Below are 71,619 nucleotides of genomic sequence, written 5' to 3' on the forward strand. Positions count from 1 at the left end.
ATTGTATGATTTTTAAGTAATTAATTAGCATTTTATTGCATGACATAAGTATTTGATACATCAGAAAAGCAGAACTTAATATTTGGTACAGAAACCTTTGTTTGCAATTACAGAGATCATACATTTCCTGTAGTTCTTGACCAGGTTTGCACACACTGCAGCAGGGATTTTGGCCCACTCCTTCATACAGACCTTCTCCAGAGCCTTCAGGTTTCGGGGCTGTCGCTGGGCAATACGGACTTTCAGCTCCCTCCAAAGATTTTCTATTGGGTTCAGGTCTGGAGACTGGCTAGGCCACTCCAGGACCTTGAGATGCTTCTTACGAAGCCACTCCTTAGTTGCCCTGGCTGTGTGTTTCGGGTCGTTGTCATGCTGGAAGACCCAGCCACGACCCATCTTCAATGCTCTTACTGAGGGAAGGAGGTTGTTGGCCAAGATCTCGCGATACATGGCCCCATCCATCCTCCCCTCAATACGGTGCAGTCGTCCTGTCCCCTTTGCAGAAAAGCATCCCCAAATAATGATGTTTTCACCTCCATGCTTCACAGTTGGGATGGTGTTCTTGGGGTTGTACTCATCCTTCTTCTTCCTCTTGAACTTCTTCCATTTTCTAATAATTGCGCCAACAGTTGATGCCTTCTCACCAAGCTGCTTGCCTATTGTCCTGTAGCCCATCCCAGCCTTGTGCAGGTCTACAATTTTATCCCTGATGTCCTTACACAGCTCTCTGGTCTTGGCCATTGTGGAGAAGTTGGAGTCTGTTTGATTGAGTGTGTAGACAGGTGTCTTTTATACAGGTAACGAGTTCAAACAGGTGCAGTTAATACAGGTAATGAGTAGAGAACAGGAGGGCTTCTTAAAGAAAAACTCACAGGTCTGTGAGAGCCGGAATTCTTACTGGTTGGTAGGTGATCAAATACTTATGTCAGGCAATAAAATGCATATTAATTACTTAAAAATCAAACAATGTGATTTTCTGGATTTTTGTCTCTCACAGTTGAAGTGTACCTATGATAAAATTACAGACCTCTGCATGCTTTGTAAGTAGGAAAACCTGCAAAATCGGCAGTGTATCAAATACTTGTTCTCTCCACTGTATATACTTCATATACAGTGCATTCGGAAAATATTCAGACCCCTTGACTTTTTCCACATTTTGTTACATTACAGCCTTATTCTAAAATTGATACAATTGTATTTGTTTCCTCATCAATCTACACACAATACCCCATTATGACAAATCAAAAACAGGTATTTAGAATTTTTTGCAAATTTAGAAAATAAAACTGAAATATCACATTTACATACGTATTCAGACCCTTTACTCAGTACTTTGTTGAAGCACCTTCGGCAGCGATTACAGCCTCAAGTCTTCTTGGGTATGACGCTACAAGCTTGGCACACCTGTATTTGGGAGTTTCTCCTATTTTTCTCTGCAGATCCTCTCAAGCTCTGTCGGATGGGGAGCGTAACTGCACAGCTATTTTCAGGTCCGGGCTCTGGCTGGGCCACTCAAGGACAATCAGAGACTTGACCCTAAGCCACTCCTGCGTTGTCTTGGCTGTGTGCTTAGGGTTATTGTCCTGTTGGAAGGTGAACCTTCACCCCAGTCTGAGGTCCTGAGCGCTCTGGAGCAGGTTTTCATCAAGGATCTCTCTGTACTTTGCTCAGTTAATCTTTTCCTCGATCCGGACTAATCTCCCAATCCCTGCCGCTGAAAAACATCCACACAGCATGATTCTGCCACCACCATGCTTCAGCGTAGGGATGGTGCAAGGTTTCGTAAAGACGAGGCCCTTGGCATTCAGGCCAAAGAGTTCAATCTTGGTTTCATCAGACCAGAGTCCTTTAGGTGCCTTTTGGCAACATCCAAGTGGGCTGTCATGTGCCTTTTACTGAGGAGTGGCATTCGTCTGGCCACTCTACCATGAAGGCCTGATTGGTGAAGTGCTGCAGAGATGGTTGTCTTTCTGGAAGGTTCTCCCATCTCCACAGGGGATCTCTGACCTTCGGTTTCATGGTCACCTCCCTGACCAAGGCCCTTCTTCCCGATTGCTCAGTTTGGCCAGGAGGCCAGCTCTAGGAAGTCTTGGTAGTTCCAAACTTTTTCCATTTAAGAATGACGGAGGCCACTGTGTTCTTGGGAACCTTCAATTCTGCAGAAATGTCTTGGTACTGTTCCCCAGATTTGTGCCTTGACACAATCCTGTCTTGGAGCTCTATGGACAATTCCTACAACCTCATGGCTTGGTTTTTGCTCTGACATGCACTGTCAACAGTGGGACCTTATATAGACAGGTGTGTGCATTTCCAGATCATGTCCAATCAATTGAATTTACCACAGGTGGACTCCAGTCAAGTTGTAGAAACATCTCAAGGATGATCGATAGCAACAGGATGCACCTGAGCTCAGCTTCGAGTCTCATAGCAAAGGGTCTGAATACTTATGTAAATAAGGTATTTCAGTTTTTTTTATAAATGTGCTAAAATTCCTAAAAACATGTTTCACTATGGGGTATTGTGTGTAGATTGATGAGGAAAATGCTTTATTTAATCCATTTTAGAATAAGGCTGTAATGTAACAGAATGTGGAAAAAGTCAAGGGGTCTGAATACTTTCTGAAGCCACTGTACCCCTCTTGGGTTCTCGAGAGCTAATGGGAACCTAGCCTTACTCTTACCAAGCAAGATATTGTAGCAACAATGGATTCGAGTTACAGCTCTTTGACCATAACTGGTTGTGGACATGCTCTATCGTCATAACACAACAGAACACATCAACTGACATGACATTCACTCACGGTTGTGCAAAAAGAAATGTGTGTAGACCACACCTCCAAATATTCCGTCAACCTAGTGCCGCTAACCTTACTGATGTTTTCTCCATGAACTGATGGTTTCTACAGTTGTGGCTGGATGTAGTACAGCTCCATTTAGTTGTTGCGTCAGGGCCAACTGTAGCATTTTAGCTCAGCCCAACCTAACCCCTTTCCTAACCTGCTACACTAATTCTCCTAACCTGCTAAAAGTAATTTCTGTCCGTAGCTGTACTCCATCTAGCCACAACCATAGAAGCCAATCAAGCAATCAGTTCCGAGAAATCATTAGTATCACCACACCGGCCTTGACGTTTGCCAGTTGCTCTCTGCTTGCTTTTCACCTCCAACACAGGGCACAGAGTGTAGATGTGGTTGCAAGAACAGCTCAACAGACATGGGCTCAGAGGGATCTGCCATACATCCACATCGCGCGCCAAAACACAACCACGTTGCGAAAGGCAGTCCCATTGTGAGTCGTAGGCCTTGGCCTCTGGCCAAGGGAGGAGGGGACTATCATTAAAAAAACGATAACTATTACAAATTACTTTTCATTTTAGTCAACGAAAATGTGACGAGACGAGAATTCCACGTGAGACTAATGTACATTTAATTTGACATGACATGCAGACTGTGGCGCGAGAGCGGCAACACAGATGAAAGAATAACAGCCCACATGAAAATAGAGCTTCTGATGTGATCAAAGCAAAAATTTCCTACATGTCCTGCCACTTTTTTGTTTTGTTTTTTGTAGTACAAAGTTTTGCACAACTGTGATTTTCAATCATTGATAAAGACTAAAATATTTGCATGACAATTCTGAAACTGAGACCATTTGTTTACAGTGTATCTGTAATGTGTGTTCTCCATCTTTAACTGTCAGATTATGAACAACTGATATGATGGGCTTGTTAAGATTAGCCAACCATTGTAGGTACCAACCCCAGCAACAGACAGTGTTCCGTTGGACACTGCTCAGGGTTAGAAGTCCTTTTGAAGATCACTCTTTTTAAGATGCCCCCTTTCCTTGAGAGAGCCATCCCTTACAGGAATTGATCAAATAGCTTCACATACTTTGCCAAGCTTGTTCGTTTGTAGTCTCTTATCTTCCATCGCTCTCCTGCTTCTCTCTCATTCTCATTCTCCTTGGTGTCCTCCTCCTCCGCTGTCTTGAGTCGATCCAACTCCTCACAGATCAGACTGATGGTGGGCACATCAAAGGGGTCAAAGCGATCCAGTTTTCTCAGGTCAATAGGACCAGAAATCCCCCTGGTTTTGGGGATGGATGCTAAATGGTTTACTCCTTTATTGATGTTCACATCGAGCCGAGGGTAAAAGTACTGCAGCATGACCTCCTTCTCACAGTAGTGGTCCTTGGTAGTTGTACGTTTGTTTTGGACCAGAGTCTTAAGTCTTCCCCAGCGCTTCTCAGGGTTTTTCTCAGTCTGGAAGCACTGCAGAAGCTCCTTTCTGACATCTTTGGGCACGAGAGCCAGCACTTTGTCTGCAACCTCTTTGTTGCCTGGTATGTCCTGTCCCACTAGAAGGTACTGTGGAAAGTGGTGCTCCACCACCGTCAGGGATTCTTTGATGAATGGATGAATTGCGTCTGACAGCACTACTTTCCTCACCGTCTTGTCTTCATCCTTGACCAGACTCAGGTACTCAGACACAGCGGAGCGGAGCGCAACACTACAGAAATCACCCCTCTCCTGCCCGAGTACACTCACAGGCAGTGCCGGAAACCAAAGACATCTCCAAGGGCTCTGTCCAGGATACGGATGACAATAGTCATCAGAGTCCAGCACTTTGGGCAGATGTCTGCAGCACTGCAACAGCTTCTGATATTGTCATAGTCTGTCATATCAACATCAAACACCAGCTCCTTTTCCAGAGCCTGGAAGGATCCAGACTTGACTGTGTTATACTGATTAGGCCTGTGACTATAGACCGCTCCAACGTCAATCTTGTACATATTTATCTTCTGCATCACCTTCTCGTTCAGAGTGCTGAATGACTGATATCGTACGTAGATGTCATCCTTCAATGTGAGTAGTTCTTTGTCACTCTTCCATATTTCAGCCACCGGTAATATTGAGAGAAAGGGAAAAGTCGGCGGTAGTAGAGGGGCAATAGGTCCGGTAGAGGGGCCTGGTCGTAATCAGCAGCTGGCATTTCTGAAGTTATTATGCAAATGTCTAGATTTAAGTGAAAATAATAAGAAAACGTCTAAAATGTTGATAGCCGACTGTACCCCTCAATTGTTTTAGTGTCCTGGCACCTTGCTTCGCATCAGTTCAAACGATTGACAAGTAACTGAAGTGACCGCCTGGAGCAGTGTGGGAGACAATTCTGCCAATGAGAGAGTCATAGGTAACTGCATACATGGAGTGTGTCTGAAAGTGGGCTTGTCAACAGAAGTGGGAGGATCAACAGAAGTGGGTGTATAGAAATCAGCTATTGGGCAGTTTTGTTGCCACTCAAGACTATTTTGCAATATGAAACAACAAACAAATTAAAACAAATCAGCCCAGTCTTCCCTGTTGAAATTACGCTACATTTCATTAGCACTGGTGAGTGACTCAAACGATTGGTATCTTTATTTAGTTGATGTGTCGTTAAGCCTTCAATTCACAGAAATGCTGCCACTGTAAAAACAATATAACAAAAGAAAACTCCAGGTAGTTAAACACAGTTACAGACTAACCAATAAACCCAATTTTATTTAGCATTGTGTGATATTTTCAGTTTGTACTATTTACAGTTTTTTCCATTCATTATTTAATTGAAAACAGTAGTTAGGGATGATGGCATGTAGCATATCCTGCAACACAACACAGAGGGTAGGTCTATTGATAGTTCATTTCCTGTGTGGACTGTGCAGAGCCCATATTTGAGTCTTTCAGTGTAAGGGTACTGACTGTTCTGAGCGTAAACTACACTCTACCTGTACAATAATAATGATCCTATTCACATTCATCTGTACAATGTCCTACTCTTATTTACAGCGATCACACTGGGGAAAGAGGCATTCCCTGAGGAGTGAGTTCCCTTACTAGCTTAACCCACTCATGATACTTTTACCAGAAACAAATCCAGGATATCAATTGTAGTTTATTAAAAACACTTGAGCGGGATTAACGGTGATGCTGCCAGCAACACATCACCAAGATCTCTTTCTATTTTGTACTGTTAAGACTTACATAAGAAATTGTGGCTGGCATCATTGTGTCCTAGAAGTGGATTACTTAAATGAACCAGCCTAAATGGACTAGTACTACTTTTTGTTTGCAAGAATTTGTTCAGCAACTTCCATTGAGGTAGGCATTTCTCAAACCAGCAGATTAGCACACCATCAGTAAATAGGTCAAAGTGATAATCATAACGAACAATAGGACCTACTGCCCTGCAGTGAACAGTAGTGAGTAGAGAGAGGATACAATGTATGTTTGTTTTATCATCTAAACACCCCTCGTTAATACTCAAGGTAAGGACCTGGAAGTTCTTTATACAGGATACAACTGAAAACAAAAGAGGATGTCATTAAGCCAGCAGCCTTTCCATTTCCTAATATCACTCACAAAAAAAGACATACGAAAACATTTTGCCCTTTTCAATTTGCATCCAATATAGCACACAAGTTAAAACACCATGAAAAGCACATCTTACATGTGCAACATTTATCCCAAAAAGAAGAAATAAATAAGAAATGAATAAAAAATAAATGGAATAACAATCATAGATCTCTGTTCAAGTTATAAGTTAAACTGTTAGTTAGTTTTAAAAGGTTCTGAAATGCTAGGGTTCCTAGTGTAGTCTGATGTCCATTGAGCTGCATAAGAACAGTGTGCCATACAACAGAGACATGGGAAAAATCTCAGTTGCACACTCCTCGTGTCCTCTCTCCTCACTTCCTACAGAGGGGAGGGTCCTCTGACTTTCGCTCTCATCCAATCGGTTTGGAGGAGGAGGCGAGGAGAGAGAACACGAGGAGTTTGCAATTGAGATTCTCCCATGGTCCTCTACTCTTGCATGGGCAAACTCCCCATTACCACAACCATCCACATCTGCAATTGTGCCCTCTGCAGGCACAACTGAATTGAAAAAGTCTACTCTTCTTTGGACCCTTCATCGACTTCTTCTTTTACGTGAATCACTCAAATCTGAAATGGAGCCCAAACGTAAGGACAAACAGAAACATACCATTCCTTTTTTCTTTGCAAACATCTGTCAGTCTGTTGATGTCCTTCTGCTCCACAGAAGGAGAGAGGAGCTGGGTAGAAGGAGTCGAGTTACGCATTGAGCTTTGGGTTTGGTGTCCAGCAGCTTTGAAAGTCTTTATCCACTTCATGTCTCTGTCCTGTGAAGCAGGCAGCCAGGCCGGAAGCCTCTCTGTGTGTGTCCAGTCTGTCCGCAGTGTGCTGTCTGTCTGCCCTGTGGGCTAGGCCTTGTAGCAGTTGCCCTGGTTGGTGAGAGCCAGCTGGCCGTTGGGCGCCACCTCGTTGGCCTCGTCTTCCAGCAGGCCAGACACGTCAGCGTTGGGAATGCTGTCATGGTAACTGCTGAAGCTGATGTTGTCCTCCTTCAGCTCAATGGTCCAGAAAGGAGCGTTGAGCTTGCGGTTCTGGTACTCTCTGTAGGTGTACACTCCTCCCACGAAGCCCAGCAGCAGCACCACTACTAGGATGATGACAGCCAGGACGATGATGTTGAACTGGGTCCAGGAGACCTCTGTGAGAGCGGCCGTGGTATTGACTGTGGGGCTGCCCAGGCTGGTGAGCAGGGCCTGGGTGGTGGCTATGCTCAGTAGGATGCTGGAGTTAGTGGTGGAAGGGGGAGCACTGGTGGGCACTGTGGCAGTCAGGCCCTTGCTGCTGGGGGTTGGAGCAGAAGTTGTAGTGGTGGCTTTAGGGGTCTCTGTTGTTGTAGCAGGCTCTGGGGTAAGAACAATCCGTGCTGCTGGAAAACAAATTATTCACAATGTGAAGGGGAATGAATTGAGCTACTCATGGCTCATTCAATAACTTCACAACTACTAATACTCCTCTGCACCAAATTATTGGATGACGCTTACCTGGGCGGGTGCAGTTGTGGGCAAGGGCGTCCCCTGTGAAGCCGGGGGCACAGAGCTGGCATTGAGGCCCCGTGGTGTTGACGGTGCAGCTCAGGCAGTGGCCAGTGTCAGGGTGGCAGAGCTGGGCCGGCCCCGTAGGGTCTGCGTTCCCACTGCAGTCGCAGGGGACACACACACCATTGGCACTGTAGAAGCCAGCCTTGCACCGGTCACACTGCTGACCGCTGTACTCAGACAGGCACTGGTCACACACTGGGAACCCATCAGAGTCTAGGGAAACAAAAACACACACTAATACATGTCAGTCATAAATCATAAAATAGACTTGGCTGATGCACCACCACTAGATGGCACCAGAATGCCAAAGAGATTGATTTCTAATACTGTACAACACAGAGGGTAAGCCCTTTGGCAGTGTCTAGTAGTCTACGGGCTACATACAGGCTACATATGGGCTACACCTGGGTTATAATAAGATTTTCTGTTGAAGAATGAGACATTTTTTAACTTCCCCAAAAGACTCAGCAAAAATATTCAACGATAATATAATAATAACATGCCATTTAGCAGACACTTTTATCAAAAGCGACTTACAAACACACATCTCCACAGCCCGGAATCAAATTCAGTTGAACTGTTTTTAAAGACTGATCCCTTGTATCAGAGCATCATCATCACTCCTCATTATCAGGAGTCAGCTTTCTCCTCCAGCCTCTGGACCTTAGTAATATGATGCTACTATACAGTGCCTTCCTTCTCTCCTAATGGCTTCACTAACCGTGATATATCCCCTGTTGATGTTGTCACATCCATTAAGGGCTAAGAGCTCTGACACCAAATATTATTGAGCACAGTAATTAGGCTTGCTGCATGTCATTAGTGTAAGTGTTGATCCCCTCCTACTAAACAAGTTAATCAAGAAAATAGCCACACATTTAATGGTACCTCAAATTTGTGCTGCAGGCTTTAGTCTGCTCAAGATCATTCATCTCTAAATCATATAACTCTTTCAGACTTACGGGAACAATATTTGTGCCCACAACAGACACACTTTTAAAGCCACAATAAAAATTCTAGAAAAGAGTTAGACCAATAAAGTGTAAGAGTGATAACAACTCTTATCTATAGGCAGTTTCTGATTGGTCTGTTTTAACCCTGTTGGCAGTGGAAACGCTTCAGTCAGAGTGAGCTGATGTGTTATATCACCAGGAGAGAACATGACCCAGTCGGCACGGTGACGGCTGGGGGGGCAAACCTTCACATGATGATACTGTACAACCTGACCTGGATGTTTACCCAATACCTTTACCATCCTCCCTGTCTACTGCAATACAGCCAGCTCAGTCACTTACAGGCCTGAACATCATTTTCACTCCAGTTCTCCCTCTCCCTCTCCCCCTCACACACACACACGCACCCACCCACACACAAAAGGCAGAGTTTGAGCTGAACATAGAGCACACTGAACATCATGGGCACAGCTGGGCCAATTCACAGCAAGCTAGTCAGGCAGCAACAGAACAGAGGGGGGTGGGCACCACACTCCATTGACAAGGCAGTAATAGGAGGATCATGTTGTGTGTGTGTGTCCCTTCCCCTCGCAGTGCAGTGATGTAGCTGCTCAGCTCAGCCCCCCTCAGCACTCAGCCCTGGCTGGGCAAACAACCTGACAGGCTTCAGAACCCTCTCCACATGGCTGTTGCCAGGCTGCTGGGACCCAATGGGAGGCTGTCAGCAGTCACATGGCTGCGGCTGATTGGTCAGATCAGAGGTAGGGAGGAGGTGAGAGAGAAAGACAGACAGACAGGGACTCTATGTATGTCTGTGTCGCCAAGCCTCAGCTGCTGAGGTATCATTGTAGTATGGGTACAAACTATTGCTGGCTTGCCTGGTTAAAACATGCTTAATATCAAATCCGTGTCTACATGAGCACAGACATACACTGTGACCTAGACTTTTGTGATGAAGCTGATGTGAGCAGACCCATGCTGGGTGATGAAGCATAACTTGACCAGCAGGGATAAGACAGATAGGTGGGATTAAACATCATCAACCAGAGGGTCCAGATATTGATTCTTTGACAAACCATCACAAGTAAATTGCAATTATCTGTGAAAGATTAGAAGTATCCTTGCGGATGGGCTATAATAATTGGCAGGGGTGCAACTTTCACTGGGGACAGGGGCCCCACATTCTGAAATTGCATTTTTGTCTCCCCCCAGTTTTATCATTGGAATGTGATATAAAAATGAGGCAACGGTGTGCTTTAGGATTTTGCGGATGCCTCCTAGCAGTTGGGTAAGCTGTTTAGAGATGCCCCCCCACTTCTAAAACCAAAGTTGCACCCCTGGTAATGGGGACCAGAGCCTTCATCCCTGGCAGTGACTGTTGATGGTGTTTTGCTGTTGGAACATTAAGAGCACTCCTGGGCCACTACCTTCTGTGGTCACACTCTCTCTGCCAGGCAGGGCACACCAAGACATAATGACAGATACACCAGCCTAGTAAAAGAACCACAAGAAAACACCATCCAACCTGGAACTGTAAAGATATCTTCCTTGCAATCTCCAAAACATAACAGCCACAACAGGACAACTTTTTTTGGACGTCGTAAAGGACCATTCGCCGAAACTGAAACGGAAGAGATATAGCTAGCTAACGACCTCCTTTTCCACGTGGAAAAAATATGGTGGACAGAGACTTGCTATCTATGTTAGCTAACTAGTTGGGATTTTCTACAAGGAATCTGCCACACGAAGAAAGCTTCTCCCAAGTGGGTGTGACACCTACTCCTGTTGCCTGCTGCACTGCTGCTTGGATTCCACTTGGCAATCTGATCACTCTGCCATGGCCTGTCTCCCCGTCTGGTACAGGTAACCCCGCCACACTCCCCCTCTCTCCCTCTTTCCCTCTCTCCCAAGCTTTCGCTCGCCTCCAGCACACACGCACTGTTGGGGCGAGTGACTCTGAACTTACAATGGCTAGCCCCAAGTCATAATGTTTTTTATTGTGCTTTATGCTACTTGCCTCATGACTCCTGCGTGCTTTGTTGACTATAAACCTGCTTGTTAACCCAACCGTAGGACAGACTATGTTTGTTCCCACACTCGGGACTCTGACTCTCTATTGGTTACACGGACTCTTGGCCTCCCATCCTATTCTAACCACCTCTTGCTGGCTTTGTATTCATGTTACCTGATGAAATTGCTGTACAATATTATCTTGTTGCCATCTAATGCACATTCAAATGTCATACATCAACACTGCAGAGCTCTCACTGTCCTCTGCCGTGCCCTGATTGTACTACTGTAGATGATATCTGGAAATGTGCATGTACAGCCTGGCCCATCTACTGTTGCTAGCCCCAATTCTGACTTGTGCTCTGATATCTGCTTCACTTATTTCTGCTCTCGTAAAAGCCTGGGTTTCCTGCATGTTAACAATAGAAGCTTATTACCTAAAATGTATACATTGAAAGTGTGGGTTCACAGCTCCAATCCAGATATGTTGGTCATTACTGAGACGTGGTTAAGAGAGTGTTTTGAACACTGATGTTAACCTTTCTGGTTATAACCTTTTTCGGCAAGACAGATTTTCCAAAGTTGGTGGAGTGGCAATCTTTACCAAGGAACACCTCCAGTGCTCTCTCTGTCCCGAAACAATTTGATTTGCTGGTTTTAAGCATTAAACTTTCAAATAGCTCTTTGTTGACTGTTGATGGGTGTTATCGTCCTCCATCAGCACCGGCCTGAACCGTACCTGCCCTGAGCTCTCTCCTGGCCCCTTACACGAAGTCTGAATTTGTCCTGCTACGTGACCTAAACTGGGACATGCTTAAACCACATGACCAAGTCCTAAAGCTTATGAGACTCCCTAAATCTTCCTCAGATTATTACTAATCCCACAAGGTATGACTCCAAACACCCAGAAAATGCTACTCTCCTTGATGTTATCCTCACAAATAATCCTGATAGGTATCAGTCTGGTGTTTTCTGTAATGACCTGACTTGTCATAGACGCTTGCTAAAAAACTTTTATGAGCAAGCCTTCCTTCATGACCAGGCCTCTGTAAATTGGTATAGAATCAGCTCTGTCGAAGATGCTTGGACCTTCTTTTTTGATATTTTCAGTGGTATTGTTAACAAACATGCCCCCATAAAGAAAATGACAATTAAAAACAGGTTCAGCCCCTGGTTCGACTGTGATCTGGCAGCGTTACTCCACCTCAAGAATTCCATTTGGCGAAAGGCTCGGCACACGCATACTCAGGATGACTGGCTCTCGTTCAGGTAAATGACAAATAAGTGCACTCAGGCTATCCGGAAGGCCAAAGTTAGTTACTTTAAGGAGCAGTTCTATCTCTGTGGGTCTAACCCCAAGAAATTCTGGAAAACGGTTAAAGACCTGGAGAATAAAGCCTCCTCCTCACAGATGCCCATGTTCCTTAATGTTGATGATGTGGTTGTTACTGACAAGAAGCACATGGCTGAGCTCTTTAATCACCACTTCATTAAGTCAGGATTCCTATTTGACTCAGCCATGCCACCTTTCCTCATCTCCCACCCCTTCTAATGCGACTAGCTCCGATGCACCTCCCTTTTTTTCCCCTGTCCTGCTGCAAAGTTTCTCCCTACAGGCGGTCACTGAGTATGAGGTGCTAAAGGAGCTCCTTAAACTTGACCCCAAAAAAACATCTGGGTCAGACGGTTTATACCCTTACTCAATTCAAATCTAATGTTATTTATCCCCTACACATGGTTAGCAGGTGTTAATGCGAGTGTAGCAAAATGCTTGTGCTTCTAGTTCCAACAGTGCATTAATATTTAACAAGTAATCTAACAATTCCCCAACAACTACTTAACACACACAAATCTAAAGGGGTGAATGAGAATATGTACATGTAAGTTTACGGATGAGCGAGCGGCATTCTTTTTTTAAGGTTGCTGCCCCTATCATCGCCAAGCCTGTCTCTGACCTTTTTAACCTGTCTCCAGGAAGGCAGCCATGGTGCATCCTTTATTTAAAGGGGAGATCAAGCTGATCCTAATTGTTATAATTAAAGGGGGAGATCAAGCTGATCCTAATTGTTATAGGCCTATTTCTATTTTGCCCTGTTTATCAAAAGTGTTGGAAAAACTTATCAATAAACAACTAAATGGCTTTCTTGATGTCTATAGTATTCTCTCTGGTATGCAATCTGGTTTCCGCTCAGGTTATGGATGTGTCACTGCAACCTTAAAGGTCCTAAATGATGTCACCATTGTCTTTGATTCTAAGCAATGTTGTGCTGCTATTTTTATTGACATGGCCAAAGCTTTTGATACGGTAGACCAATCCATTCTTGTTGTGCCTCTGAGGGGTCTTTGACCTGGTTTGCTAACTACCTCAAAGGGTGCAGTGTATAAAGTCAGAACATCTGCTGTCTCAGCCACTGTCTGTCACCAAGGGAGTACCCAAGGCTCGATCCTAGGCCCCACGCTCTTCTCAATGTACATCAACAACATAGCTCAGGCAGTAGGAAGCGCTCTCATCCATTTATATGCAGATGATAGTCTTATACTCAGCTGGCCCCTCCCCGGATTTTGTGTTAAACGCTCTACAACAAAGATATCTTAGTGTCCAACAAGCTTTCTCTGCCCTTAACCTTGTTCTGAACACCTCCAAAACAAAGGTCATGTGGTTTGGTAAGAAGAATGCCCCTCTCCCCACAGGTGTGATTACTACCTCAGGGTTTAGAGCTTGAGGTGGTCACCTCATACAAGTACTTGGGAGTATGGCGAGACGGTGCACTGTCCTTCTCTCAGCACATATCAAAGCTGCAGGCTAAAGTTACATCTAGACTTGGTGTCCTCTATTGTAATCGCTCCTCTTTCACCCCAGCTGCCAAACTAACCCTGATTCAGATGACCATCCTACCCATGCTAGATTACGGAGACATAATTTATAGATCGGCAGGTAAGGGTGCTCTCGAGCGGATAGATGTTCTTTACCATTGGGTCCTCAGATTTGACACCAATGCTCCATATAGGACACATTACTGCACTCTATACTCCTCTGTAAACTGGTCATCTCTATATACCTGTCGCAAGACCCACTGGTTGATGCCTATTTATAAAACTCTTTAGGCCTCACTCCCTCCTGTCTGAGATATCTACTGCAGCCCTCATCCTCCACATACAACACCCGTTCTGCCAGTCACATTCTGTTAAAGGTTCACTGCACCTAGCGACTGGAACGAGCTGCAAAAAACACTCAAATTGGATAGTTTTATCTCCATCTCTTCATTCAAAGACTCAATCATGGACACTCTTACTGACTGTTGTGGCTCCTTCGCGTGAGGTATTGTCTCTACCGTCTTGCCCTTTGTGCTGTTGACTATACCCAATAATGTTTGTACCATGTTTTGTGCTGCTACCATGTTTTGTTGCTACAAAGTTGTGTTGCTAACATGCTGTGTTGTCATGTGTTGCTGCCTTGCTATGTTCTTGTCTTAGGTCTCTCTTCATGTAGTGTTTTGGTGTCTCTCTTGTCGTGATGTGTGTTTTGTCCTATATTTATATATTTTTTTATTCATTTTTTATTCCCAGACCCTATCAACGCAGGAGGCCTTTCGGTAGGCTGTCATTGTAAATAAGAATTTGTTCTTAACTGACATGCCTAGTTAAATAAAGGTTAAATAAATAAAAAATAGTAGTAGCAACCAGACTGGCAAGGGTTCTAATAAGGCGACCTAACTAAGAAGGGCACTACTGAGGCAGGGGGTAGTGGCTACTCACCGGTGTGACAGGTGCCAGTGGAGGTGGTGTTGGAGCAGGGGCAGGCGACACAGGCATCGGTGGTGGCAGCACCAGAGCTGCGGTAGAATCTGGGCATGCATTCCTCACAGTTGGGTCCTTGAGTGTTGCCCTGGCAGTTCAGACAGACGCCTGTGTGGAAAAGGAGAGAATATTATGGTTAAAGGTTATGCCAATACATGTTTTGAAAACTGTCAGAAATATGGTACATGCCATTTGTTAACCACACCTAAACCATATGGTGGTTTTGTTTGTACATGTTAGAGCAGCAAATACTGCTATCCTGTTGATTTGAATTTGAGCCTCAGGTTGTTGAGTTACCTGTTCTTGGGTCTTTACTCTGCCTGGGCTGGATGGTAAACTTCTTCTGTTACTCTATACCTGTTTAATAACGCTGTAATTACTCTAACACTATTGTATTAATATACTGTTTATATGCTTACATTCAAATGGGATATTTCATTGGTAATTACATAGTAATGGAGTTGTGGAGTGTTTTTTTGTGGAATAGAAATTAATCTGTATAGCGGGACATTGCAGACCTTCTCTAAAATGAAGGAATACACTAAACACTGTTGTTTTCTCTGTTCTTCTCGATAGGAGTGATAGTGGTGTTCTCTGTCTAAAAACAATGACCCTACAGAGGTAGGAACAATCATCTTGATTTTCCAGTTTTCTGATTGAAATGGAACAGGTTACTGCCATGTTAATCTGGAAGAGACAGAGAGTCTGTTTGTTTTTTAACATGTCCTCAGGGTTCTTATGCAACGCTTCCTGGCTGACTGAGAGGGTCATTCTAGTTGATATCAGACCTGAGCTAAGGAAGTAAATATACGGCATTCCTCCATTGATCCCAGGAAAGACTACTGCGCCATCTGGCTATGTATCACAATAGAAAACAGATGATTTCTACAATTCCATCCAACTTCAACCCCTTCAAGCCTCTCAATATCTTTTAGTGTATACTCACACAACAATACACAGCTGTGGAGACGGGGACGGAAACGAACAGGATTCATGTGTAGCAGAAACAAGAAAGTGTGATTGTTGTGGTTTGTAGATCAAAGGTGTGGTGTAGTGGATTACTCACCAGATTGTGGGTGGCAGTAGTTAGTAAGGTTATTGCACTGGCAGGGTTGGCACCCCGTGCTGCTGAAACGGAAGAAGCCTGGGTGGCACTCGTCACACTTGGGCCCGTACACTCCCGTCTTACACACACACATTCCTGAGCTGAAAGAACAGGAGCACACAGCCAGCACACGGTCAAATACTTTGACTCTTTTCTATTTGATTATCCAGCCTTTAGGTTCTGTAACAGCTAAACTGTACTGCTGTAATGGTGGAACTGCTCTATTCGGTTAGAGACTCTTCTGATGGCAGGATTGTACTAGCCATGACATTCTGTGGTTTCACGCATGACATCCTACAAGTTCCCCCTGAGTGGTTTCTTCCATCAATCCATCTGCTACCCATAACTCCCATCACAATCCCTGCCCTGGTTAACCAGATCCTTCACTCTGTCTGTGGTGAACAGAACACAGCTACTCCAGTCAGATTCAATAACATGGGATAGCCTAGCCCCTCATCCTCCACAGTTCTAAGCTGTCTAGGCCTTTCATATATAATTCTACTAACATGTTTGGCATGTTCTGGGGGCAGAGCAGCACGGTAGAGTCTGGACCACAAACTGGAGCACTCCAGGGACATCTGGTCCAAGGCTGGAGACAGTAGCTGCCTGGATTACACAGCCTACAGGCCAGGTATGATTATACTCAGCCTAGCAGAGTCTCCTTCTGCCAGGTTCTCATCACAAGCTAGGTTGTCATCCACTTGGCGGCAGTTTAATGCAAAAATCTAAAATCTGCATAAAGAAAATATGCACATTTTACCACCAGTGGTGTTTCCACCAAACAGACTTGTTGCAGATAAAAATCAGTGTATGATGACAGTGCACACAAAATGTACGTTTTCGCGTAAGTTTTAATGTACCGAATACAAAAATCTAAAGTTCAATGTGTATCAGGTACCAAGGTAAGACCCAAGTGCAAAATGTGTGAAGTAACAATGTTTATTGCAACAACAGGGGCAGGCAAACGACAGGTTAAGGCAGGCAGGGGTCGATAATCCAGAGTAGTGGCCAAGGTACAGGATGGCAGGCAGGCTCAGGGACAGGGACAGGTAGAGTGGTCAGGCGGGCGGGTACAGGGTCAGGACAGGCAAGAGTCAAAAACCAGGAGGACGAGAAAAACAGAAACTGGAAAAAGCCGGATCTGAGACACAAAACGCTGGTAGGCTTGAACAAACAAGACAAACTGGCAACATACATACAGAAAACACAGGTATAAATACACAGGGGATAATGGGGAAGATGGGTAACATCTTGGTGGAGACAATGTGTTTCCATTGCATTTTCAACTCTACCAATAGTTGTCACAAAAACCAAAAAGACTCTGGTCTTGGCATTTGGTATTTTAGGTATTTTATGAGGATCCCCATTAATTGCTGCAAAAGCCGCAGCTACTTTTCCTGGGGTCCACACAGAACATAAAACATGACATAACACAGAACATTAATAGACAAGAAGAGCTCAAGGACAGAACTATAAACATTTAAAAACAGCACACACAGTCTACATATCAGTACATACACAAACTATCTAGGTGAAATAGGGGAGAGGCATTGTGCTGTGAGGTGTTGCTTTATCTATTTTTTTAAACCAGGTTTGCTGTTAATTTGAGCAATATGAGATGGAAGGGAGTTCCATGCAATAATGGCTCTATATTATACTGTACGCTTTCTTCAATTTATTCTGGATTTGGGGACTGTGTGTTTTAAAGTACGTGTGCTCTAGCCAACAGCTCTCAGATACAGTGCGGGTAGGCTGTGTGGATAGGCTAGTCTACATTATGAGATTATTATGGATAAGAGCGAGAATATTTGAATTTGTCAAACAGCAGTCAAGCATTGATCAACATGTCACCAGAATAAGACCCTAAATATTTATTGGAACTGAGCATCAAGCTCATCAGTGTGCACTTTCAATGCCCTGTGAAGTTTATCATTTATTTAATCTGTAACCTAATCGATGGCATGGTTTCCTGAGTCGTAGTGGGAGGACCACGCAACATATCATCGCGTGACTCGATAAATATACTTTATGTTTTTCAATATCAATATTTCATAAAGACGTGTCGTTGCCATTTCTTGCATAATACATTTTAGATCCCACCATGTCAAATGAAAAATAATCTGTCGGCATTTATAAAATTGTATCGAAACGTCCTTTTTCCATCACAGCTGACGTGATTTTTTTATAAAAATACGGTATGACTTTACTTGCATATACAGTGAGGGGGAAAAAAGTATTTGATCCCCTGCTGATTTTGTATGTTTGCCCACTGACAAAGAAATGATCAGTCTATAATTGTAATGGTAGGTTTATTTGAACAGTGAGAGACAGAATAACAACAACAAAAAATCCAGAAAAACGCATGTCAAAAATGTTATATTGCATTTTAATGAGGGAAATAAGTATTAGACCCCTCTGCAAAACATGACTTAGTACTTAGTGGCAAAACCCTTGTTGGCAATCACAGAGGTCAGACGTTTCTTGTAGTTGGCCACCAGGTTTGCACACATCTCAGGAGGGATTTTGTCCCACTCCTCTTTGCAGATCTTCTCCAAGTCATTAAGGTTTCGAGGCTGACGTTTGGCAACTCGAACCTTCAGCTCCCGCCACAGATTTTCTATGGGATTAAGGTCTGGAGACTGGCTAGGCCACTCCAGGACCTTAATGTGCTTTTTCTTGAGCCACTCCTTTGTTGCCTTGGCCGTGTATTTTGGGTCATTGTCATGCTGGAATACCCATCCACAACCCATTTTCAATGCCCTGGCTGAGGTTCTCACCCAAGATTTGACGGTACATGGCCCCGTCCATTGTCCCTTTGATGCGGTGAAGTTGTCCTGTCCCCTTAGCAGAAAAACACCCCCAAAGCATAATGTTTCCACCTCCATGTTTGACGGTGGGGATGGTGTTCTTGGGGTCATAGGCAGCATTCCTCCTCCTCTAAACACGGCGAGTTGAGTTGATGCCAAAGAGCTCCATTTTGGTCTCATCTGACCACAACACTTTCACCCAGTTGTCCTCTGAATCATTCAGATGTTCATTGGCAAACTTCAGACGGGCATTTATATGTGCTTTTTTGAGCAGGGGTACATTGCGGGCGCTGCAGGATTTCAGTCCTTCACGGCTCAGTGTGTTACCAATTGTTTTCTTCGTGACTATGGTCCCAGCTGCCTTGAGATCATTGACAAGATCCTCCCGTGTAGTTCTGGGCTGATTCCTCACCGTTCTATAGGCCTATCACAACAGCTGTCACTTGACTGTCATTCAGAAAATAATTTCCTGGATCAGCTGATGATGGTCGACAATATCACTAACCCTAACTAAACAGCTGGATACAAAATGCGCACCCAACAAATATGTATATTAGCCTACACAAAGCCTATTGAAGAACCACACAAGTTGGGTGACTCTTTTGGTTAGAAGATTTACATTTTGTAATTGCATACATCATTTTGGGTTTGTGTGCCCATAAAAACAATTTTCATGGTGTAGCCTCAAATAGTGGTGCTGCTGTTAATTGCACCATCTAGTCTGGACACTTTCCTATGTGCAGTGCAGGTCATTCATAATTCCCACTCCTTTTCATATAGAATACTCTTCCAAGCTTTAGTGTGCTGCTGACAAACAAAAACAAGTTTATTTATTTAACCAGGCAAGTCAGTTAAAAACAAAATCTTATTTACAATGATGGCCTACCCCCAGACGACACTGGGCCAATTTTGCGCCACCCTATGGCACTCCCAATCACGTTTGGATGTGAAACAGCCTGGATTCGAACCAGGGACTGTAGTGACACCTCTTGCACTGAGATGGAGTGCCTTAGACCGGTGCGCCACTCGGGAGCCCCAAACAGCAGTGCAGAATCTCTAATAATTAGCCTATCCTAAAAACCTCAATGTTCTGAAAAGTATTATTTTATTACTCTTATTTAATATTGATAATTAGATATCAAGCAAATTCAAAGAAAATGAATTATTACAAGGTTGAAATAGATTTTTTTGATGAGGATTTTTTTATTGATTAATGAATGTATTATTAGATCTATAGATTACATTTGTCAAGTTATTCGCCCAACCTTGTTTTATTTATTCTGTCTAAAAGGAAGGCAACGATTGCAGCGCATTTTTATCTATTCATTTTACACAATATTCTGCTCATATGAACAAATGTATATACAATATTCTGCACATATGAACACATTTATTTTAGGACATAAGTGAACCAATATATGAGAGCCTTCAGACAGGTTTAAACGAGTTTCCCCACAGTGCCATGGAGCCACCAGCGCACACACACGTTGTTCCCCAGCCAATTGTGCACACACGGGCGGACGTAAGATTCACAGACAAAGGAGTTGACTTCTGCTGCAGCCTTCGCTATAAAATATAACATGTTGGGGCGCTGCTTCGATTCCTGACAGCCCTCTTATTTGGTAGAAATCACATAGGAAATATGGAGGCAGGTTCCCAGCGTCACTGTCAGTGATTCAGTCTCTCTGATGTAAGAGGCTTTTCTTTTCTCGCCAAAGAGAGCAGATGGTGAAAAGATCTCTGAGTTTTATATGTTTGACAGGACGTAATCAGTGTTATACTACAGCACTGATCTCATCCTTGGTGGCCCAATTCTCCCTGACTGATATCACCCCCAAACCAACCTGCGATTACACACCCTAGAAGCCACCATCTGTGATGTCATCTATTGATCACAATGAAACTCTTTCAAATTGAATCTAATATATAGATGATGATATGGCAAATATTTTATATGTAGCTGGGAAAGGCATTCTGTGAGTAGTTATGACTCGAGGAAATAAAAACCACAGGATCCATTCAAACAGACATTTAGGGCAAAACAGACCTTGGGAGCAAGGCTGGGGCCTCTATGGAAATGCCTCCTACGACCAGGATATGGCTGAACAGCTAGTCATACTCACAATGACCACCTACCTAGTTTGTCAATGAGCAGTTTTACTCCAGGCCCAGGTTACAGCTCATGGTCCCATAGACCAGGCTGTGTTTTCTCCAGTGAGACAGTGTGGCTAGGGGGAAAGGGGAAGGGGGGGGGGGGGGGGGGGCTTATTATTGTTTTTGGAGTGGTTTCACTGGGCTGCAGGCTGTGCTGTGGTAGGGTAGCCCAGCCGCTAAGTTCCGCGTTACAGCCGCATACTAACTAGGTCAGTATTACACTGCAACCAGGCTTAGCTTAACCCCGTTCTGCTGCTGCTGTGGCGATGCCTCCAATATGTTGCTCGTGTATGCCTGGGGAATCACAATAGACTGAGCACATATCTGTGATGCAGCAGCACTGACTGCATACTCTTTAGCCACTGGGTGTATATGACCATGCAGGGTGGGAGCAGGGTCGTAAGTCAGAACAAACACACACCGTTTTATACCAAGCAGGTTTTAGATTCTGTCAGATCTTCAGAGAGAGAATGTTCAACAACAAGGGTCAAGAGTTGTGATCCATTCCGCAGAGCCCCTGGCTCAGGATCACACACTGGGCCAGTTATGTAACTGAGCTCAGAGTAAAGCCAGACAGAATGTGCTGGCAGTCATGGCCACTGCACTGCACTCTAGCCATTAGAGCAACAAAGCCTCCCCACTGAGTCCCTTACACTAATACAGCCTGTGATGCGGCCTGCCACTTGCTAATGTGAGTGTGGGGTCGTCTGCAATGCCCTGTCACTAGGCTTCTTACTACACAGCACTCTCTCCTTTCTTCCTCCCTGTCAAAGAAAGCACACAGCTGGGCCGGTCTAGCATATACCAGATGAGTCCTGTCAGGTTTGGATACCATGCACCTACCTACAACCTGCACTCCAGAGCGAACTAGATCAAGAGACTAGCTTGTCACTCTGGTGGAAAGAATAACAGTTTATTTCAGGTCGTCACTGCGTGAACTGATGCATCACTTTGGTGCCAACCACCTCGGCTCCCCCCACTGTGCTCTGCTAAGCTGGTTCATGATGACATGACCCCATCACAGGGAAGGGAGGATATTGAGAGTGACCTCCCCAGGTTTCCATTGATTGCCCCAGTAATTCTAACTTGTTCAATCAAACCTACAGGAAAAGGGAGATATTTGCTTTGTGATCCTTGAAAACAGAGAGCTTTTTCAACGGAATATCCCAAAATAAAGAAATTCAAGCACCTGAAACACATTTACACCAAGGCGTGTTTTTGCATTCTTTCAAAATGGCTCACAATCTCTCAATTCCTTCCTGACAAGAAATATGCAAACAAATTGTTATTGTAATTTGCTTAATCCACTGTATGAGAGCGTGAGACTAAAGGAATAGACGGAAACAGCTGCACCCAAATCAATATTTAATTAGACTGTTCCCATTCCATAGAGGACGAGGGTGAAAAATAAATGTGCAACTTTGAAAACAGTGCCCCTAAGAATTCACCCAAATAAACTATTGATATTTATGGCAAAAGGAATTAATCTGAGGTAGAACATTATTGTTTTTGGTAGTATATTGACTTAACTGTGGAGCTAAATAATGGTAGTGCGATTACAGAGCTGCACCATTTCATATCAGAATACAATCATTAACTAAGTTGCTAAGATACAGCATTATGAAGCCCCCTATAATATCTTCTGGGGCGCAATACTACTGTCTCTTAGCAACAGCTAGTTTTCCACAGGCTTGAGATTAGTCTCATTTTTAGATTCAGATTCGGAGTGCTTAATAGTCACATGTACAGGGTTGCAGGTGTGATTGCAGGGTACAGTGAAAACATGCAGGACTAGGTGAAATAAAATAATGAAAATGGTAATAAAAACACATTTATCAGACATCCTACTGTCCTTGTACAGTTTACCTGTTCATCAAGCCCCCAGCCTATACAAACGGAGAAAGAAAGTGCAGTCGGCACTGTTTCCAATGCTACACTCCTTATTATTTAGTATTAATTTAGGGCAGGTGGACCAGCTGTTTAGAGCCCCTGTCACACCCTGATCTGTTTCACCTGTCTTGTGCTTGTCTCCACCCACCACCAGGTGTTTAGAAAAAAAAAAAAAGTTTTTAACTAGGCGAGTCAGTTAAGAACAAATTCTTATTTACAATGACGGCCTATTGAGATGCAGTGCCTTAGACCGTTGCGCCACTCGGTTGTCTCCCATTTTCCCCTGTGTATTTATACCTGCGTTTTTTGCTTGTCTATTGCTAGTTCGTCCCGGTCAAGTCCTACCAGCATGTTCCTGTGCTCTAGTTTTTCCTAGTCTTCCCAGTTTTGACCTTTCTGCCTGCCCTGATCTTGCCTGCCGTTCTGTACCTGCCTGACTCTGATTTGGATTACGACTCTTTGCCTGCCTCTTGTACTATAATAAACTCTGAGACTTGTACTATCCGCCTCCTGTATCTGCTTCTGGGTCTTAGCCTGATCCGTGATAGCCCCACCTGTTTAGCAAGACATTTTGGCATTAATACATGTCACATATCAGTTTGCAAACAATGTAAAAAAAAATATCTGCATTCAAACATGGTCTCTTTTTTGCTTTCTTGAGTAAGGCAGCTCCAAAATGCAGGTGTTTCAGCCTAGCTTAGTGCTTTCTGTGGTGGTGGGGCAGCCAGCGGAAAATACGGAACGTAGGGGTTGGTAATGTTCCCTAGTTGCGCCGTGATTGACTCAGTGTTCTGTCATTCATAGGGACACTACGTCACCGCAAAATCTATGGGGAGAGCTCGAAAATTCAAGCCCCTTGGGTGTTGCCATAGAGTTACCTTGGAAGTGCCCATACAAGAAAGCACTAGGTCATTGGCCACAGATAAAATTATGTCAAATCACGTCATATCTACCGTAGCTTTGATTGGGCTGATCATGTCAACCACATACTTTCAAAATGTTAGCTAGCATGCTAGACAAGCAGTCATCATCATGAATGATCAAGAAGATAATGGCGCTGGAGGGAATGGCTGACGTTTTACAGACTCCTAACCAATTGTGCTATTTTGTTCGTTTTTTCGCATTGTTATAACTTATTTTGTACATAATGTTGCTGCTACCGTCTCTTATGATCGAAAATAGCTTCTGGATATCAGAACAGCGATTACTCACCTCGAACTGGATGAAGATTGTTTCTTTAATGATTCCGACGCGAAGGATGTACTGCTTCTCCGAGACCAGGCCCAAATCTCTGTCATTCGCGTGAAGAAAATATGGAAATACAGGGGGCGGTGATCGGGGTGCCTTAAGAGAATTTGTCGATGAGTGGGTAACTCGCCTCTAGCATCCGTTCTATTGGCCAACGTGCAATCACTGGAAAATAAACTGGATGATTCTACTTTCGAGACTATCCGACCAACGGGACATTGAAAACTGTAATATCTTATGTTTCACCGAGGCATGGCTGAACAACGACATGGATAATATAAAGCTGGCTGGGTTTTCCGTGCATCGGCAGGACAGAACAGCTACGTCTGGTAAGATGAGGGGTGGGGGTGTGTGTCTATTTGTCAATAACAGCTGGTGCACGATGTCTAATATTAAATAAGTCTCGAGGTTATGCTCACCTGAGGTAGAGTACCTCATGATAAGCTGTATGCTGGCACTAAGACTGCACTCAATGAGCTGTGTATGGTCATAATCAAACAAGAAAATGCTCATCCAGAAGCAGTGCTCCAAGTGGGGACTTTAATGCAGGCAAACTTAAATCCGTTTTATGTCATTTCTCCCAGCATGTCACATGTGCAACCAGAGGAAAAACAACTCTGGACCACCTTTCCTCCACACACAGAGACGCATACAAAGCTCTCCCTCGTCCTCCATTTGGCAAATCTGACCATAATGCTATCCTCCTGATTGCTGTTTATAAGCAAAAACTAAAGCAGGAAGTACCAGTGACTCGCTCAATACAGAAGTGGTCAGATGATGCGGATGCTACGCTACAGGACTGTTTTGTTAGCACAGACTGGAATAAGTTCCGGGATTCATCCAATGACATTGAGGAGTATACCACCTGTCACCGGCTTCATCAATAAGTGCATCGACGACATCATCCCCACAGTGACCGTGCATATCCCAACCAGAAGCCATGGAAAACAGGCAACATCCACACCGAGTTAAAGGCTAGAGCTGCCACTTTCAAGGAGTGGGACACTAATCCGGACTCTTATAGGAAATCCCGCTATGCCCTCAGACGAACCATTAAACAGGCAAAGCGTCAATACAGGACTAAGATTTAATCCTACTAAAGGGCTTGCAAACTATTACGGACTACTAAAGGGAAACCCAGGCCCGAGCTACCCAGTGACGTGAGCCTACCAGATGAGCTAAATGCCTTTTATGCTCGCATGCATGAGAGCACCAGCTTTTCCAGACGACGGGGTGATCACGTCTCTCCGTAGCCGATGTGAGCAAGAGCTTTAAACAGGTCAACATTCACAAGGCCGCGGGGCCAGGCGGATTACCACGACGTGTACTCAAAGCATGCACGGACCAACTGGCAAGTGACATTTTCAACCTCTCCCTGACCGAGTCTGTAATACCTGGGGTTGCACATCTTGGGGAATATTCAGAGGTGGAAACTTTCAGTGGGAATTAATGGGAATGAACTGAAATACATGCAATATTAATACATTTAAAAGTAGATGTTTTTGCATTGGTTATATTTACCATATCATATGGAGACAGAAACAAACATTTTACCTTATCATAAGTAGACATAATTGCAAATGATTAAACCTTGCAATAGAAATCAAAAAAACTATTTAGTTACGAATTGAACTTTAATTAAATGAGTTGACTCTTCACATGGGATGATTTCACTGAACAACAAAAGGGAATATTGAATGATTCCCCAATGATCCATCGCATCTCCCAAAAACGTTTTCAACATACATCTGTAAAATGATAGTCTAGAAACTAAAGCTTTGGTTGTCTTTCTCTCAGGACTTCCTCAATGTCCAACTCTTGAACATCAGACTCTGAGGCCTCATCTTCACTGTCATTTTCCAACCTTGTTGAGGATGGCTCGTTGTCAGGCTCAAAAAGCCTCAAATTTGCCCGGATGGCCACCAATTTTTCAACCCTTGTATTGGTCAGCCTGTTGTGTGCTTTGGTGTGTGTGCTCCCAAACAAGGACCAGTTGCGCTCTGAGGCGGCTGATGTTGGTAGGATTTGGAGGATGATGGAGGCAACAGGGGAAAGAGCCTCAGATCCACAAAGTCCCTTCCACCAGGGGCTGATGAGATATGTTGGCACGACTGCCATATTGCATCTCCATCCCAAAGCCCTTGCTTGGAAGTGTACTTTGCCAGACTGCCAAGAACCTTGCCCTCATCCAGGCCAAGGTGGCGAGACACGGTAGTGATGACACCATAGGCCTTGTTGATCTCTGCACCAGACAGGATACTCTTGCCAGCATACTTGGGGTCCAACATGTACGCTGCGGCGTGGATGGGCTTCAGGCAGAAGTCTTCATGCTTTTTGATGTATTTCAGAACTGCAGTTTCATCTGCTTGGAGCAACAGTGAAGTGGGGAGGGCAGTACGGATTTCTTCTCTTACATCTGCAAGCAGAGTCTGAACATCAGACAGGATGGCATTGTCTCCCTCAATCCATGCAATAGCTACTGCTATAGGTTTCAGGCTGCTTACCACTCTCTCCCAAAATACATCATCCAGGAGGATCCTCTTGATGGGGCTGTTCATATCGGCAGACTGTGATATGGCCATTTCTTCGAGAGACTCCTTCCCCTCCAGGAGACTGTCAAACATGATGACAACTCAACCCCAACGGGTGTTGCTGGGCAGCTTCAATGTGGTGCTCTTATTCTTTTCACTTTCCTTGGTGAGGTAGATTGCTGCTGTAACTTGATGACCCTTCACATACCTAACCATTTCCTTGGCTCTCTTGTAGAGTGTATCCATTGTTTTCAGTGCCATGATGTCCTTGAGGAGCAGATTCAATGCATGAGCAGCACAGCCAATGGGTGTGATGTGAGGGAAGGACTCCTTCACTTTAACCCAGCAGCCTTCATGTTCGCAGCATTGTCTGTCACCTGTGCAAATACCCTCTGTGGTCCAAGGTCATTGATGACTGCCTTCAGCTCATCTGCAATGTAGAGACCGGTGTGTCTGCTGTCCCTTGTGTCTGTGCTCTTGTAGAATACTGGTTGAGGTGTGGAGATGTAGTTAATTATTCCTTGCCCACAAACATTTGACCACCCATCAGAGATGATCGCAATACAGTCTGCTTTCTCTATGATTTGCTTGACCTTCACTTGTACTCTGTTGAACTCTGCATCCAGCAAATGAGTAGATAAAGCATGTCTGGTTGGAGGGGTGTATGCTGGGCGAAGAACATTCAGAAATATCTTCCAATACACATTGCCTGTGAGCATCAGAGGTGAACCAGTTGCATACACAGCTCGAGCAAGACATTCAACAACATTTCTCTGACTACGTTCCTCCAGTCAAAACAACTTCTGATTCTGATTCCAGGAGGACCATGAGCTGTTGCTATCGATAAGGTGTCTGATTCATAATTTTCACCTCGAATAGAAGTAGAGGGACCTTTGTCAGAGGTTGCTTGTGAGCACTGAGGGAACTTTATGTACTTGGCCAGATGATTCTGCCTCTTTGTTGCATTCTTCACATATGATTTGGCACAGTTTTTGCAAATGTACACAGCTTTTCCTTCTACATTAGCTGCAGTGAAATGTTTCCACACATCAGATAGTGCCCGTGGCATTTTCCTGTAAAGATTAGAAAAAAAATGTTAAAAAAACAAATACAATTCCATGTACAGATAAATAGGTAAGTAGTTAGATTAAACAACTCCTTTGTAAGATAAATGTTTTAAAATGAAACATGTATAGAAACAGGTGAATTAACACTCAGTTAGCAGGCTCAAGCAAGCTAAAACCCACATGGTAACAAAAACTAACTAGCAGAAATTGTTAACAAGTTAGAAATGATTTAAACACACTTTGCTGTAGGCTACTATTTACTAGTTAACAAAACAGCATGTACGTCATGTAAAATATATTCACCCCACCCAGTATTGTAATCAAAACTTACCAGAAAGCATGTAGTCCTTGGCTCAGACAGTGTAGTAGTGTGGGCTCAATAGCATCTCATTAGTGTGCAAGATCTTGAGAATCAGCTGGACATGTGATGGAAGAGTGCACTGCACATGTGATGGAAGAATGGACTGTGCATGCAGAGGGTTCCAATTCCATTGAATTGTGGATAGTTTAACCAAAATATGCCACAAGACCAAGAATTGCCTTATGTGTATCCCGTAAAAAGGTTTACCTAAAGTTTTCGACCCTTTGCAACCTTAGTAATACCACGTTTCAAGCAGACCACAATAGTCCCTGTGCCCAAGAAAGCGAAGGTAACATGCCTAAACGTCGGTAGCCATGAAGTGCTTTGACTCACATTAACACCATCATCCCGGAAACCCTAGACCCACTCCAATTCGCATACCGCCCCCAAAAAATCCACAGATGACGCAATCGCACTCCACACTGCCCTTAACTTCTTTGGGATAGAAAACGGTATTTTGACATCCGGATGAAAAGCATGCCCAAAGTAAACTGCCTGCTACTCAGGCCCAGAAGCTAGGATATGCATATAATTGGTAGATATGGATAGAAAACTCTAAAGTTTCTAAAACTGTTAAAATAATGTCTGAGTATAACAGAACTCAAATGGCAGGCGAAACCCCGAAGACAAACCATCCAACACCAAAACACAAATCATCCTACCACTGTTATAATAGGGCGAAATCGTGCCCGATTGCAGTTCCTAGGGCTTCCACTAGATGTCAACAGTCTTTAGAAAGCGTTTCAGGCTGGTTTTTGGAAAAATTAGCCAGACATTGTAATTTTTCTAGGTGGCTCCCATTTTGGCTGTAGTGTTTCCAAGCGCGTGAATGAGAGCGTGTTCTTTGGTATTTTTCTCCGGTAAAGACAATAACGATTCTCCGTCTTAAATTTTATAGTTTATTTGCGTATTAGGGTACCTATTGTTTGATTATAAATGTTGATTGACTTGTTTGGATAAGTTTATTGGTAACGTTTGGGATTCATTTTGTATGCATTTTGAAGGAGGGAAACCGAGTGGATTATTGACTGAAGCGCACCAACTAAACTGAGTTTTTATGGATATAAAGAAGGACTTTATCGAACAAAAAGGACCATTTGTAATGTAACTGGGACCTTTTGGAGTGCCAACAGAAGATCTTCAAAGGTAAGGCATATATTATATAGCTATTTCTGACTTTCGTGTCGCAACTCCCTGGTTGAAAATGATTTGTTATGCATTTGTGTGCTGGGCGCTGTTCTCAGATAATCTCATGGTTTGCTTTCGCCGTAAAGCCTTTTTGAAATCTGACATGGCGGCTGGATTAACAACAAGTTAAGCTTTATTTTGATGTATTGCAGTTGTGATTTCATGAAAGTGTAATATTTATAGTAATTTAATTTGAATTTGGTGCTGTGCAATTTCACAGCTAGCGTCCCACTAATCCGAAAGAAGTTAACCACCTGGACAAAAGGAACACCTGTGAGAATGCTCTCCATTGACTATAGCTCAGCGTTCAACACCATAGTGCCCACAAAGCTCATCACTAAGCTAAGGACCCTGGGACTAAAAACCTCTCTCTGCAACTGGATCCTGGACTTCCTGACGGGCCGCCCCCAGGTGTTAAGGGTAGGCAACAACACATCTGTCATGCTGATCCTCAACACTGGGACCCCTCAGGGGTGCGTGCTTAGTCCCCTCCTGTACTCCCTGTTCACCCACGACTGCATGGCCAAGCACTACTCTAACACCATCATTAAGTTTGCTGACGACACAACAGTGGTAAGCCTGATCACAGACAACGATGAGACAGCCTATAGGGAGGAGGTCAGAGACCTAGCAGTCTGGTGTCAGGAAAACAACCTCTCCCTCAATGTGAGCAAGACAAAGGAGCTGATCGTGGACTACAGGAAAAGGAGGGCCGAACAGGCCCCCATTAACATCAACGGGGCTGTAATTAACATTGACAAGGCTGTAGTGGAGCGGGTGGAGAGTTTCAAGTTCCTTGGTGTCCAAATCACCAACAAACTATTATGGTCCAAACACACCAAGACAGTCGTGAAGAGGGCACAACAACATCTTTTCCCTCTCAGGAGACTGAAAAGATTTGACATGGGTCCCCAGGTCCTCAAAACGTTCTACAGCTGCACCATTGAGAGCATCCTGACTGGTTGCATCACCGCCTGGTATGGCAATTGCATGACATCTGACCACAAGGCGCTACAGAGGGTAGTGCATATGGACCAGTACATCACTGGGGCCAAGCTTCCTGCTATCCAGGACCTATATAATAGGCGGTGTCAGAGGAAGGCCCAAAAAATGGTCAAAGACTCCAGTCACTTGTCAAAGACTGTTTTCTCTCCAACCGCACGACAAGCAGTACCGGAGCGCCAAAAGGCTCCTTAACCTGTTGGGGCTAGGGGGCAGTATTTTCACGGCCGGATGAAAAACGTACCCAATTTAAACAGGTTACTACTCTGGCCCAGAAAATAGAATATGCATATGATTAGTATATTTTGATAGGAAACACTCTGAAGTTTCTAAAACTGTTTGAATGGTGTCTGTGAGTATAACAGAACTCATATGGCAGGCAAAAAAACTGAGAAAAATTGAATCAGGAAGTGGGAGAAACTCTTCCATTGGCTGTCAACAATCTTTAGGAACTGGTTTCTGGGCAGAAAATTGTGGCTCAGTCAATCACTGGCCAGTCTGAGGACAGGTGTCTTATGACGCGCATGCACGTGACTTCGTCGTTTTTTATTTTTCTTCTGGGATGAATACCTATTGCCCGGTTGTAAAATTATCGCAATTTTACGTTAAATACCCTAAAGGATTGATTGTAAACATCGTTTGACGTGTTTCTACAAACGGTAAATTAACTTTTGACCATTTCGTCTTCTGTTCTGGATGGGTCAACAAAATGGACGTATTTGGACATAAATGATGGACTTTGCAGAACAAATGAACATTTCTTGTGGAAGTGGGTGCCCTTCCGAGTGCATTCCGCCGAAGATCAGCAAAGGTAAGAAAATATTTCGAACATATTTTTAGAGATTTGTCGACGCTGTGGTTGTAGGCTAACTGTATAGCTTAGCATTGAAGGCTAAGTTCTATACTCAGAATATTGAACAATGTGCTTTTTCCGTAAAGTTATTTTGAAATCTGACAAAGTGGTTGCATAAAGGTGTAGATGATCTCTAATTCTTTAAATAATTGTTATACATTTACAGAACTCATAAACGTTGACAAAATTTATGTGCCTATTCACCGGAAGTTAACCTGTTAGGGCTAGGGGGCAGTATTTGCACGGCTGGATAAAAACATTTACCCGATTTAATCTGGTTACTAATCCTACCCAGTAACTAGAATATGCATATACTTATTATATATGGATAGAAAACACTCTAAAGTTTCTAAAACTGTTTGAATGGTGTCTGTGAGTATAACAGAACTCATTTGGCAGGCAAAACCCTGAGACATTTTCTGACAGGAAGTGGATACCTGATGTGTTGTATTACCTTTAAACCTATGCCATTGAAAAACACAGGGGCTGAGGAATATTTTGGCACTTCCTATTGCTTCCACTAGATGTCACCAGCCTTTATAAAGTGTTTTGAGTCTTCTGGAGGGAGATCTGACCGACCAAGAGCCATGGAACGATGATGGCCCATTAGACACCTGGCGCGCGAGTTCATGTTGGGTACCCTCGTTCCAATACGTTATAAAAGAGAATGCATTCGTCCACCTTGAATATTATTCATGTTCTGGTTAAAAAAGGCCCTAATGATTTATGCTATACAACGTTTGACATGTTTGAACGAACGTAAATATATTTTTTCCCCTCGTTCATGACGAGAAGTCCGGCTGGCTTAGATCATGTGCTAACAAGACGGAGATTTTTGGACATATAAATGATGAGCTTTTTTGAACAAAACTACATTCGTTATGGACCTGTGATACCTGGAAGTGACATCTGATGAAGAGAATCAAAGGTAATGGATTATTTACATAGTATTTTCGATTTTAGATCTCCCCAACATGACGGCTAGTCTGTATCGCAACGCGTATTTTTCTGGGCGCAGTGCTCAGATTATTGCAAAGTGTGATTTCCCAGTAAGGTTATTTTTAAATCTGGCAAGTTGATTGCGTTCAAGAGATGTAAATCTATAATTCTTTAAATGACAATATAATATTTTACCAATGTTTTCTAATTTTAATTATTTAATTTGTGGTGCTGACTTGACTGCCGGTTATTGGAGGGAAACGATTTCCTCAACATCAATGCCATAGTAAAACGCTGTTTTTGGATATAAATATGAACTTGATAGAACTAAAAATGCATGCATTGTCTAACATAATGTCCTAGGAGTGTCATCTGATGGAGATTGTAAAAGGTTAGTGCATCATTTTAGCTGGTTTTATGGTTTTGGTGACCCTGTCTTTGAATTGACAAAACATTACACACAACTCTTGTAAATGTACTGTCCTAACATACTCTAAATTTATGCTTTCGCCGTAAAACCTTTTTGAAATCGTAAAACGTGGTTAGATTAAGGAGATGTTTATCTTTCAAAGGGTGTAAAATAGTTGTATGTTTGAAAAATTTGAATTTTGACATTTATTTGGATTCAAATTTGCCGCTCTTGAAATGCACCTGCTGTTGATGGAGTGCACCACGGGTGGGACGCTTGCGTAGAGGTTAAGGGGAGAAAACATTTTCTGAACGTCACGCGCCAATGTAAAAATTGGGTTTGATCGAACAAAAAATGCATGTATTGTCTAACATGATGTCCTAGGAGTGTCATCTGATGAAGATTGTCAAAGGTTAGTGCTTAATTTTAGCTGTATATCTGGTTTTGTGACAGCTATCCGTGCTTGGAAAATGTTTTTGTTTTTTTGTTGCTAATGTGCTATGCTAAAATAATCAGTTTTGATTTCACCGTAAAGCTTTTTTGTAATCGGACAATGTGATTGTATTAACGAGTAGAGTATCTTTAAAATGCCGTATAATACTTGAATTTTTATTTTTCGATTTTCTTTTTAAATTTCGCACCGTGCTATCTCATTGGTTGTTGTCCAACCAATCCCGTTAACGGGATTTTATCCTCTAGAGGTTAACAGCTTCATCCCCCAAGCCATAAAACTGCTGAACAATTAATCAAATGGCCAGCCGGACTATTTACATTGACACCAACCCCTTTGTTTTTACACTGCTGCTACTCACTGTTCATTATCTATGCATAGTCACTTTACCCCTACCTACATGTACAAATTACCTTGACTAACCTGTACCTCCGCACATTGACTCGGTACCGGTACTCCCTGTATATAGTATCGTTATTTTATTGCACATTTTTTATTTTAGTTTATTTTGTAAATATTTTCTTAACTCTTTCTCGAACTGCATTGTCGGGGCTACAGGTTAGCAATGAACCCCGAGTCGGGATTGCTAACAAGGCTGGAAATTCAAAACATCAAAAATCTAATAATTTCAATTTCTCAAACAATCAACTATTTTACACAATTTAAAAGATAAACATCTCCTTAATCTAACCACATTGTTCGATTTTCAAAGAGGCTTTACGGCAAAAGCATAAAGTTAGATTATGTTAGGACAGTACATAGCCACAAAAGTACAAACATCCATTTTCAATTCAAGGTCAGGCGTCACCAAAAGCAGAAACCAGCTAGAATTATGCACTAACCTTTGTCAATCTCCATCAGATGACACTCCTAGGACATTATGTTATACAATACATGCATTTTTTGTTCCATCAAGTTCATATTTATATCCAAAAACAGCATTTTACAGTAGCGTGAAATTCAGATTTTTTTCTTCTCTGAAATGCTTCCGGTGAACATAACAAAATTACTATTCGAAAACATTGGTAAATTATAATATTGTCATTCAAAGAATAATATATTATCATCTCGTAATTGCTACCGAATGGCCAGATCTCAAAATAACTTTACTGGGAAATCACATTTTGCAATAAACGGGGTGCTATGCTAAGAACAATAAGCTATGCTATACAGTTAGCATCATCTAATATCGATAATAACATTGTAAATATCCCCTTACCTTTGATTATCTCCATCAGAAGGCAGGCATCCCAGGTCCGGAAGGCATCCCAGGTCCGGAACAAATGTGGTTTCTTTTGACAAAGTTCATAATTTATGTCCAAATAACACCAAGTACTTAGCGTTCATTATGCTCCCACAAAACGTGGTGGGGGGGGGTGTAAAATCACGCCGAAAAGCTAAAAAAACCTAGTAAATAATCTATTTACGTTTGTTCAAACATGTCAAATGTTGTTTAGCATTAATCTTTTGGTCCATTTTTAACGTTAAACATCAGTAATATTTTCACACAACCTATCCTATGTCTAGATAAACAATGATGACAAACTCACGCTTCTCAGATTTATGCGCAGGCGCAAAAAAATGAAGTGATGACATGTCAACTTCCTTGCATTCTAATTTGCTCTCTGTTTATCATAGACGCTTCAAACAACTTTATAAAGATCGTTGACATCTAGTGGAAGCCGTAGGTGTTGCGAAATGAATCCTTTCTCACTATGGCATCTATAAAACAATGACACTAAATAGTACAGTCACAAAATTCACATTTTTTTGGATCTATTTTTCACAGGTTTTTGCCTGCAATATGAGTTTTGTTATACTTACAGACACCATTCAAACTGTTTTAGAAAATTCAGAGTGTTTTCTATCCAAATGTGTTAATAATATGCATATCCTAGCTTCTGAGTTGGTGTAGGAGGCAGTTAAAAATGGGCACATATTTTTTTCAAAATGTCTCAATACTGCCCCCGAGCCCCAACAGGTTAAGGGCTTGTAAGTAAGCATTTCACAATAAGGTCTACACAGGTTGTATTCGGCGCATGTGACAAATACAATTTGATTTGAATCACATCGACAATCGACTGGAAAATCGTTTCGATCCTTGTCATATGAAGATAAACTATAGATAAAACGTATCGGTAGTCATTGGCCATTGGATATAAACATTACACAACAAGTTGGAAATCGCAAATTCAACAATGAGTGATTTGGAAGGAATCAGTGGCTAACTGCAAGCATTGCAAAGCAATCACTAGCCTGCTATTCAGTGGAGTGGGTGTGTGATCCAAGTCTGGGTTTAAGGGTCTCTTTTCCAAGGTTAAAAGGATAAACTTTTAACACCATGAGCCAGAAAAGGTTGAATACATTGGCCATGCAGTCAATCGAGCATGACTTACAGTTGAAGTCAGAAGTTTATATACACTTAGGTTGGAGTCATTAAAACTCGTTTTTCAACCACTCCACAAATTTCTTGTTAACAAACTATAGTTTTGGCAAGTCGGTTAGGATATCTACTTTGTGCATGACACAAGTCATTTTTCCAACAATTGTTTACAGACAGATTATTTCACTTAGAATTAACTGTATCACAATCCAGTGGGTCAGAAGTTTACATACCTAGTTGACTGCCTTTAAACAGCTTGGAAAATTCCAGAAAATGATGTCATGACTATAGAAGCTTCTAATAGGCTAATTGACATCAATTGAGTCAATTGGAGGTGTACCTGTGGATGTATTTCAAGGCCTACCTTCAAACTCGGTGCCTCTTTACTTGACATCATGTGAAAATCAAAAGAAATCAGCCAAGACCTCAGAAAAGAAGTTGTAGACCTCCACAAGTCTGGTTCATCCTTGGGAGCAATTTCCAAACGCCTGAAGGTACCACGTTCATCTGTACAAACAATAGTACGCAAGTATAAACACCATGGGACCACGCAGCCGTCATACCGCTCAGGAAGGAGACGCGTTCTGTCTCCTAGAGATGAACGTACTTTGGTGCAAAAAGTGCAAATCAATCCCAGAACAACAGCAAAGGACCTTGTGAAGATGCTGGAGGAAACAGGTACAAAAGTATCTATATCCACAGTAAAACGAGTCCTATATCGACATAACCTGAAAGACTGCTCAGCAAGGAAAAAGCCACTGTTCCAGAACCGCCATAAAAAAAGCCAGTCTACGGTATGCAACTGCACATGGGGACAAAGATCATACTTTTTGGAGAAATGTCCTCTGGTCTGATGAAACACAAATAGAACTGTTTGGCCAAAATGACCATCGTTATGTTTGGAGGAAAAAGGGGGAAGCCGAAGAACACCATCCCAACTGTGAAGGACGGGGGTGGCAGCATCATGTTGTGGGGGTGCTTTGCTGCTGGAGGGACGTGTGCACTTCACAAAATAGATGGAACAGCTCAAGACAGTCAGGTAGTTAAAGCTTGGTCGCAAATGCGTCTTCCAAATGAACAATGACCCCAAGCATACTTCCAAAGTTGTGGCAAAATGGCAGAGTCAAGGTATTGGAGTGGCCATCACAAAGCCCTGACCTCAATCCTATAGAACATTTGTGGGCAGAACTGAAAAAGCGTGTGCGAGCAAGGAGGCCTACAAACCTGACTTAGTTACACCAGCTCTGTCAGGAGAAATGGTTCAAAATTCACCCAACTTATTGTGGGAAGCTTGTGGAAGGCTAGCCAAAACATTTGACCCAAGTTAAACAATTTAAAGGCAATGCTACCAAATACTAATTGAGTATATGTAAACTTCTGACCCACTGGTAATCTGATGAAAGAAATAAAAGCTGAAATAAATCATTCTCTCTACTATTATTCTGATATTTCACATTCTTAAAATAAAGTGGTGATCCTAACTGACCTAAGACAGGGAATTTCTACTAGGATTAAATGTCAGGAATTGTGAGACTGAGTTTAAAATGTATTTGGCTAAGGTGTATGTAAACTTCTGACTTCCAACTGTATGTCATGTTCAAAACAACTGGAAACTCAGAACTGGGAAATCTCAGACTTCAGTGAGTTCAAGACAACTCGTAACTCAGGAAAAAAAACTAGCTCCGACTGGGAAAATACGTTTTGAACGGTCATCCAACTCGAGCCTCTTTCTAGAGCTCCGACCTGAAGTTCTGTCATGGCCTGATCTGTTTCAGCTGTCCTTGTGCTTGTCTCCACCTCACCTCCAGGTGTCGCTCATCTTCCCCACTTATCCCCTGGGTATTTATACCTGTGTTTTCTGTCTGTCTGGGTCAGTTCGTCTTCTTTGTTCAAGTCAACCAGCGTTTTGTCTCAGCTCCTGCTTTTACCCACTCTTTTTCTCGTCCTCCTGGTTTTGACCCTGGCCTATCCCGACTGAGCCTGCCTGCCGTCCTGTGCCCCTACTCTGGATTACCAACCTCTGCCTGACCTGACCCTGAGACTGCCGTCCTGTACCTTGGCCCCACTACTCTGGATTATCGACCCCTGCCTGCCTTGACCTGTCATTTGCCTGCCCCTGTTGTTACAATAAACATTGTTACTTCACACATTTTGCACTTGGGTGTTTCCTGAAACCTGAAAGATCACTAACGTCATGTTAACCTTTTTTTTTTTTTGGAGTTCCCAGTTGTCTTGAAAGCACCATAAATCCAGAGAATGACAGACTTTTTTGCCAGAATTTGCCCACAAGGACTGCCGCGTCATCTTCCTGTTCCAGTGAGCAAAGCACAACAAGGCGAGTCAAAAAATGTGTTATGCTGCTACATAAATTATGTAATATGCCAGGGAGATACGTAGCTGTAGCTAAGAAAGTAATACTAAGTGTATGTTGTGTAGTAAGCTGTGCCTCACCCAAATAATTTGGTCCCTTTCCCCCTCATAACTTAGCCTACTGTTCTGACTTGGTGGTACACATGTAGCCTGTAGCCTGTTTTAGAGAAATGTCATCATTGAGTATTGTAAGAGCTTTCTTTGTGTGCTTATATTCCCCCTTTATTTATTCTACGGTTCTGACTTGGTGAACAGGGAGAATACTGTAAGAACGGCCCATGTTCTGAATTCTGTCGCTGTACATTTCAAAAGTGCTGAACAACTAATTATATTGACTACGTCTGTCCTAGCTCGGTCATTAATGCCTTAATCAAAATTAGGGATAGCCTAATTTGTACATCTCAATTGTCAGTAGAAACCTCATTTCTTAAACTCTCTAGGGGTTACTAGGCTATCCCTAATTAGGCTATCCCTATCCCTAATTAGGGATAGCCTAGTTTGTACATCTCAATTGTAAGTAGAAACCACATTTCGTTAACCTCTCTAGGGGGTGTGGGACGCTACAGTCCCACCTGGCCAACATCCAGTGAAATTGCAGAGCGCCAAATTCAAATTAAATTACTATAAATATTTAACTTTCATAAAATCCCAAGTGCAATACATCAAAATAAAGCTTATCTTGTTGTTAATCCAGCCGCCGTGTCAGATTTCAAAAGACTTTACGGCGAAAGCAAACCATGCGATTATCTGAGAACAGCGCCCAGCAGACAAATCATTACAAACAGTAACCAGCCAAGTAGAGGAGTAACAAAAGTCAGAAATAACGATAAAATTGATCACTTACCTTTGATGATGTTCATATGGTTGCACTCCCAAGACTCCATGTTACACAAATGTTTGTTTTGTTCGATAAAGTCCCTCTTTATACGTTGGTGTGTTTTGTTCAGTAATCCATTGGAACAAAGCATAGTCACAGCAGGCAGACGAAAAATCAAAAAAGTACCATAAAAGTTTGTAGAAACATGTCAAACGATGTTTATAATCAATCCTCAGGTTGATTTCGGCATAAGTAATCGATCATATTTCAACCGGACAATAGCTTCATCAATAGAAAAGGCAAAACAACAAAGGTGCGCTCCCGGTCATGCGCAGGACTCATGTCTGGAAATTTCCACTGTCCTCTCATTGAAAGTGGTGTTTCTCCCTCATTTTTCAGAGTAAACGCCTGAAACAATGCCTAAAGACTGGCCACATGTAGTGGAAGCCATAGGGATCGTGAACTGGGTCATAAGTCTTTGTATGGTGGATAGGCTTTCAATGGAAAAACAGACATTTCAAAATAATAGCACTTGGACAGATTTTTTTTTGCCATATCAGTTCTGTTATACTCAACATTATTTTAACAGTTTGAAACTTGTGTTTTCTATCCAAATCTACCAATTATATGCATATCCTAGCTTCTGGGCCTGAGTAGCAGGCAGTTTACTGTGGGCACGCTTTTCATCCAAAATTCCGAATGCTGCCCCCTACCCTAGTGAGGTTAAGCAAGTCTATCACGTGGAAACAGGAGACACAGGGCTGTGAGACATGGTTTTAATTCTAGACACAGGAAAGGTGCCGGCGCATCTGGCTTGACCTTGTTGGATACCGGTCGGTGCTGCGGAAGCGAAGTGGCCCGGGTCTTACTGAACCCCTCCCAGATGTCCTGGTACTCCGCGGGAATGGCGGAGAGGTCCGGGAAAATTTCAAAGCCCCCAGGAAGACGTCCCGGGCAGGCAGAGCTGACTTCAGGCAATGAGTGTGGCAGAACGGGCTCCAGCCCACGATGGCACCAGTAGACAAGTCAATTGAGGGATTGTGTCGCTGAAGCCAAGAGAATCCCACTACCACGGGACCTGCAGAGACTCAATTAGCAGGAATTGGATCGTCTAGCTGTGGTTCCCTGACACTCGTAGGTTGATGGGGGTGGTATAGTGGGTGACCCGGCCTATAGAGTGCCCGTCCAGCACTCTAACATCTATGGGAATGGAGAGGGTTTGAGTGGGGATGCCCAGCTCGGACGCCAGGATAACATCCATAAGACTCTTAGCGGCCCACGAGTCGATGAGTATTTGGAGAGACTTGGACTGGTCGCCCCCACAGCAGGGTGGTATGGAGAAGGGGGCGAGTAAGGGGAGAAGCAAAATTATCCTTAAGACCCACCAGAGCACTCATTCCTACCAATGAGCTAGGTCTCTTGAAGGGACAGGTAGACACATAATGACTGGCAGTACTGCAATACAGACAACTCTGGGTGTTAAGTCTGCGTCCGCGTTCGGCTAGAGACAGCCTAGCCCTGCCGAGCTGCATCGGCTCGGGAAGAGGCAAATCGGCTGTCTTCGGAGGCTCTTGGAAAAACTCGGGGTAGCTCAGATCCTCTCGGGGACATAGACACTGGGGACTTCCGGAGTTCATCAGATGCAAGGTGGGATCCTTGAGTGAGCAATTGGGACCGCTATCAGACCTCTTCTCCTTCCTACATTCCCATAGCGACCATCAATCCGGATGGTTAAAGCGATGAGTGAGTGAGATCCGTTGGTAGTTCCTGGGCTGGAAGCTCGTCCTTTACTTCCTCCGATAATCCGTGCAGGAAGGTGTCGAACGGCGCTTCCGGGTTCTCTGCTGCTAGCGTGTGGAAATCGACTGCATAGTCTGCCACACTGAGGGGGTCCTGCCGAAGCTGGAGTAACTTCCGGGCAGCCTCTCCCCCGGACACCGGAACCTCAAACTTTTTTCACCTCCGCCACAAATTCCTCCAGAGTGAGGCAGATGGTGGATTGTTTCTCCCACACCGCCGTGGCCCAGGTGAGTGCCCTCCCGGACATCGGCATGATGATGTACGCTATCCTCGAGCGGTCCGAGGGGAACGGCTACCCGCCGGGTTACTGAGGGGCTGGAAGGTTACCGTCGTGGTAGGCTGCCTAGTAGGCAACCCATGGAATTTCTCCCGCAATTCATCCAATGCTAGGTTGTGACATTCGGCCATGGCATGGAACTCTTCCATCAGACCGCGAAGCAACTCCTCGTGCCTACCAATGGTGGCTCCTTGGGAGGAGATGGCGTTGCGGAGCTGGTCCAAGTCTGCTGGGTCAGTCGTACTATCAGGTAAGACCTAAGTGCAGACTGTGTTGAAGTAACAATGTGTATTGCAACAGTAGGGGCAGGCAAATGACAGGTCAAGGCAGGCAGGGGTCAATAATCCATAGTAGTGGGACCAAGGTACAGCACGGCAGGCAGGCCCAGGGTCAGGTCAGGCAGAGGTTAGTAATCCAGAGTAGGGGCAAAGGCACAGGATGGCAGGCAGGCTCAGAGTCAGGACAGGCAAGGGTCAAAACCAGGAGGGCGAGAAAAAGGGAGACTGGGGAAAACAGGAGCTGAGACAAAAACGTTGGTTGACTTGACAAACAAGACGAGCTGGCAACAGACAAACAGAGAACCCAGGTGATAATGGGGAAGATGAGCGGCACCTGGAGGTGGGGTGGAGACAAGCACAACGACAGGTGAAACAGATCAGGGTGTGACAGCCATATCAGCTATGTTTTTTTGAAAGGCAGTAAACTGTTTCGCTGCCAGACAAGGCTCCGCTGAAAGCCATGTGCAGAAGTGGTAAGGATTCATTCCATGGTGCTGAAAAGAAAGCTCTGCTTTTGGGACAGCTTTATGTAGGCCCTAACAGTTTGTGTGCACCATTTGTCACCATTATAGTGCAATTAATGTATTGTTTAGTCTTGTGTAGTGGCTTTGCTTGGGGAGTTTGCCCCACCAAGATGTACATGCTCAAATCGCCACCGATTGAGGCCCAAGATGAATCAGAGTACAAGAGCTAGTCAGGAGTACGAACTGGTACAAAACCCATCCTGTTTGGCTGAGGATTGGCATCAAATCACGTTCACATGTTAAGGTTGGGCAATTCCATGGTAATGCAATTACGGTGAGACTCAGTATTTGATTTCAATGGTTTTTGTTTGGTATAGATTTCAGCATAATTCCGTTAGCATGGAATTGACCAGTTGCTAACGCACATCATGATTTAGAAAGGTGCTAAAGAAAAGACTGGCCAGGTTCATGCATGTTTCACCTCCTGCATTCGGCTGTCTGTATATGTGCACATACTGTATGTGCTAATGAGCATATTGTCAGCCTAATGGGTACAGGTCAAGTCATTATCACTAATCATCATGCCTGAAAACACGAGCTCACAGCTCAGTAGCTTTTGTTTTGACTGATGAGCCCTGTGGCCAAGGATATATTCCCCGTTTGTTGTTGTTGGTCCCCTGTGGATTTATTTTGGTAAAGAGCACAGCGGGGACACAGTAAAATATAGCTTCTTACAGACGAGTGAATTAAAAAGTAGCAACTTCCTACCAACATGGTCTGGGAGCCAAGCAGATTCTTATTGCAATATAGTGGCGCTACCAAGAGGAGCTCATCCTTCCTATGCAACAACTGAAACAGTACATCTCATACCGTGCTATATCCACATAGAGTACCTCATCCTCAACTACTTTCAAATCAAATTTTATTAGTCACATGCACCGAATACAACAGGTGTAGACCTTACAGTGAAATGCTTACTCACGCGCCTCTAACGAACAGTGCAGTTTCAAAAAATATGGATAAGAATAAGAGAAAAGTAACAAGTAATTAAAGAGCAGCAGTAAAAAATTATATATACAGGGGGGTGCCGGTACAGAGTCAATGTGCGGGGGCACCAGTTAGTTGAGGTAGTATGTACATGTAGGTAGAGTTATTTAAAGTGACTATGAATAGATGACAGAGAGTGGCAGTGATGTGGAGAGGCAATACAAATAGTCTGGGTAGCCATTTGATTAGATGTTCAGGAGTCTTATGGCTTGGGGGTAGAAGCTGTTTAGAAGCCTCTTGGACCTAGACTTGGCACTCCGGTACCGACCGCTTGCCGTGTGGTAGCAGAGAGAACAGTCTATGACTAGGGTGGCTGGAGTCTTTGACCATTTTTAGGGCCTTCCTCTGACACCACCTGGTATAGAGGTCCTGAATGGCAGGAAGCTAGGCCCCAGTGATGTACTGGGCCGTTCACACTACCCTCTGTAGTGCCATGCGGTCGGAGGCCGAGCAGTTGCCATACCAGGCAGTGATGCAACCAGTCAGGATGCTCTCGATGGTGCAGCTGTAGAACCTTTTAAGGATCTGAGGACCCATGCCAAATCTTTTCATTTGATTGACCCCGTTTTGGTCTTTATGAAGAGAACTGTGGCACTACTAGAGACACTTTACAGATCAGAAATATGCTCATCCTAGATCCGATCAGCTCATATGTCCTTGAGGAAATGTGAAGGAATCCCAGGCAGGCAGCTCTGATCCAGACGTCTGCAAGCCTATTACATCCTGGTCCTCCCCCAGGTTCCAGGCTGGATCAGGTCAGTATGCTGTGATCTGGAACCAATAGGTTATAAATGTAATCCAAGCCCTCTGTTCCTGGCCATGCAATTAAATAGACCTAAGTGAGAACAACACACAGACACACTGACAAAGTTCCAATAGCAAATGTGATAGAATGCCAAAGTTAAATATGAGTAGGACTAGAACTGTAATACAGAAAGGCTGGACGGTCCATCAGTATATGAGAGAAATCCCCTAAAGCGTGAGGCTGGGGGGTCTGGGAGCCAGCTAATCTGTGTAAATCACAGTGCTTACCAGCTGGGAGAGAGCTGGCCTGGCCTAGGTTAGACCACTGCTACATTAGCTGGGTTAGCACTGTTGGCTCAGACTGTCTGAGCAGGATCATATTATGTGTGGTAGTATTATTGTGTGCGGGCAGGACTAGCCCCATATGTCCCTGCCCTCAGAATAACCCCCTGGCCTAGTTGCCCTTTCACCCACTTCTCACTTGATCTATCTATACTGCAGGGTTCCCCAACTGGCTGCCCGCAGTGATTTATTTTTACGGCACTATTTTTTAAATAACGTTTTTATTTTTTATTGTTGGACATAAGACAGTAAAAACACCAGCAAATCAGCTCTAAGTGATTTGTAATTATGGAAATCTGTTCCAAAGTATTATTTTCCAAAGTATTCCCATGCATATTAGAGAGATGGTTTGAAATGATTGTTTTAGTCAATATGTTTGGGCTTCTTGTGGTCAATCTGCAGTCTACAAATTATTTGTAATTATGTTCCAGCCCCCTGACCATCTGCTCAAGGAAAAAATTGTCCAGAGGCTGAATCTAGTTGGTGATCCCTGCTCTATTGATTCATTTTTTGTGGTAAATGAGAGAATGAGGCAAAAGGTGGACATTTTTATCCTATATAGGGTTGCAAAGCTACCGGTAATTTACCAAATTTACTGGAATCTTCTGTAATTTTGGTAATTAACAGACCATGGTAACTATGGTAACTTTGGTATTTTATACTTGAATAACTTAAGTTATTCATAGTATTTCTTTTTTTATATCTGTGTCTATATTGTTTCTAGCGGATAGACCATATGGTTCAAGAGAAAATAGCCTTATTGAAAAAAGCATCTAATCAACAATGGAATTATCTTCAATGAAGTCTGCAACTCTTCCAACTATTGACTGTGTTCACAACTGCCACCAGTTTTGTGCCAAAACATAGTAAAATAAATTAAAAAGTACATAAGAAAATGTTAAGGATATTTCATGCTGAAACCCTCATTTGGTACTCACTAAGTTGGTTTTTACTTAGGATAATGTTTCACAGCTTTGTCATTCTATTTATTATTTTCAAATCATATTTTAGTATTTTATATATTTTACATGTGATAAGGCCACACAGAGGGCCAGAGAAAATCAGACACCTGTGATAATTTGAGGTAATCAAAAAGGCCACTAGAGGTCATCTGATAAAATAAAAACTTGAAAGTTACCAAAAGTCTGGTAGTTTACAGGTAAACTTTGAAAGTTTCTACTAATATACCCTCCCTTTGTAATCCTACAACGTGAGTCCTATGTACTGTGTATCCTTACATTCATGTATAAAACAGCAACATACATGTTGCCTTCCCTGTGGCTCAGTTGGTAGAGCATGGTGTGACCAACGCCAGGGTTGTGGGTTCGATTCCCACGGGGGCCAGTACAAAAAAAAATGCATGAAATGAAATGTATGCATTCACTACTGTAAGTCGCTCTGGATAAGAGTGTCTGCTAAATGACTAAAATGTAAAATGAATGTTTGTCATAGACTTACTTTGGCACAATAAAATAAAAGCTATAGGTTGTCGACCTGCTGTATATTAAAAAAAATATATACAGTCGAAGTCGGAAGTTTACATACACTTAGGTTGGAGTCATTAACTTGTTTTTCAACCACTCCAAACTTCTTGTTAACAAACTATAGTTTTGGCAAGTCTGTTAGGATATCTACTTTGTGCATGACACAAGTCATTTTTCCAACAATTGTTTACAGACAGATTATTTCACTTATTGTTCACTGTATCACAATTGCGGTGGGTCAGAAGTTTACATACACTAAGTTGACTGTCCCTTTAAACAGCTTGGAAAATTCCAGAAAATGATGTCATGGCTTTAGAAGCTTCTGATAGGCTAATTGACATAATTTGAGTCAATTGGAGATGTACCTGTGGATGTATTTCAAGGCCTACCTTCAAACTCAGTGCCTCTTTGCTTGACATCATGGGAAAAATCGAAAGAAATCAGCCAAGACCTCCACAAGTCTGGTTCATCCTTGGGAGCAATTTCCAAACGCCTGAAGGTACCACGTTCACCTGTACAAACAATAGTACGCAAGTATAAACACCATGGGACCACGCAGCCGTCATACCTCTCAGGAAGGAGACGCATTATGTCTCCTAGAGATGAACATACTTTGGTGCGAAAAAGTGCAAATCAATCCCAGAACAACAGCAAAGGACCTTGTGAAGATGCTGGAGGAAACAGGTACAAAAGTATCTATATCCACATTAAACAAGTCCTATATCGACATAACCTGACAGGCCGCTGAACAAGGAAGAAGCCACTGTTCCAAAACCTCCATTAAAAAAAGCCAGACTAAGGTTTGCAACTGCACATGGGGACAAAGATCGTACTTTTTGGAGAAATGTCCTCTGGTCTGATGAAACAAGAATAGAACTGTTTGGCCATAATGACCATCGTTATGTTTGGAGGAAAAAGGGGGATGCTTGCAAGCCGAAGAACACCATCCCAACTATGAAGCACGGGTGGCAGCATCATGTTGTGGGGGTGCTTTGCTGCAGGAGGGACTGGTGCACTTCACAAAATAGATGGCATCATGAGGAAGGAAATGTATGTGGATATATTGAAGCAATATCTCAAGACATCAGTCAGGAAGTTAAAGCTTGGTCGCAAATTGGTCTTCCAAATGAACAGTGACCCCAAGCATACTTCCAAAGTTGTGGCAAAATGGCTTAAGGACAACAAAGTCAAGGTATTGGAGTGGCCATCACAAAGCCCTGACCTCAATCCTATAGAAAATTTGTGGGCAGAACTGAAAAAGCGTGTGGGAGCAATGAGGCCGACAATCCTGACTCAGTTACACCAGGTCTGTCAGGAGGAATGGGCCAAAATTCACCCAACTTATTGTGGGAAGCTTGTGGAAGGCTACCTGAAACATTTGACCCAAGTTAAACAATTTAAAGGCAATGCTACCAAATACTAATTGAGTGTATGTAAACTTCTGACCCACTGGGAATGTAATGAAATAAATAAAAGCTGAAATAAATCAATCATTCTCTCTACTAATTTTCTGACATTTCACATTTTTAAACTAAAGTGGTGATCCTAACTGACCTAAGACAGGGAATTTTTACTCAGATTAAATGTCAGGAATTGTTAAACTAAGTTTAAATGTATTTGGCTAAGGTGTATGTAAACTTTGACTTCAACTGTATTTTGTATTTTACCCTCTTTCTCCCCAATTTCATGATATCCAATTACAATCTTGTCTCAACGCTGCAACTCCCCAATGGGCTCGGGAGAGGCGTCGAGTCATTCGTCCTCCAAAACATGCCATGCCAAACCGTACTTAACACCCGCTCGCTTAACCTGGAAGCCAGCTGCACCAATGTGTCGGAGGAAACACCGTTCAACTGACGAACGAAGTCAGTCTGCAGACACCCGGGCCCGCCACAAGGAGTCGCTAGAGCACAATGAGCCAAGTAAAGCCCCCCTGCCAAACCCTCCCTTAACCCGGATTACGCTAGGCCAATTGTGAGCCACCATATGGGACTCCCGGTCACAGCCAATTGTGACACAGCCTGGGATTATACCCGGGTCTGTAGTGACACCTTAGACCACTGCGCCACTCGGGAGGCCCAACCTGCTGTATTTTCTGAATCACTGCCACTAGGCATTAGAAACAACCTGCTGTATATTCTGACAGCTGAATCACTGCCACTAGGCATTAGAAACATCACAAGGATTTCAAGGATGTTTACTCAGCTTTCTGACCAGACGCATTCCTTTCAACGGTTTAAAATTAAAAATACGACAGCTATTTTTACCGTGTTCCTAAGCTACACACACTGGTTCTCTCCAAGTCACTCTTTCCCACAAACAAAGGCTGCCTCTGGGGCAGTGTGTTGTTTTGCTCAAGATATGAGAACCAACCGAGGTACGGCAGCCCCACTGTCTCTCCCTACAAAGACCAGGGGTATGGTGGCCTGGCCGGCCAGGCTGCTGAACAAGACCAGGAGGATAATGACTCCACAAGATGGATCCGGTATATCATGAACACTAGCTATTTGGAGCAGCTCTAACTTTACAACTTCCTGTGTGACAAGTTAAATGTACATTTCAGAGCAGTATCTTTATGCACAACAGCGTCTGCTAAATCAGTTATTCAAACAGGTTTGACTTCTAAACTACATCTCCCTGAGTTTTTGCCAAAGATGCAGTATATATGGACTCAAATGTAAATTAATTCTGGCTTGGTAGCTAGAAATATCCTTTCAAATAGCTCTTTGTTGACTGTTGCTTGGTGCTTTCGTCCTCCATCAGCACCGGCCTGTACCCTACCTGCCCTAAGCTCTCTCCTGGCCTCTTACACTAAGTCTGAATTTGTCCTGCTGGGACGCGCTTAAACCACATGACCAAGTCCTAAAGCAATGGGACTCCCTAAATCTTCCTCAGATTATTACCAATCCCACAAGGTATGACTCCAAAACACCCGGAAAAGGCTACTCTCCTCGATGTTATCCTCACAAATAATCCTGATAGGTATCAGTCTGGTGTTTTCTGTAATGACCTTAGTGATCACTGTTTTACAGCCTGTGTTCGTAATGGGTGCTCAACCGGTCCTGATTTATCATAGACGCTTGATAAAAAAACTTGAATGAGCAAGCCTTCCTTTATGAAGTCGCCTCTGTAAAATGGTATAGAATCAGCTTGATCCCCTCTGTCGAAGACACTTGGACCTTCTTTTTTGATATTTTCAGTGGTATTGTTAACAAACACGCCCCCATAAAGAACATGAGAATTAAAAACAGGTTCAGCCCCTGGTTCGACCGTGATCTTGAGTTTCTTCACCTCAAGAATTCCATTTGGCGAAAGGCTCGGCACATGCATACTCAGGACGACTGGCTATCGTTCAGGCAAGTAAGTGCACTCAGGCTATCCACAAGGCCAAAGTTAGTTCCTTTAAGGAGCAGTTCTCTCTCTGTGGGTCTAACCCCAAGAAGTTCTGGAAAACAGTTAAAGACCTGGAGAATAAACCCTCCTCACAGCTGCCCATGTTCCTTAATGTTGATGATGTGGTTGTTACTGACAAGAAGCACATGGCTGAGCTCTTTAAATCACCACTTCATTAAGTCAGGATTCCTATTTGACTCAGCCATGCCTCCTTGCCCGTCCAACATTTCCTCATCTCCCACCCCTTCTAATGTGACTATCCCCGATGCGTCTCCCTCTTTTCCCCCTGCAGGCAGTCACTGAGTCCATGGTGCTAAAGGAGCTCCTTAAACTTGACCCCAAAAAATGGTTTAGACCCTTTCTTCTTTAAGGTTGCTGCCCCTATCATCGCTAAGCCCATGTCTCTCCTCTCTGGGGAGGTTCCCATTGCTTGGAAGCCAGCCACAGTTCATCCAATATTTAAAGGGGGAGATGAAGCTGATCCTAACTGTTATAGGCCAATTTCTATTTTGCCCTGTTTATCAAAAGTGATGGAAAAACTTGTCAATAATCAACTAACTGGCTTTCTTGATGTCTATAGTATTCTCTCTGTTATGCAATCTGGTTTCCGCTAAGATTACGGATGTGTCACTGCAACCTTAAAGGTCCTCAATGATGTCACCATTGCCCTTGGTTCTAAGCAATATTGTGCTGATTTTTTGATACGGTAGACCATTCCATTCTTGTGGGCCGGCTATGGAGTATTGGTGTCTCTGAGGGGTCGTTGGCCTGGTTCGCTAACTACCTCTCTCAAAGAGTGCAGTGTATAAAGTCAGAAAATCTGCTGTCTCAGCCACTGCCTGTCACCAAGTGAGTACCCCAAGGCTCGGTCCTAGGCTCCACACTCTTCTTAATTTACATCAACAACATAGCTCAGGCAGTAGGAAGCTCTCTCATCCATATATATGCAGATGATAGTCTTATACTCAGCTGGCCCCTTCCCGGATTTTGTGTTAAATGCTCTACAACAAAGATATTAGTGTCCAACAAGCTTTCTCTACCCTTAACTTTGTTCTGAACACCTCCAAAACAAAAGGTCATGTGGTTTGGTAAGAAGAATGCCCATCTTCCCAAAGGTGTGATTACTACCTCTGCGAGTTTAGAGCTTGAGGTAGTCACCTCATACAAGTACTTGGGAGTATGGCGAGACGGTGCACTGTCCTTCTCTCAGCACATATCAAAGCTGCAGGCTAAAGTTACATCTAGACTTGGTTTCTTCTATCGTAATCGCTCGTCTTTCACCCCAGCTGCGAAACTAACCCTAATAAAGTGTTCCCTTTATTTTTTTGAGCAGTATACCTGTCGCAAGACCCACTGGTTGATGCCTATTTATAAAACTCTTTAGGCCTCACTCCCCCGTCTGAGATATCTACTGCAGCCCTCATCCTCCACATACAACATCCGTTCTGACAGTCACATTCTGTTAAAGGTCACCAAAGCACACATCCCTGGGTCGCTCCTCTTTTCAGTTGGCTGCAGGTAGCGAATGGAACGAGCTGCAACCAACACTCAAACTGGACAGTTTTATCTCAATCTCTTCATTCAAATACTCAATCATGGACACTCCTATTGACATTTGTGGCTGCTATGTATGATGTATTGTTGTCTCTACCTTCTTGCCCTTTGTGCTGTTGTCTGTGCCAAATAAATGTTTGTACCATATTTTGTGCTGCTACCATGTTGTTGTCATGTTGTGTTGCTGCCTTGCTATGTTGTCTTAGGTCTCTATGTAGTGTTGTCTCTTGTGATGTGTGTTTTGTCCAATATTTATCATGTATTTATTTTTAATCCCAGACCCCCGTCCCCGCAGGAGGCCTTTTGCCAGGCCGTCATAGTAAATAAGAATTTGTTCTTAACTGACTTGCCTAGTTAAATAAAATAAAAATAGGTGTCTAGTGTTTCATTCTCAGTGCCATTAGTGCCCATGGGACGCGAAAGCTCTTACCTGTCACAGAGGTGGTTGACAGCTCCGTAGGAGTCACAGCCACAGGGTAAGCAGCCAGTGGTGCCATTGGTGAAGTGTCCTTCCTCACAGTCCTCACACAGCAGCCCAGTGTACCCTGACATGCAGACACACTGACCTGTCTTCTTGTCACAGTCATCCACGTCTAGAGCCCCCTCACTGCTGCAGTTACACAGAGACTCTGCAGGGACAGACAGCAAGAAAGAGGGGGAGACTGTTATAATACACCACCACTAGGATATTCTGTAAATACACACACACAATGAGAGGTGCCAGACATCTGCCAGACATCTGCATGACCGTGTAGACTCTGCTGAGTGGGCATGTATTATTTATTTGAGCTCAGGCATGATGAGCATGGAGTCTGAATGTTTCTCTCCCGTCTGTTTCTAAGAGAGAGACGGAGGGTAAGGAGGAGGATGCAGAGAATGAGGAGGTAGGATACAGACTGCTGCTGTTGGTGTATGAGATTACAACAGTCATGACATGCAGAGGAAATACCAGGCTGCCATTGGTGTTGTGTTGAGCACATGTGGGCTGTTCTTACAGGAGAGGAGACAGGTTGCTGTTAACTCACACAGCCTAATTTACAGGAATGATGTGTGAAGCAGGCAGGGCTGCTGCAATCTGACACTGTAAACCATTATACAATACTGTACATTGAAAGCTGAGAACAAAACAGAGGACTGTGCAATTATGTTAATTGTTGAATGTGTCATATTATACACATGACTAGAGAAAATGAACAGTTGGACATTGATAGTGTGTTGACTAGGTTGCTTGTCCTTGCAAGGTCCATGTATGAGATTGAAACTGAGAACGATGGGTTTGAAATAAAGTGTGTCCTATGATCCAACAGGATACTGTTTTACAAGCGGCACGGTTGGTGGTGCCACTGGCTCGAAGCACCAAAAGATGAAATTAGCTGAAGTCTTGAGCGGCCGCCGCGCATGGTTGACCAATGAGCAGAGTTCATCTTGACAACCAATCAAACAATGTTTTAATGACATAATTCGAGCTGACAAAAACCGGGACCGCTGGTCTCTACACACGGTAGGCGGATTTTCTCGCGGTTCAATCACAGTTTACCGCTGAACATCTGTAAACACCTTTCAACTTTCAGAACACTGTACTCTATTGTTGTGCCATCTTCTCAGACATCGGCTTGGCCATTCGAGAGGACTTAATGTCATTTTCTGAAACAGTCGCCTCCTCCTCAGATTAGCCCTCTCCATCTCTGGCCACTGTTCCTGCTTTATGTAACAGGAAAAGGGCACGGTTATGCAAGCATGGAGAGCACTGTCAGCTTTCCATTTGATCACTGAAGTCATCTTCCCTGCACAACTGTCAGCCAAGATCACCCCCCAGACTCAGGGAGCTGCACGGCCCAAGATCTCACAATCTCTCACACACACACACACACACACACACACACACACTTATAACCATGTTACACACAAATAAATAGCACTGAGCTACTGTAGGATCCATCACATCAAGTTACTCGTCACTTCCTATCTGGGCACAAAGCACAGAGGAAGAGAAGTTAACCTTGGAACCAAATGATGCAATAATAAGTACAGGTACAAACCACATAGTATAAGAATGGAGGATCAAAAACCCATGCATTGTGTGTGCAGAGGAAATGTGCACATGACTGATGTCTGTGTTAAATTTCAAAGCAGCAGAAAATTGGTTTGAGGGGAAATGTAAGCACAGTGAAAAAAGGAGATGAGGAAATGTCCATCTTCCTCATAGTAATTAGTTCCAGCAAAGTGAAGCAATGTGGCGGCATGGTTCAAGTGAACAACCTGCTGCTGTAAAATGACCTCTGTCTGAAGTTACACACCCTCCTATGACAGTGTTTATGCTACTAACAAAAAACACGGGAGGGTGGTACCACCTCTCCAACTGTAGGCTACTGTGCTTTAAACTCCAGAACATGCGGAAGCATAGAAGTGATATTTTATCACCATGATTTGCATTGAATGATTGGGAGGGGTAAAAAGAAAGACATTATATGTCAACACACTAACACAGTGACACACCAGAAATGTGTTCCATCAGGCAGATAATTTGTGTCAGTGAGGTGAGGCATTAACCCAGGATGATGATGTTGTTATCAGAGTGACCTTTACCCGAGAACAACGGAGCCTCGACAAGGTTGTAGTATCGCTGACTAGCTAACTACCCCCAAATCGGACTGGTGGCTGCGCATAATTTCATGGTCCCCTGATACTCACCTGGGAGGCCATTTTAAACAGTGACAGACAAATAGCTGTTTCACAAGTGTTGCCCACCCCAACCTCCACAGAGGCTCTGTCGGGACGTTTTATCATCTGCGATGCATACGAATAGCGGAGCAGCGGAGGTGAGAGACAAGCCGCTGAGCATATAGCAGTGCTGGCTCATTCATGTCTTGGTCTGGTCGTTTTGATTGGATGCGGAGTAGCACATTCCCCTATCCCTCTTCCGTGGTCTAAGGATGTTGAATAGACACAAAGGGATCAAACGGACATGTGTTATTGTCTGCTTGTATGAAAAATACAATCTCATGGTTTTATGCGGACATGGAGAAGTCTGGGAATGCATAACTAAAAACATGGCTTAAATGCCGTCCCAATCACTATAATATCTGACACACTTGTCACACAGCCTACCTCAGAATAAGGGCCCCATCTCTGTGAGCGCAAAACGTAGCCTATAGCCTATTCATATTGCGCAATTGGTAAATATTGAACCGGTATGTTGTAATTAATATGGATCATTCGGTTATTTGATCATTTTACAAGGAGACTGCCGTCCATGGTTTGAGGTCCGTGATCTATTGTTTCTACAAGCTGTCAGTTTCTTAGCCCGCCTGTGCTCTGCGTCAAAAGCCATAATACCGACATTGTTTTGACTGTGCGTTTGGCCACATATGAATTAAGTTTCTGCATCAAAAGGGCAATTTCTGCAAACCTAGGTGAATGTGTGAGGTGATTAATTAAAGTCCAGAGACTCAATCCGTTCATATATCAGTCTATTTATAATTACGTGTAACCAGGTGTGGCAGTCTAAGGATATTCTGTACAATACACAAGATAAAATGACAATTGCATGCTCCTTAGAACATTATATATTTTATTATCACACCCAAGAGCAAACACAGGCTACTCACCTTGACCATTCTCGGAGGAGGGAATCGATGCATCGATGTTATCTGAAGACCATGCATCATTAGTCGTCCGCTGAGAAACCATGGAGACCATGTTGGTTTTTTCTGGAGGAAAAACTGATGCTTGCCCATCAGTAGATATTTTGCTTGAATTTGATGTTCTGGAGCTCAAAAACGTATTTTTTTTTCTAGTGTTGAAAAGCATTTCTGTGCTTGGCCTTGGGGTTGTAGGGTCAGTTGTTGGTGGCTGAACGGTGGTTGCAGTTGGCGAGACAGGAGTCGTGGAGACCCGTATCGTTTTGCTGGCCACTCCGGTGAAACCAATAGTAGGGGACGGCGTGAGCCCAGTTAGTTGGCCGAGCACAAACCTGCCCTCAGGTAAACGATTAGGCAAGGTTGTGTAGAGCGGTTCCAAGCTCTCGGAGGCTGAGCGAGGCTTCCTGGAGATAGGCGAAGCATCGTAGGAGTTGACGCGAGGTGCAGCATCAGAACATCCAATATACAAAATAAATAGCAAAGCCGGGGATATGTACATCATTAAGGTCGTTAACCTCATATTAAATTTCAGCTCTCCATGTAAAGCCCTACCTAGTAAGGGTCTGTCTCAGACCTTTCCCTGAATGGACTAGCTCGCGTACTCCACCATTGACGTTCTCAGTGATTGTGAACCGAACTACCCGCAGTTTCTTGGCTTCACTTTCCGTTCAGCCGAGCACAGCGCAATGAAACGCTCTAAATTGTTACACTCTTCAGCCAATGAGGACATTGATGGGAGGTCACGTGGTATGTTAAGGTGCGTTTGTTTTCCTTTCGTAAAGGCATTTGATTGGTTCAATGCGTAGCCTCATCTGAGCGAGTACACGTTGAGTGCATTGAGAAGTCTGTTTTACTTTTCCTTATTAGTCCAAAGATCACATCATTGGATACATTTAAACAAATAATAATATTACATTGTAAGATTACATTACTTTATGTTCCTAGGCTGCGAGCCTACATCAATTCGATTCTGGGACATTCGGCCTAGGCCAGGCTACTCAATAAATAACATATGCCCCTCTTTAACGATTTCCACATATAAGCAACAACATGTTTAAAAAGTGAGTGTAGGCCAAAAAAGGTACATTTAAGCCCCATACTACCGACTAGGGTCCCCATAGGGGATCTTTTTTTAAATCATAACCCAAATGCTTTTTTTTTTATTCTTCTGATTTTTAATGACTTTGTCAACCAACTTGATCTAAATCATTATTTAATGTTTCTGTACTTTAAAAAAATATAATCCTCTGGGGTAATTTTGACCCCAGCCCAAAACTAGTTTGATAGATATTACCTTTATTTGAATTTAGGTTTCACTGGAGACAAAATAACAAGTTATCCATACCACCAGAGGGTGGAGGGGGACCTGTATCAGTTATTTTGACCAGATAGACAGATAATCTGTAGAGATATAGGTCTCCATGTACTTGCCTACGATTGTACTTTTCTATACAACATCGTATGGCTGTGTACAAAACCAAAAATAACCTTTTTGTGCCTTCTGGTTTCTCTGGAGACATACTATTAAGTTATACATATCCTCAGAGGGTGGAGGGGGACCTGTTGCAGTGATCTTGGCCTTATAGACAGATCACCTGCAGATATAGAGAACCTAATGTACTTGCCTATGGTTATAACTATGTATGAATGTGTACAAAATCTAAAATTACCGTAGATATATGCTTAGTTACAGTCAAAACAGCTCATAGAAGTCTGTCTGTGGTATGAATACTAGGTAGAACTGTAATACAGAAACCAGCTACCCTCTGAATGTGTACATAGTGCTGTATTGGTGTGTATTAGCAGTGCTGGCTCATACAATATTGTCCAACATTCTATATGTGCAACTTGTGATATTTTGGTTGCTATACCATGTCCCCCTGTGGCTCAGTTGGTAGAGCATGGTGTTTGCAATGCCAGGGTTGTGGGTTCGATTCCCACGGGGGGCCAGTACAGAGAAAAAAAAAAAATGTATGAAATGTATGCATTCAATACTGTAAGTCGCTCTGGATAAGAGCGTCTGCTAAATGACTAAAATGTAAAAAAATAAAATAAAAAAAAGTAAAATGTTTGAACTGACTTTGAGGATTTGTGCATGCTTTTAGAAGCATCCTGCCATAGGCCCTACCACATTGTTTCACTTCCAGTGACGCTAATGCTGCCTGTGGTGTAAGTAAATGATGAAAGCGCAGACATGTTTTTTTGTCATTGGCTCTCAGAATAAATGGATGAATCACTTTTTGTCAATAAAATTAAGTATATGTCACATTTTGGTGTACTTCGCCTTTAAATGGAAGTCATTTTTGCCACATAAATATGACAAAATTAATATTTACTTATAAATTTGAAGAACTAAATGATACTACAATCAAATGATGGCAAATCAGCGTTTTAGTACTAATCTGGATTGTACTTTGGAAAAACGCTGCACATTATATAAGGGAAACATTTATATGTTCATTTGACAGAATATGCAAATTGCTTTAATTTTTCTTAAATAATAGTCTGTTTTGAATATATACTTTTTCAGATAACATTATTTACATTTCTAATGATGTTTTGATAATAGTTAAGTTTATATAGTTGCTTTTCCCAATCATTTCTTATTGGGGTCAACATGACCCCAATTGGTAATACATTCATGTAAAATATGTTGGTAGTAGGCTATTATGAGGGTTAAATGAAACAAATATGATTGTGATATTAATTAGGCCTAGGCAGGATATGTGCGCTCAGTAGCCTAATCACCCATTGTTTCTATAGTGTGCGAGCGCCGCTGTGCGGCTACAGTCCTTAACACCTGTCGTCAACAGTATTTACATTGATCAGGAGTGACATGAGCTGCACAACATGATACCAGAGGCTAGTTATGAAGCCAAGAGCTACAGAACTGTTACATCCAATAATTACTCATTTGACTATGATTTGACAAGACTTAAAGAGCTCACAATATGCACTGTCCGGGTCCGGAGGATATAAAACCAAATTCTAAGGCCTATAGTATGTATGTGCGTATCCTACACAGCAGATGGCAGCACAACGCAAACTGTTCAGTAAATCTGCCTGACGGAACCGAACATGCACAGTAGTAGAAACATTAGCGAACAGCTGATACAATGGCGCCACTGGACCTGGATAAATACGCGGAGATTGCCAAGCAGTGTAAATATTTACCTGAAAACGACCTCAAGGTGAGAATCAATGGCTTCGCAATGACAATCATCTCTAGAAATAAGCCTGATGAGCAGCACGCATAGAAGCCTACTTATCAGACATAAGCAACAGCAAAATCAGTATCACTTCTAATCATATCGAAGCATCCTGACCTGAAATCACAGACTGTGATGCCATAGCCTAGAATTATAATTCAACGGATGCTATCATCATGCTTGACGAAATGATTGGTATGAGAGAGTGTCATTTACAGTAGCTTAGTTGTCACTGGTGAATTTCTCTACTATGCCATTCATTCATTAAACGATTGCATGACACATCACATTGAAGTCTCTGAAACTGTTACATTATGCTTCTTATTCTTACCAAGTGTGGGTTTTTCCTCAGAGGTTATGTGATTATGTATGTGACCTATTGCTGGAGGAATCCAATGTCCAGCCTGTGTCCACCCCTGTGACTGTGTGTGGAGATATACATGGACAGGTAGGCTACTTTATTGACCATCACAGCTTTACAGCAACATTGCTAGATATTTGTGTTTGAAGCTGATGGATTATACATTTCTTTCCAGTAGTTATGAAGTTAACTTGGTTGCTTCTTCTTCTTTCAGTTTTATGATCTGTGTGAACTCTTCAGAACTGGAGGACAGGTCCCAGACACAAACTATATTTTCATGGTTGGCTAAAACTCAACTATTCTCCCCTTGTCCACTCCCATTTATCTTCATTGATTTGACTGTTATTGTTTTTTCATGTTGTTTACAACGTCCATCAAGAATCACACCATCATGATTTGGTGTCTGTGTCTCTACAGGGTGACTTTGTTGACCGGGGATATTACAGCTTGGAGACATTCACATACCTGTTGGTGTTAAAAGCCAAATGGCCTGACCGCATCACGCTTTTAAGAGGAAACCACGAAAGCAGACAAATAACCCAAGTATATGGCTTTTATGGTGAGATTTTCATTACTTCACCATATCCAGCCCAACCAAATGTTGCAATAATAGGCTACATTAGTAGTTATCGTTCAATCCAAACCATTGACTCCAGGTGGACTGGTTGTAAATGGGATGTCCCCGGTCTATTATTCTTTTCAGATGAATGCCAAACCAAATATGGAAATGCCAATGCCTGGCGCTACTGTACCAAAGTGTTTGATATGTTAACAGTTGCAGCGGTGAGTACAACTCTATTGCTTTGTAGTTCTGATTTCCTGCAGTCAAATCCCCCATGTCACAAGTTTAGCATATCAAGCCAACATGGAAATGATTACACATGAGTCTTAAGATATTTTCTATCATCACAGTTATTCTAATGCTGTACTTTGGTTGTTTTCTTGTGCCAGCTGATGGATGAGCAGATTCTGTGTGTTCATGGGGGCCTCTCCCCAGACATAAAGACCCTGGACCAGATCAGAACCATTGAGCGTAACCAGGAGATCCCCCACAAGGGAGCATTCTGTGACCTTGTCTGGTCAGACCCGGAGGACGTCGACACCTGGGCCATCAGCCCTAGGGGAGCTGGGTGGCTGTTTGGTGCAAAGGTCACCAATGAGGTAAGATTAGTCTTGTTCACCACTGATTAGAGATGCACACTGCTGTACATACATTGTCAATTTCACACAGCAATATATATGAAATGGGTAAGTCATGTTTATTTTTCACATTCATCTCACTCTCTTTTTTTGTTTATATATCCTTCGATGTGCAGTTTGTTCACATCAACAACTTGACGTTGATCTGTCGGGCACATCAACTAGTCCATGAAGGTTACAAGTTCATGTTTGATGAGAAGCTGGTCACAGTCTGGTCAGCTCCTAACTACTGCTATCGCTGCGGCAACATTGCCTCCATCATGGTCTTCAAAGACGCCAATACAAGGGAGCCCAAGCTGTTCCGGGCGGTGCCCGACTCAGAGAGAGTAATTCCACCCAGAACAACGACACCATATTTCCTGTAAACACTGCACTAACTATCATCATCTTTGGCCGCACTGTTATCAAGCACCACATTTGTAATGCATCACATACAGTGGAGCAACAACAACTCCCGTTGAAGTGACACCACTGATTATGTCATTCATATTTTACCAGTGGAGGCTGCTGAGGGGAGGACGGCTCATAAGAATGGCTGGAAGGGAGCCAATGGAATGGTATCAACCACATGGAAACCACATGTGGTTGATACCATTCCATTGGCTCCATTCCAGCCATTCTTATGAGCCGTTCTCCCATCAGCAGCCTCCACTGTATTTTACTGTAGGCTATTGTATGTAACTTATATACAGTACTGTGTGTTTTTGTGTCTGCTGTAGCTCTGTGTGCCAACACGTGTGTTCACACAGAAGTACTCTATTAAGTAATGCCACTACTCTGTTTCAAACGTTTTAGGCGATAGCAGTGTCAATATTTCATGTTTTTATCAAACACATGTTAGATTTAATGAATCATGGTAGATTACAATAAGAACACGTGAAGTGAAACAGGAACACTTATTTTAGCCACTTTACAGAGAGAGGTCACCATTTCAGTTTGACTTCGGTCTATTTGCAGCCTATTAGGAATAAACTGTAGAAGATGTTATTTGTCAGATGTTTGATTTTATTTTTGTAATGTATATTTATTGAATTTCATGTATCGTGTAGATATATATATATATATACACAGTATAAAGCACTCAAATTAGAAATATGTTTAAATGAGAATTTACTCATGCACTTGACTTAGTTATCTTATGTAGTCTTATAATAAAGCTATAAGCCTGATAATTGAGGTGAGAAATTATTATAATGAACATCACTGATCTAAAACATATAGATAGGTTCTTTGATGGAAAATTGTATGTTGGTGCTTTTCTATTTACCAATTTTTATGTTCTGTGTTTGTGCTTTTCTATAAACCAATTTCTGTGTTCATGCAAGTGACTGATTGAACGAATCCTTACAATTAGTGTCTGCAATTTGGCAGTACGCCCAGACCCCTGTTTAGAGAAAGGGATATCTCAGTTTCAAGGTCTCAGCTTAGAGAGAAGAAGCCTCGTGAGGTATTAGTCTGTCACATGCATGAACCAGTATTGGTCAGTCACATGAATGAAGTAAACGTTAATGATTAATTAGTTATGAATAAGCCAAATCATGCAACTATGACTTGTCAGTATATAAAGGAACTAATAGGACTGCCCCGTTAGAGCTCCTGACAGACGTTCACTATGGTGCATCAAGTTTGCTGGAACCTCTCCAGTGAGCTGATAAAAAAACAATGATTCATTTAAGATTGACTTTGAGTGTCCCTGTGTAAGAATTCCCACAACAGTTCATATGTCTGTAGATAACCTGATTCAGCAGTAAGCCTAGCTGTGGTTATTTGTGTGAACTGTCTGTGATACAGAATGATGTTATTGCAGGTGTAGCGAAATGCTTGTGTTCCAAGCTCCAACAGAGCAGTAGTATCAAACAGTGCAGTAGTATCTAAAAAAATTCACAACAACACACACAAATGGAATTAAGAAATATATAAATATTAGGTCCAGAAATGTCGGAGTGGCATAGACTAAAATACAGTAGAATAGAATACAGTATATACATATGAGATGAGTAAGCAGCATGTAAACATTATTTAAACATTATTAAAGCGACTAGTGTTCCGTTATTAAAGTGGCCAGTGATTCCAAGTCTATGGATATAGGGCAGCAGCCTCTAAGGTGCATGATTGCGTAACCGGGTGGTAGCCGGCTAGTGACAGTGACTAAGTTCAGTGCAGGATACTGGGTGGAGGCCGGATAGTGATGGCTATTTAACAGTCCGATGGCCTTTAGATAGAAGCTGTTTTTCAGTCTCTCGGTCCCAGCTTTGATGCACCTGTACTGACCTCGCCTTCTGGATGATAGCGGTGTGAACAGGCCATGGCTCGGGGGGTTGTTGTACTTGATGATCTTTTTGGCCTTCCTGTGACAGTGCTGTAGGTGTCCTGGAGGGCAGGTAGTTTGTCCCTGGTGATGCATTGGGCAGAGCGCACCACCCTCTGGAGAGACCTGCGGTTGCGGGCGGTGAAGTTGCCGTACCATATGGTGATACAGCCCAACAGGATGCTCTCAATTGTGCATCTGTAAAAGTTTGTGAGAGTTTTAGGGGCCAAGCCAAATTTATTCAGCCTCCTGAGTTTGAAGAGGCGCTGTTGCACCTTCTTCACCACACTGTCTGTGTTGGTGGACCATTTCAGATCGTCAGTGATGTGTACGCCGAGGAACATGAAGCTTTCTACCTTTTCCTCTGCAGTCTGTCGATGTGGATAGGGGCGTGCTCCCTCTGCTGTTTCCTGAAGTCCACAATCAGCTCCTTTGTTTTGTTGATGTTGAGTGAGAGGTTATTTTCCTGGAACCACTCTCCCTCACCTCCTCCCTGTAGGCTGTCTCGTCATTGTTGGTAATCAGGCCTACTACTGTTGTGTCGTCTGCGAACTTGATGATTGAGTTGGAGGCGTGTGTGGCCACTCAGTCATGGGTGAATAGGGAGTACAGGAGGGGCTGAACACGTACCCTTGTGGGGCTCCTGTGTTGAGGATCAGCGAAGTGGAGGTGTTGTTTCCTACCTTCACCACCTGGTGGGAGGCCCGTCAGGAAGTCCAGGACCCAGTTGCACATGGCAGGGTTCACACCCAGGGCCCCCGAGCTTAATGATGAATTTGGAGGGTACTATGGTGTTGAATGCTGAGCTATAGTCAATGAACAGCATTCTTACATATTGATTCCTCTTTTCAAGATGGGACAGAGCAGTGTGCAGTGTGATGGCAATTGCATCGTCTGTGGATCTATTGGGGTGGTAAGCAGATTGAAGAGGGTCTAGGGTGTCAGGTAAGGTAGAGCCTCTTAAAGCAGTTCATGATGACAGAAGTGAGTACTACTGGGCGATAGTCATTCAGTTCAGTTACCTTTGCTTTCTTGGATACAGGAACAATGGTGGACATCTTGAAGCAAGTGGGGACAGCAGACTAGGATAGGGAGAGATTGAATATGTCCATAAACACTCCAGCCAGCTGGTCTGGGCATGCTCTGAGGATGCGGCTAGGGATGCCGTCTGGGCCGGCAGCCTTGCCAGGGTTAACCCTTTTAAATGTCTTACTCACGTCGGCCACGGAGAAGGAGAGGCCACAGTCCTTGGTAGCGGGCCGCGTCGGTGGCAATGTGTTATCCTCAAAGCGGGCGAAAAAGGCGTTTAGATTGTCCGGGAGCAAGACGTTGGTGTCCGCGATGTGGCTGGTTTTCCCTTTGCTGTCCTTGATTGTCTGTAGACCCTGCCACATACATCTCGTGTCTGAGCCGTTGAATTGTGACTCAACTTTGTCTCTCTACTGACGTTTTGCCTGTTTGATTTCCTTACGAAGGGAATAACTACACTGTTTGCATTTGGCCATATTCCCAGTCACCTTGTCATTGGTAAATGCGGTGGTTCGCGTTTTCAGTTTTGCGCGAATGCTGCCATCTATCCACGGTTTCTGGTTTGGGTAGGTTTTAATAGTCACAATGGGTACAACATCTCCTATACACTTCTGGATGAACTCAGTCACCGTATCTGTGTATTCGTCAATGTTATTCGTCAATGTTATTCCCCGGGAACATATCCCAGTCAGCGTGATCAAAACAATCTTAAAGCATGGATTCCGATTGGTCAGACCAGCATTGAATAGAGCTTAGCACGGATACTTCTTGTTTGAGTTTATACCTATAGGAAGGGAGGAGCAAAATGGATTTGTGATCAGATTTGCCAAATGGAGGGCGGGGGAGGGCCTTGTAGGCATTTCGAAAAGTTGACCAGAGCGAGTACAACAGTCAGTGTGATGGTAGTTCTACCATACTATAAGTCCACTCTGAAAACCTCTTCTCCACTGGCGGTTTTGGACCAGCCACTGGAATAAGTTCAATTGCCCTGGGGGGTACGAACAAAGGATATTATTCGGGAAAGTCATATTCCTGATCGAAATGCTGGTGAGTTACTGCCGCTCTGATATCCCCCCAAAAGTTCCGGCTGAATGTAATAACACAAAAAACATTCTGGGGTAATAATGTAATAAATAACACACACACAACAAAAAACCTGCAAAGTTGCTTAGGAGCAGAGCTGCCATATCTGTCTGTGCCATTTTATGCACACACAGGTGTAATCACCCCAGTGTCCATCGCCCTGTTTTAGTTGACTGACATGAAGTAGAGTGAATATTTTTCACACCTCGCTTTTAGATGCAGTCTAAATAAGAGAAAGGGGGCTGGCAGTTAGGATTTACTTTCTCCCTGTCTCTGGCCCACATTCCAGTACAGTAGGTGGCGGGAATGCTCCATAAAGTTGGATAACAACCACCGAAAAATCCCACAAACGAAGAAGAAGAAGAACAACACCACCACCACCACCACCACCACCACCACGACCACCCCCACCCCCCCCCCACCGGATATGTCAAATGAACATGGACCCATATGAAACGTCAGCACAGTGAGTGTAGTAGCAGTTTACGTATTGATGTTAGCGAGCTAGCCTAGTAAAATACAGTCCAGACATAGAAAGACATTTGTCGTAAAGCAGTATATTTGTAGAGTTATTACATTGGGAAACGGTAGAGTTTATATTCGTTGCAGAGGATACGTTTAACACAATGGACTTCACTTGGATTGTTTTACTTTCTCGAAGTTCATACGGTAAGAGATTCCATTGATTAGCTAGCTACTGTTAGCTAGAGTATAACAGTAACCATAACAGCGTCAGCTATACTAGCTAGCCATCTTCATTGTTGAAACCATCTGTCTTTTCGGGATTAAGTCGTGAACAGTTAACTGAACTGGAACTGACGGATTTCTTAAATCTCGAAATGTTGAAATATTTACAGAATGATAATGAACTATTCAGCTAACGTTAGCTATCTAGTTGGCAAACTGCTAACCGTAGCTAACTTGATGCGAGCAGCCATTGCCAACACTGTGAGTAGCTAGCTACTATAGCTAGCTACATCGTCTCTCATCTTATCATCCAGCTAAAATATCATTAGCCTCTTTTAGATGTCTCTCTTAGCAAACTTACTCGTTAAACATGCTGTCACGTGTGTCAACTGATCTGGTGTTATGACAAATCATAAGGGAGGCACAAAAGGACTATCTGCAACTGCAAGTTTTTCCAACTACCATGAAACATGCATCACTCATTATATCCTCATTCCACATCTCTAATAGTAATAGTCTTCATGCTGATTACTGTGACACTCTCTCTGTTGTATGTTACAGATTGAAAGAGGAATGACAATGACAGTTCCCTTGCCTGTGAGAGGAGGCTACACTGGAATACAGCTGTTCTGTGACCAAAACAAGGGACCTTGAAGGACCACAGCCTGTGTGACAGAGGACTTGCATTGTGGAGCTTTTGGGGAGAGTAGCAGGCAGTACACTTGGGTAAAGAAACACTAAGGCAAGGTGGAGATGTTTGCCAAACTGAAAAAGAAGATTGCTGAGGAGGCAGCCACAGCCCCCCGTACCGGAGTCCGCATGCCTCGCTCCTACAGCAAAGAGTCCATTACGTCAGTGGGGGCAGACTCGGGGGATGATTTTGTAAGTACCAGTTTTGTTACCTCACTGAGGGAGGGCCTCTGTCCATGCCAGTCATCTTTTGAACCCACCAAGAGTAGTTGGTCACATGACACGAAACACAATCACACACGATTCTTTTCGCTTAAGAAGTTTTCCACAGCTATTCTATAAAGGAGCCATCATGGAAGAGAAGGGAGGTTTCTTTTAAATTATTACTTTTGGCCTCTAATTTTAATAGGCTTAAACTTTGCACTTATGAAACGCAAACAATGATAATTTTTATCCTGTACACTCTTTGAATTCAACATAGGCTATTGTTTAGAGATATTCTGAGGCTCCTCCCAGACAGTAATGGCCCAGGCCCTCCATTAGTGTTTCTCTCTGTGGCCTGGTAAGAGCATTTCAGTGGCTCTCTCCTATGTAATGGAGCCCCTGGGACTGTCATGATGCTGTAAGTCACTACCATATACATGGAGCATATCAGATATCCCCTGTACCGTGATGTAAATAGCCCTGAATTTTATGAGATCAATATCTAATAATGGCTTTATGAATTTCAGCACAATTGTAGGCCTAATGTACAAGACTTACAGTATGCAGAGCCAGGGAAAGAGCAGTAAAGTAATTTGCTGCATTTTTAAGTTTGGTGTAATTGTCCTTTATTAACGAGTAGCCCTGCCTATATTTAGATGACATTGCCTTTTGGATTATGAGTTGGGTCTGTGAGTCAGCTAGCTTATTGTTATATGGTTGGGTGTGTCTGGAGATTGGCATCCAGAAGCCAGTGGATGCCACAGTTTAGTGTAAATATACTAGTACGATACGACCGCTCTTTTGTAAATGATGACATGAATTCTAAAATTGTAGTCGCGAACCTGTGTAACCTGAAGCCATGCTCGGGTGTCAGCTCTGCAATGCTCTGTTCACTTGACCACACATGAAACATATAACACACACACACAATGTTTATTTTCTCTTTTGGAGGAGGTAGCTTACCATACTATATGTTGAGACAATTCAGGTTACATTTTCATTAGGCTAATCAGTAATCATTGTGATGGTGTTATACCACATTGCACTGTTAAACATATCATTTATATTCAGAATATCATGTATTAGGCACTGGAAAATATTTGTTGTCGATGTTATTGGAAATGCATCATAAGTGTTAATCAGTTCAGTGGTAATTTTACACTTCCCCACGGCTACAATTATGAATAAAGTGGCTCATCTTACAGGATTACCCAGATCCAGTCTTCTGAGGCTGATGTGTATTTAAGTCATTGACTTGCAAGAAGGTCAAATCACCTGGTAGATTATCCCTTGTCAAATCTGTAGTAAAGTAAAATCAGGATGACATCAAGCTAAAGTAAACACACTCATAGCCATGAGTTAGGTACCGATGATGTGAAATGTTGTTGTTATAGCAATAATGGACTGGAGCCTGGCCTGTAGGCCTTACATCATGTCACCTAGTCACAGCCTTTTGTCACCTAGTCACAACTTTTGTGTGGGTCAGAAGGGGGTGAATGATGGGGTGTTATTCTATTCAATTGATTTGATGTATTTATATGGAAGCAGCAGCACTCTTTAATTGTCCATGTCAAATTTCCCATTGGACAATAAAGTACAACATATTGTATATGCACTGAGTATACTAAACATTAAGAACACCTGCTCTTCCCATGTCATAGACTGACCAGGTGAAAGCTATTATCCCTTATTGATGTCACTTGTTAAATCCACTTCAATCAGTGTAGATGAAGGGGAGGAGACATGTTAAAGAATGATTTTTAAGCCTTGAGACAAATGAGACATGGATTGTGTATGTGTGCTATTCAGAGGGTGAATGGGCAAGACAAAAAATGTAAGTGCCTTTGAATGGGGTATGGTAGTAAACTCAGCAAAAAAGAAACGTCCTCTCACTGTCAACTGCGTTTATTTTCAGCAAACAGAACATGTGTAAATATGTGTATGAACATAACAAGATTCAACAACTGAAACATAAACTGAACAAGTTCCACAGACATGTGACTAACAGAAATTGAATAATGTGTCCCTGAACAAAGGGGGGGTCAAAATCAAAAGTAAAGGTCAGTATCTGGTGTGGCCACCAGCTGCATTAAGTACTGCAGTGCATCTCCTCCTCATGGACTGCACCAGATTTGCCAGTTCTTGCTGTGAGATGTTACCCCACTCTTCCACCAAGGCACCTGCAAGTTCCCGGACGTTTCTGGGGGGAATGGCCCTAGCCCTCACCCTCCAATCCAACAGGTCCCAGACGTTCTCAATGGGATTTAGATCCGGGCTATTCGCTGGCCATGGCAGAACACTGACATTCCTGTATTGCAGGAAATCATGCACAGAATGAGCAGTACGGCTGGTGGCATTGTCATGCTGGAGGGTCATGTCAGGATGAGCCTGCAGGAAGGGTACCACATGAGGGAGGAGGATGTCTTCCCTGTAACACAGCGTTGAGATTGCCTGCAATGACAACAAGCTCAGTCCGATGATGCTGTGACACACCACCCCAGGCCATGATGGACCCTCCACCTCCAAATCGATCCCGCTCCAGAGTACAGGCCTCGGTGTAACGCTCATTCCTTTGATGATAAACGCGAATCCGACCATCACCCCTGGTGAGACAAAACTGCGACTTGTCAGTGAATAGCACTTTTTGTCAGTCCTGTCTGGTCTAGCGACGGTGGGTTTGTGCCCATAGGCGACGTTGTTGCCGGTGATGTCTGGTGAGGACCTGCCTTACAACAGGCCTACAAGCCCTCAGTCCAGCCTCTCTCAGCCTATTGCGGACAGTCTGAGCACTGATGGAGGGATTGTGCGTTCCTGGTGTAACTCGGGCAGTTGTTGTTGCCATCCTGTACCTGTCCCGCAGGTGTGATGTTCGGATGTACCGATCCTGTGCAGGTGTTGTTACACGTGGTCTACCACTGCAAGGACGATTAGCTGTCCGTCCTGTCTCCCTGTAGCGCTGTCTTAGGCGTCTCACAGAACGGACATAGCAATTTATTGCCCTGGCCACATCTGCAGTCCTCATGCCTCCTTGCAGCATGCCTAAGACACGTTTACGCAGATGAGCAGGGACCCTGGGCATCTTTCTTTGGGTGTTTTTCAGAGTCAGTAGAAAGGCTTCTTTAGTGTCCTAAGTTTTCATAACTGTGACCTTAATTGCCTACCGTCTGTAAGCGGTTAGTGTCTTAACGACCATTCCACAGGTGCATGTTTGTTAATTGTTTATGGTTAATTGAACAAGCATGGGAAACAGTGTTTAACCCCTTTACAATGAAGATCTGTGAAGTTATTTGGATTTTTATGAATTATCTTTGAAAGACAGGCCTTGAAAAAGGGACGTTTCTTTTTTTGCTGAGTTTAGGTTCCAGGCACACCAGTTTGTGTCAAACTGCAATGCTGCTGGGTTTTTCATGCTCAATAGTTTCCCGTGTGGATCAAGAATAGTCCACCACCCAAAGGACATCCAGCCAACTGTGCGACGCATTGGATTCAACAAGGGCCAGCATCCCCGTCGAACACTTTCGACACCTTGTAGAGTCCATGCCCCGACGAAATGAGTCTGTTTTGAGGGCGAAAGGGAGGGGGGGCACCTCAATATTAGGGATGTGTTTGGTATAGTCAGTGTAGATCTTGTCAGTGTGATATTTCATAGACTCTACAACACCCACAACGTAGATGTTTCTAGTACCTGCTGACCCATTACTATGGAAGCTCCATTGTGACCTGCTGAGTTGCTGTTCTGATGAGGATCCCTCTGTTCTGTGTGTTTGTGTTGACCTCTAGGCCTCTGATGGTAGTAGCTCCAGGGACGACCTCTCCTCCCAGATCCTCAGAAGGAATGATCAGATTCGCAAGCTGGAGGCCAAACTATCAGGTAAGACATGTCTGTATTGAGCCAGTTTAATCAGAGAAGGATGAGGTGGCCTACACACTGATATAAGATTAGTTTTGCATTTCCCCATTCAATAGTTAAGGTTAGGTTTGGTGGTGGATAAGCTGATTCTCGGTCTGTGTCTAATGTACTTAGAGACAACTTCTACCCAGAGCAGTTCACTCAGGTCAAAGGTCACATAACCAACGGGTGATGTCTGGTTTCAGACCTCCAAGGTTTTTGTTCTCAACACTGACCCTCATAAGGTATGATGGGGGTAACTCTTACAATGTTTCTTTATTCTTTACCACGTTCCCATTCGGTGAACGTTAAGAGCAAATGCCATGGCTTTTAGTCTACCTTTGGGGGTTCTGTGTGTCTTCTCTCCCAGATTAGTGTGATAGCTACTCCTCCCTTAGATGTGGTGTGTGTGTGACCCCTTAGAAGAGGTTAAAAGTTGCACGTCCTCATGCAGCATCTTAACCAGGATGGATTTCTCAAGAAAATCATTGTTTTCTTTCCTTTTGTATGCCTCTCTTTATTTATGTTATTCCTCCTCCCCGTCCCTTTACCCTCATCCACCTATCCCCCTTTCCTGGGTGTGTGTTTACTTGTGTGTTTCTGTGATGTTGGTATCCCATCACCCCACCTCCTGCCAATAGACTACGCTGAGCAGCTCCGACTTATGCAGAAGACCAAGGACAAGCTTGAAATTGCATTAGAAAAACATCAGGATTGTACGTACCTTTATTCTCCTCCCGTTTTGCTTCCTTTCTGTCTCATTTGTTTGTCTGCTGGCTGGGGTAATGGTCACCCGAAGCACCATCAGTCGCTCGCGGAGGGGTTGAGAATCATGCTGTCACTTCTATAGATTTCCATATAAACAAATAAATTGATGAAACCAAGGACTTACATGCTTGTTCATATAGAATTGTTTATAAATGTTTGTGGCACTCAGCAGTGTTACAGTTCCTGACACAAACCGGTGCGCCTGGCACCTACTACCATATCCCGTTCAAAGGCACTTAAATCTTTTGTCTTGTGCATCCACCCTCTGAATGACAAGCATACACAATCCATGTCTCCAATTATCTCAAGCCTTAAAAATCTGTCTTTAACCTGTCTTCTCCCCTTCATCTTTACTATTTTGAAGTGGATTTAACAAGTGACATCAGTAAGGGGTCATAGCTTTCACCTGGATTCACCTGGTCAGTCTGTCATGAAAAGAGCACGTGTTCTTAATGTTTTGTATACTCCGTGTAAGTCCATGTGGGATGTCTGTGTTGGCCATGCTTAGATGCACAGCTTGCCTTTGCTTCTGGGGAACACTTAGTTTGGCATACTGGACACATTCTATGGTCAATTGTACCACCCTTTCACAGCTAGCAGCTACTAACCACTGACAATTCCACAACCAGCTGTTTGAACCGAGCCATCTTTGGCTAGCCTGTTGTGTTCATCCTCTTTCTTGTCTGTCTGTCTGTCTTTCTTTCACTATCCAGCCTCCATGAGGAAACTGCAGGACCAGAATGAGACTCACCAGGCCAATAGAGCCAAAATGGCCGAAGGCATGGCTTTGGCCCTGGACAAGAAGGATCAGGTGAGTATCATATCCTTTGCACCACAAGGCATTCATTTGTGTGTGTTTATACTTAGATTAATTCCTGTCTTTGTCTGTAGGAATGGATGGAAAGGATATCTACGCTGGAGCAGGTACGCTAACATCTTAACTGCATTCTAACATCTAACAAAAATTCTAGGTTCTCATTCAGCCAGTCAGTTTTGGCATGTGTAGATGAGAGATCTAACTGGGGTCATCCTGTCTGTTCCTCAGGAGAAAGCGTCTCTGTCTGTGAGGCTAGATGATATGATGGAGCAGAGCCTTACTCTGTTCCAGAAGAGGGATGACCTGGACGAGCTGGAGGGCTTCCAGCAGCAGGAGCTCGCCAAAGTCAAACACATGGTACACACTACGGACAACAAGGTCCCATTGTCTAACTCTAACCCACCACATTGCATGTATGAGGAAAGTCAAACGTAAACTTGTCAGTTTGTGCTTTATCTGTCTATTCTGATTCAAGCTGTAGCTGTGTCAGTAATGATCCATCACAAGTTTTCCTATTACCCTAGATAATAATTGTATTTCAACATTTGTTATAGTGAAGTCCTTTCTGTGGTTGATTCTCTTATGTTATGGTAGTTACTGAGGAAGGAGGAGCAGCTGGTCCAGCGGGAGCGAGCGCTCCAGCAGAAGGAGGCCGAGCTGCAGATGGCCAAGAAGTCTATGGCCGAAGCCCAGGAGCAGCTGCGGGCTCTGGGAGAGGAGCATCAGGAAAGTTGCAGGCTCAACATGGAGCTGGAGATGGAGAGGTAAGGACAGGACACAGAGATTGCCTTGATAATGCCATGAATTCAGTAGTTGCAGAGATGCTGGTCTTGATGACTGAAAGTAATGACCTTACTCATTGTAGAGCTTGCTCCCCTCACCTCTTTTCTATAAGGGAGAGTTAGTATGCCAATTCTCTTGATGAAGTCTGCCTGTTTTCTTCTGGGTTGTCTGTGGTTTTGGTGGTTGTCTAACCGTACAGGGTGTCTGTGGTCTCCTTTAGAGAGGAGCTGCTGGAGGTCAGGGAGGAGGCTGAGAAGAAGATTAGTGAGCTGGAGGGCAGAGGCCAGAACCTGCAGAAGGTCATCCAACAGGTATCTGAGGACTTCCAGAAGGTGAGCCCTCTAACCCAGAGATAAATCCTTTACCAAAATCCTTTCACTGTATTGAAATGGTACAGATCTGTAATGACAGCATATGAATACAGTAAACTAAATGTGATCATATTTTGTAAAACATTTCAGATTTAGTGATCTAATTGTGTATGTTCTTAGTCGCAGAGTGCCTCAGCAGCTGTAGAGAAGTCTCTCCATACATTACAAATGGAGAACAATGCCCTGAAGCTGCAGCAACATAAAGTAAGACCAGACCACCATGTAACTACCTATATCTACCCCCTATTCTTTCTCCTCACCCCTTCCTGTGGAGGGAGGTACAGTATGCTGTGTATTGACCCAATCCTCTCTATCCTTGCTGTGGTCCCCAGGCTGCAGTGACTGATGAGGACAAGGAGCGTGTGCTGCTGGACCTGCAGGAGAAGATCTCCTCTCTGGAGAGACGTCTGCATGGTAACTTGAGTGAAGACGAGCTCCTCCAAGAGCTGCTCAAAGAGGTAACTTAAACAGTCAGCTAATCCTAAAGACAGAGGGACTCCAGTGGAATTCGTTTAAAGACAATACCACAGAGAATAGTGATTCATTTCTTAGCTCCTTTTTCCTGATGTATAGAAGTCCACTCTGGAGCAGAGGCTGGAGGACACGAGAGTTGAGCTGCTGGAGGCACGCACCAACCATGCAGACACGGTTAGCTCTTTGGAGACTCAGGTAAACAGTCCTCTCTCTACCTCTTCATCAGCATGATATACTTCATCACATGCCACTGGCTTAGATGCTCCATTAGTTAACAGTAATACATGGAAAACTGTATGAACTTGTCTGTTAAGCATATTGTATCTCAACTCCCCCAGATATCCAGACTCAACAACAATGTGACTGAACTACAGACCCTGCTACGACACAAAGACGACTCTTCCAAGAACTACAGAGAGAGAACGGACGCACAGGTAAGA

General features: G+C 43.4%; 3 protein-coding genes and 1 pseudogene across 7 annotated transcripts in view; 2 read left to right on the top strand and 2 right to left on the bottom strand.

Annotated features, from left to right (window-relative positions):
• Positions 1-3,730: 3,730 nt before the first annotated feature.
• LOC106585330 (DNA primase small subunit pseudogene) lies at positions 3,731-4,990 on the bottom strand (annotated as a pseudogene).
• A 520-nt stretch (positions 4,991-5,510) lies between these two features.
• LOC106585447 (multiple epidermal growth factor-like domains protein 9) lies at positions 5,511-53,992 on the bottom strand. Of its 2 annotated transcripts, none has more exons than XM_014171657.3 (6): positions 53,274-53,992; positions 50,096-50,294; positions 15,774-15,913; positions 14,666-14,815; positions 7,890-8,159; positions 5,511-7,771 (listed from the first exon to the last, which is right to left on the bottom strand). In XM_014171657.3, the coding sequence occupies exons 1-6, from the start codon at positions 53,824-53,826 to the stop codon at positions 7,257-7,259; spliced, it is 1,827 nt and encodes a 608-aa protein (XP_014027132.2). In that variant the 5' UTR covers positions 53,827-53,992; the 3' UTR covers positions 5,511-7,256. The 2 variants fall into 2 exon arrangements, with proteins under 2 accessions (XP_014027132.2, XP_014027131.2); XM_014171656.3 differs by having other exon boundaries at positions 5,511-7,774; positions 53,274-53,990.
• A 2,149-nt stretch (positions 53,993-56,141) lies between these two features.
• Positions 56,142-59,751, top strand: LOC106585446 (serine/threonine-protein phosphatase 6 catalytic subunit). The gene is made up of 7 exons (XM_014171655.3): positions 56,142-56,497; positions 56,868-56,963; positions 57,091-57,156; positions 57,294-57,435; positions 57,580-57,659; positions 57,828-58,037; positions 58,193-59,751. Exons 1-7 carry the CDS (start codon positions 56,423-56,425, stop codon positions 58,439-58,441), a joined length of 918 nt encoding a protein of 305 aa, XP_014027130.1. The 5' UTR covers positions 56,142-56,422; the 3' UTR covers positions 58,442-59,751.
• A 3,180-nt stretch (positions 59,752-62,931) lies between these two features.
• LOC106585445 (golgin subfamily A member 1) overlaps positions 62,932-71,619 on the top strand; it is a 16,365-nt gene continuing 7,677 nt past the window's right edge. For 2 of the 4 annotated variants that reach the window (XM_014171651.3, XM_014171652.3), the window contains exons 1-13: positions 62,932-63,165; positions 63,745-64,065; positions 67,858-67,948; positions 68,608-68,682; positions 69,448-69,545; positions 69,626-69,658; positions 69,780-69,908; positions 70,146-70,315; positions 70,555-70,666; positions 70,826-70,909; positions 71,038-71,163; positions 71,279-71,374; positions 71,518-71,613. In XM_014171651.3, coding sequence (XP_014027126.3) covers positions 63,937-64,065; positions 67,858-67,948; positions 68,608-68,682; positions 69,448-69,545; positions 69,626-69,658; positions 69,780-69,908; positions 70,146-70,315; positions 70,555-70,666; positions 70,826-70,909; positions 71,038-71,163; positions 71,279-71,374; positions 71,518-71,613 — 1,239 coding nt within the window. In that variant the 5' untranslated portion in view covers positions 62,932-63,165; positions 63,745-63,936. The remainder of the gene's footprint in view (positions 63,166-63,744; positions 64,066-67,857; positions 67,949-68,607; positions 68,683-69,447; positions 69,546-69,625; positions 69,659-69,779; positions 69,909-70,145; positions 70,316-70,554; positions 70,667-70,825; positions 70,910-71,037; positions 71,164-71,278; positions 71,375-71,517; positions 71,614-71,619) is intronic. The other 2 variants (XM_014171653.3, XM_014171654.3) reach the window with 2 other exon arrangements.

The sequence above is a fragment of the Salmo salar genome, chromosome 24 (assembly GCF_965601325.2).
Source record: "Salmo salar chromosome 24, fSalSal1, whole genome shotgun sequence".
Classification (NCBI taxonomy): Eukaryota; Metazoa; Chordata; class Actinopteri; order Salmoniformes; family Salmonidae; genus Salmo; species Salmo salar.

Bases quoted from the DNA above. Each gene is read 5' to 3' on its own strand.
- LOC106585447 (XM_014171656.3), bottom strand. From the start codon at position 53,826: ATGAGGTTAACGACCTTAATGATGTACATATCCCCGGCTTTGCTATTT. The intron at 15,914-50,095 runs GTAAGAGCTTTC...CTGTTCTTTCAG, and splicing joins GTCAACCACCTCTGTGACAG to CTCAGGAATGTGTGTGTGTA. The intron at 8,160-14,665 runs GTGAGTAGCCAC...TTGTTTCCCTAG, and splicing joins CACTGGCACCTGTCACACCG to ACTCTGATGGGTTCCCAGTG.
- LOC106585446 (XM_014171655.3), top strand. From the start codon at position 56,423: ATGGCGCCACTGGACCTGGATAAATACGCGGAGATTGCCAAGCAGTGT. The intron at 57,157-57,293 runs GTTGGCTAAAAC...GTGTCTCTACAG, and splicing joins ACACAAACTATATTTTCATG to GGTGACTTTGTTGACCGGGG. The intron at 57,660-57,827 runs GTGAGTACAACT...TTCTTGTGCCAG, and splicing joins ATATGTTAACAGTTGCAGCG to CTGATGGATGAGCAGATTCT.